General features: G+C 41.8%; 1 protein-coding gene across 1 annotated transcript; it reads right to left on the bottom strand.

Moving 5' to 3' along the window:
• Nucleotides 1-17,370: 17,370 nt before the first annotated feature.
• Nucleotides 17,371-60,454, bottom strand: LOC140736054 (somatomedin-B and thrombospondin type-1 domain-containing protein). Its single transcript, XM_073061771.1, has 5 exons — nt 59,256-60,454; nt 46,528-46,722; nt 39,466-39,544; nt 29,111-29,287; nt 17,371-18,974 (listed from the first exon to the last, which is right to left on the bottom strand). Exons 1-5 carry the CDS (start codon nt 59,476-59,478, stop codon nt 18,857-18,859), a joined length of 792 nt encoding a protein of 263 aa, XP_072917872.1. The 5' UTR covers nt 59,479-60,454; the 3' UTR covers nt 17,371-18,856.
• Between the last annotated feature and the right edge of the window lie 11,635 nt (nt 60,455-72,089).

Below are 72,089 nucleotides of genomic sequence, written 5' to 3'. Positions count from 1 at the left end.
TGTTCTCTGGAAATTTAACCCATTTGTATTGATCACATTGAACATTTCCATACAGGATTGACACATTCCAGAACTGGTGACTTGGGAAAGCAACATCCATCACGAAGGACCCTCACAATCTGAAGCATGCCCTCTTCTCAGTGCTGCCACTGGGCAGGAGATACAGGAGCCTACAGACCTATACTGAAACAGCTTCTTCCCCTCATGCAGCCATGAACACCATTGTGTTACTCCTTATTTATTGATTTTTTGTCTTTTCACTGTACTGCTGCCGCAAAACAAATTCATGACATGCAGTATGTCAGTGCTAATGAAGCTGATTCTGATTTTTTCTCTTTGTCCAAGGGGACGATGAATCATCCCTGAACAGAGGTGACTCCCACATGCACCTACACTGCAGGCTGATTTCTTCTCTCTACATTAAGAAACTTCAGATCAGTTAATGACATTACTCCTTATTCACCTCATATTACGCAGATTTCAAGACGACCATATCACCATAAGACATGGGAGAAGTACTGGGCCATTCGACACATCGTGTCCGATTCTGCCATTCCATTATGCCTGGTTTATTATCCCTCTCAACCCAATTCTCCTGCTTCTTCCCTGTAACCTTTGATACTCTTACCATTCAACAATTTATCAACTTCCATGTTACGTATGTCCAATGACTTGACTCCCCGGGCTTCTACAGCAATGAGTTCCACAGATTCACTACCCTCTGGCTAAACTTTTAGGGAATCCTGCACAAGGACTCCCAAGTCCTTTTGCGCCTCTGTTTTTTTTCTATTCTCTCTCAATTTAGAAAATAGTCAACCCTTTTATTTCTTCTACCAAAGTGCATGACCATACCCTTCCCAATATTGTATTCCATCTGCCATTTCTTTGTCCGTCTTCTAATTTGTCTAAGTCCTTCTGTAGCCTCTCTACTTCCTCAAAACTACCTGCCCCTCCACAATTCTTCATATCATCTGCAAACTTTGCAACAAAGCCATCAATTCTATCATCCAAATCATTGACATATAATATAAAAATAATCGGTCCCAATACAGACCCCAGTGAAACACCACTAGCCACAGCCAGAAAAGGCACTCTTTATTTCTAGTCTTTGCCTCCTGCTAATTAGCCACTACTTTATCCATGCTAGAATCTTTCTTGTAATACCATGGGCTCATGGCTTGTTAAGCAGCTAGGAGTCTCACTACACACTGCCTCTGTTTATAAACCAACTACCTCATCCTTGTCAAAGGCCTTCTGAAAATCCAAGTACACAACAGCAACCGATTCTCCATTGTCTATTTCTTCAAAGAATTCCAACAGATTTGTAGGGGAAAATTTTCCGTTGAGGAAACCATGCTTACTATGGCCTATTTTATCATGTACCTCCAAGTACCCTGAGACTTAATCCTTAATAATCAACTCCATTATCTTCACAACCACTGATGTCAGACTAATTGGCCTATAGTCTTCTTTCCTCTGCCTCTGTCCCTTCTTGAAAAGTGGAGTGACATTTACAATTTTCCAGTCTTCTGGAACCATTCCAGAATCTAGTGATTCTTGAATGATCTTTACAAATGCCTCCACAATCTCTTCAGGCACCTATTTCAGAACCCTGAAGCGTACACCATCTGACCCTGGCGACTTAACTACCTTCAGACTTTTCAGTTTCATAAGAACCTTCTCTCTATTTATGGTAACTTCATACACTTCATGACCACTGACACCAGGAACTTCCACTGTACCACTAGTGTCTTCCACAGTGAAGACTGATGCAAAATACTCATTCAGTTCATCTTCCAATTCCTTGTCCTCCATTACTACCTCTCCAGCATCATTCTCCAGCAGTCCATTATCCATACTCACCTCTCTTTTGCACTTTGTATCTGAAGAAACTTATGGTATCCTCTTCATTCCATCTTCAATGGGTCTTCACATTTTTCTAATTTTCTCAACAACCACTCACTAAATCTCTCAATGGTATTCTCCAAGGCAAAGGCATCCAGGATTCCTCAGTGAGGAGCAAAATGTGTGAAGGAATCCCAATCATTAATCCTCATCCATCCAGAGTAGGAAGTCTTGGAAATCAATAGCTCCACACAGTGTGAGTGTTAAGGGAAGAAAAGGGGGGCAGTATACCCAAACAAGATGACGGTAGCAAGATTAACAGCTTCAGACTCAGTTCACGAGGTTGTCACCTGAAAATGTTTAGTTCTTTAGCATGCTTTCCCACAATGGCAAATGCAGACCTCAGTCAGTTTGGATTGGCAACAACATCTCCTCCACAGTCTCCATCAGCACAGTTGCACAACAAGGCTGTGTGTTTAGCCCCCTGCTCTACTCGCTTTACACATCACTGTCTGCCTAAGCACAGCTCCAATGCCATTTTCAAGTTTGCTGACGACACCACTGTCATTTAGGAGGGAGACTGAAAATTTGTCTGAGTTGTGCCACAAAATAACATCATACTCAGTATCAGCAAGACCAAGTAACTGATTATTGACTTCAGGAGGAGGAAACCAGAGGTCCATGAGCCAGTCCTCACTGAGGATCAGAAGTGGAGAGGGTCAGCAACCTTAAATTCCTCAGTGTTACCATTTCAGAGGACTTGTCCTGGGCCCAGCACGTAAGTGCAATTATGAAGAAAGCACTGCAGCTCCTCGACTTCCCTAGGATTTTGCAAAATTTAGCAGGACGTCTAAAACTTTGACAAACTTCTATTTGTGGAGAGTATTTCGAGTGGCTGCATCACAGCTTGGAATGGAAACACCAAATTGAATGGAAATTACTCTTGAATGGAAAATCCTACAGATAGGAGTGGATACAGCCCAGTCCATCATGGATAAAGCTCTCCGCACCATTGAGCACATCTACACAGAGCGCTGTTGCAGGAAAGCAGCATCCATCATCAGGGACCTCACCACCCAGGTTATGCTTTCTTCTCACTGCTGCCATCAGGAAGAAGATACAGGAGCCTCAGGACTCACACCACCAGGTTCAGGAACAGTTATTACGCCTCATCCATCAGGCTCTTGAACTAAAGGGGATAGCTTCACTCAACTTCATTTACCCCATCACTGAAATGATTCCACAACCTATGGACCCACTTTCAAGGGCTCTCCATGTTATGTTCTCGATATTTATGGCTTATTTGCTTTTTATTATTAATTTGTTTTTGTATATGCACTACTTGTTGTCTTTTGCACACTAGTTCAATGCCCAATTGGTGAGGTCTTTCATTGATTCTATTATGGTTATTATTCTATTATGGATTTACTGAGTATACCCACAAGAAAACTAATCTCAGGGTTGTATATAGTGACATATATATACTGTGTGTGTATATATAAAATACTGTGTGTTGGTGCATGGCCTAGAGGGCAAGGCATCAGACTAGTAACCTGAAGGTCACTGGTTCGAGCCTCAGCTGAGGCAGCGTGTTTGTGTCCTTGAGCAAGGCACTTAACAACACATTGCTCTGCGACGTCACCGGTGCCAAGCTGCATGGGTCTTAGTGCCCTTCCCTTGGACAACATCGGTGGCATGGAGAGGGGAATGCCTGCAGCTTGGGCAACTGCCGGTCTCCCATACCACCCTGCCCAGGCCTGCGCCCTGGAAACTCCAGGCGCAGATCCATGGTCTCTCGAGACCAACGGATGCCACCTACCTATATACTGTACTTTGATAATAAACTTACTTTGAGATTTGAACCTTGATTTGCCTAAAATAATATTCAACAGGTCAATAGTTTTTATGGCATCAAAAACTCTAACAAGTTTCTACAGATAATGAGCATTCTGACTAATTTCTTTACTGGTATGAACAACCCTCCCCACCATTGAGGATATCTTAAAGAGCCGGTTCCTTAAGAAGCAACATACATCATTAAAGATCCTCACCACCCGATACATACCCTCTTCTTATTACTACCATTGGGCAGGAGATACAGGAGCCAGAAGAAACACATTGAAAATTTTCAGAACAGCTTCTTCCCCTCCACCATCAGATTTCTGAGCAACCCATGAACACTACCCCACTCACTATCCCTCTTCCGCACTACTTATTGTAACTTATGGTAATTTGTCTTGCACTGCACTGCTGCCACTAAACAACAAATTTCACGACATACGCCAGTTATAATAAACCTGAATCTGACTCAAAAGCAAAACAAATGAGGAACTATTAGCATGATTAATTAGATCAACTCATAATTCACTTATCCAAAATAAATTTAAGACTACTTGCTAGGCACGTTGCCATGACAGTGGAAAGCTAGACCAATCCAATGCAGCAGTTAAGAGGCACTGATCTGTACTGTTCCAACAATATTTCAAGTGGTCTGTGAGCCTAGTGCCATGATTAGACTGGTTACTCGTTTCTCCATGGAGTGCCCAGTGAAGAGATTTAATTGAAACGGTTGTAAGCAGATCTCCTTTTATTTGTATTCAATGGGTACCAGAGCACTGTTAGTTAATCTTCAACACTGGTTAATTTCTACCAACCATCAAGAGGAATATGAGTACAGAAGCATGCAATCATTTTCAAGTCTGTAGTTAGGAAGTATAATTAGTAAATAAGTAGATGAGACGAAAGTTGGCAGCAATGTGGATGGCAAGGAAATACATCTAAGGGTACAATGGTTTATAGAGGAGATGGAAAGCTAGGTGGATGAAGTTTAATCCCAGCAAGTGCAAGATAATACATCTGGAGAATCCAAATGGAGTAGAGAATGATACTAAGGAGTGTTGATAAACAGAGAGTCTTCGGGGTTTAAATCCACAGTTCCCTGAAAATGACAACACAGGTAGTGAAGACATATGACAAGCTTGACTTCGTGTGTTGAGCACATTATATAAAATGGAGACAGTAGTATGCAGCTTTTCAAACACAGTTTAGGCCACGGTTTATAAATTGTGTGCAGTTCGGGTTGCCACACTGTTGGTAGGATGTGGTTGCAGTGGAGAGGGAGCAGAGGACAACAGCCAGGCTGCAGCCTGGATTGGAGAGGTTACCAATGGGGGTGGATTGGGTAGGCTGGGTCTATCTTGGAGCAAAGGAAGCTCGGGGCGACCCAATGGAGCTATATAAAATTATAAAGGATATGGGTAGGATAGAATCTTTCTTCCATTGAAGGGACACCAAAAACAAGTGGGCATAGTTTTAAGGTGAGAGGAAGGAACTTTAAAGGGGGCTTGATTAAACGGTGAGGCTCATTAGGCTTGAAGGGCCTGTTCTGCACTGTATCTCTAAATAAATACTATAAATAAATAGATTTTAATTTGTTTTACATAGAGTAGTTGTTATCTGGAACTTACTGCTACAGGAGGCGAAATAGTCAGATAAAATTACTCTGTTTAAGATACATTTATTTAAGCATTTAAGTAGGCCTTAAGAAGGATAAATAAGAAAATAAACAAGCCTAGGCTGTTCAGATGAGATAAAAGGTCAGCAGGGACCTAGTGAGCCAAATAGCCTGTTTCTGTGCTGTACAATTCTATAATTCTAGGATTCTAGACTGGGAAATTTCCAAAATACCTGGCAGTCTGCCATCTTCCCTCATCAAACAGCATTTAAACTCTGATTGACCGCAGGTTCAATTTAAACCAGCATCAGTGAAGATAAACAGTGCGACTTTGTTCAAAACTATGACAGAACTCAGCATTTCCCAGCTCAGCTCACTCCACTCTCTGTGTTCAGAATCTCTATTCTTTTCTGTATTCATTGATCAACGGATTACTCTACATGCTTTAAGATGCTGCATCTCCTTCCTTATCTCGGATGTCCTGGGATTCCAGAATTCCCATGAATCCTTTCAGTTTCAATATTTGTTGAAGCTCCATTTATAGACTTCACAGCAATTTGCCAATTTCTGTGTCAGAAGATTTCCTGCAAGGAGGAGAAATATTGGTGTCTCAGTCCAAAGTGAATGAGAATTGTAGCACTTGAGCCATGGGGAAACTCTATTTAAGAAGCCATTTATCGGTAATGTGGAAATGTTGTATGGAATAACATATAACAAAATAGCAAGAATGTTATCATTCATTGTTAACTTTCCTATGTAGAATCACTGTTGTTTCAAGTAAAAGCAAGTAGTGGTGCTAATCAAATAGCAAATAACTTGCTATTACCATCGCTGCAAGAAGTGTTTTTTTAGTAAGATTTAGATGATGAGAGCTTCAGTATTAATTATTCTCCTCAACGGAGTATATATTAATTTTAATGAACAAGAGGATATTGGATTTTCTTCACTCTTGGGTAATGTTGGTAAGGTTCTCCTTATTGCCTATTTCTAGCAAGCTGAATTTTTTTTTGCTGACCTTTGTCAGAATTTAATCTTCCCCAGCTCCCTATTTCTGCAAAACCCAGTCCTGATCACTGTTTTGCTTGATTCAGTCTTAGCCATTTCCCCCCCAAAATATCATCTTTGTTTTTCTCATCAACCTGTGCTTTCCTTTACATCGCAGTTCCTACTTGCCTTTCCAGGCTGCCTCATGTCCATTTGCATTGCATGCTATGGATAAAAGGTGAATGAAAGGGTGAATAAAGCTAAGTTTTCTTTACGCAGAGAGTGGTGAGTGCATGGAATGGGCTGCCGGCAAAGTGGTGGAGGCAGATATGATAGGATCTTTTAAGAGACTCCTGGACAGGTACATGGAGCTTAGAAAAATAGAGGGCTATGGGTAACCCTAGGTAATTTCTAAGTTAAGGACATGTTCAGCACAGCTTTGTGGGCCAAAGGGCCTGTATTGTGCTGTAGGTTTTCTATGTTCCCTGTCCACCATTCAATGTTCAAAGTAAATTTATTTTCAAAGTACATATATGTCACTGTATACAGGTTGAGTCCACCTTATCTAAAATGCTTGAAACTGGAAGTGTTTTAGATTTTAGATTTTTTTCAGATTTTTGAATATATAGTGAGCTTGCTTGAGATCGTCATCATTTCCAATTCTGAATTTATGTGCTCCAGGTAAACAGTCTTTGTCTTACACTTGTACATCACACATACAAGGTACTTAACAGAAAAAAATGATTACATATCATTAATATAAAGAAAACATAATGTGTGCAGGGTAAGAACAGCACGCAGCATCAGGAGAATAACTGAATCAGCTGATGAACAGCAACAAACAACGGCAGGCTTTCAGTCTCCACCTGCAATACTGTGCTTTGATTCAAAGGTTACAGTACACTGTATCTGTATTTTACATTGAAGCTATGATAACAATCAGCATTGCTGACTTGTTCTGGTGTTAGATTTTCATTAGCAATGGTCTCGGCAAACTCAGTGAATTTTTCTGCTCATTTGTGATCAGCATATGCTTAGAAATTTAATGCCTTGCCTTTTCTTAAATTTCTGCAACCAGCCTGCTGAATATTCACAATTACCTTCAGTTTTCAGTTCACCATGATAGATCTTTGCTTGTTTCATCATCAGCATACCATTAAGCGGCATGTGTTCACTCCAGCGCTGATGAATCCATTTTTTCAATTCACAATCAAGACCTTCTCTTTTTTGTTTTCTGTTTTTTCATTAATTCCTGATCATTACACATGTGAAGTCACTTCTCAGAACTGTCTGTGATGCGCATCGCCTGGGAACTTTCCCAGTGCCTCGCGGGATTTTCCATTTGTGAAGTCCTGTCAGCGCTCAAAAAATTTTCGGGTTTCAGAGGTTTGTGGATTTTGGAATTACAGATAAAGGGTACTCAACCCTACTACCTTGAGAATTATTAATAATAAGTAAGCAATAAATATTGAGAACATGAGATGAAGAATACTTGAAAGTGAGACTGTACATTGTGGGAAACATACAGTGATGGGGCAAGAGAAGTTGAGTGAAGTTATTCCCTCTGGTCCAAGAGCCTGATGGTTGAGGGGTAATAGCTGTTCCTGAACCTGGTGATGCAGGTCCTGAGGCTCCTGTACCTTCTTCCTGATGGCAGCAGCAAGAAGACAGCATGTCCAGGAAGGTGTGAGTTCATGATAATGGATGTTGCTTTCCTGTGACAGCCCACTTTGTGGATCTGCTCAATGGTGGGGACGAATTTACCTGTGATGGACTGGGCCACATCCAAAACTTTTTGTAGGATTTTCTGTTTCAAGAGATTGGTGTTTCCATACCACTCCATGATGCAATCAGTCAATATATGCTCGACCACATACCTATACAAGTTTGACAAAGTTTTAGATGTCATGCTGAATCTTTTCAAATTTCTAAGGAAGTAGCTGCTGTGCTTTGTGCTTTCTTCATAATTGCACTTACGTACTGGGCCCAACACAGATCATCTGAAATTTTATCACTGATGAAGATAAAGCTGCTGACCCTCTCCACCCTGATCCTCTGAAGAGGACTGGTGCGTGTACTTCCGGGTCCTTCCTCCTGAAGTCAATAATCAGATCCTTGGTCTTGCTGATATTGAGTAAGAGGTTGTTGTTGTGACACCACTCTGCCAGATTTTTATTCTCCCTCCTGAATGTTGATTCGTCATCACCTATGATTCGGCCAATGATAGTGGTGTCATCAGCAAACTTAAATGTGGCATTGGAGCTGAGCTTAGCCTCATCGTCGTAAGTATAAAGTGAGTAGAGCGGGGGGGGGGGGGGGGGGGCTAAGCATACAATCTTTTGCTGCAATTGTGCTGATACCGAGATTATGGAGATGTTGTTGTCAACCTGAACTGACTGGAGTCTGCAAGTGAGGAAATCAAGGATCCAACTGCAGAAGGAGATATTGAAGCTGTCTTAAAGCTTATAGATTAGTTTTGAGGAAGGATGGTATTGTATGCCATGCAGCAGTCAATAGAGATCATCCTGATGTATGCTGTTTTGCTGTCCAGATGTTCTAGCGTTGAGTGAAGAGCAAATGAAACGGCCAGTTGTGCCAGTAGGAAATTGAAGTGGATCCAAGTATCTTCTCAGACAGAAGTTGATACATTTCATTAATAACCTCTCAAAGCACTTCATCTCAATGGATGCAAGTGCTAGTCATTGATGCAGGTTACCACATTCTTCTTAGGCACTGGTATAGTTGAAGCCTGCTTGAAGCACGTGGGTAACTTAGATTACCAAAACAAGAGGTTAAAGATATTGGTGAACTCTCCAGCCAATTGATCAGCACAGGTCGTTAGCACGCTGCTAGGTACTCCATCTGGGTCAGATACTTTCCGTAGTTTCACCCTCCTGAAGGAAGCTCTCACATCGGTCTCAGAGACTGAAATCACAGGCTCATTGGGGGCTGTGAGAGTTTCTATACCTCAAAGCATGTTGAAATTATATTAAATTTTACTGTATTAAATACAATTGTTAAGTGAATATTGATGCACATATGCTGATTTCTAAAGTATATGCTGATTTCTAAAGAACTATGGAAAATCACACTTACGATGAAACTAAGATTTTAGAGTTTACATGAGCTTGCTATGTTTTAATTGTGGATTTTTGCACAATTAAGAGAAGACCTATGCAACAAAATGCTACATTAGTGTTTTACAATAATACTGCTTCACAAAATCTGAAATCTTTACCATTTAATTTTCCCTTGATTATAGTGGTGTAATTTGCAAAGTCATCCAAATCAAAGTTATTGCCACTGACATATGACATGAAATTTGCTATTTTGTGACAGCAGTACAATACAAAGATACAAGTCTGCTCCGCCATTTCATCATGGCTGATCGATTTTTCCTCTCAGCCTCAATCTCCTGCCTTTTCCCTGTATCCCTTAATGCCTGGACCAATAAAGTACCTATCAACCTCTGCCTTAAATATATGTAAAGTCTTGGCTTCCACAGATGCCTGCAGCAAAGAATTCCACAGATTCACCACATTTAGGCTAAAGAAATTCCTCCTCATCTCCATTCTAAAAGGACGCTCCCTCTATTCTGAGGCAATGTCCTCTGGTCCTAGACTCTCCAACCATAGCAAATATCCACTCCACATCCACTCTATCAAGGTCTTTCAATATTCAATAGCTTTCAACTCGTTCTCATTCTTCTGAATTCTATGACTACAAGCAAACAGCCATCAAACGCACTCCATATGACAAGCCATTCTATCCTGGGACCATTTTTGTGAACATCCTTTGAACCCCCTCCAGTTTCAGCACATCCTTTTTAAGATCAGGAGCCGAAAACTGCTCACAATACTCCAAGTGAGGCCTCACCAGTGCTATAAAAAGCTTAACATTACGTGCTTGCTTTTACATACTAGTCTTCTTGAAATGAATGCTAACAACATGTTTGCCATCCTCACCAGACTCAACTTGCAAATTGCCCTTTAGGGAATCTCACACAAGGACTCCCAAAGTCCTTTTACACCTCAGATTTTTGAATTTCTCTCAATTTAGAAAATAGTCTACCCTTTTATTTCTTCTACCAAAAGTGCATGACCATACACTTCCCTGCACTGGATTCCATCTGCCCCTTCTTTGTCCATCCTCCTAATCTGACTAAGTCCTCTGTAGCCTCACTACTTCCTCAAAATACCTATCTTCGTATCATCTGAAAACTTGCAACAAAGCCATCAATTCCATCATCCAAGTCATTGACATATAATTTTAAAAAGCAGTCCCAATACAGACCCATGTGGAACACCACTAGTCACCAGCAGCCAACCAGAAAAGGCTCCCTTTACTCCCACTCTTGTCCTCCTGCCAATCAGCCATTGCTTTATCCATGTTAGCATATTTCATGTAATACCATGGGTTCATAGCTTATTAAGCAGTCTCATGTGTGGCACTTTGTCAGAGACCTTCTGAAAATCCAAGCACACAACATCAACAAATTTTCCTGTGTCTATCATGCTTATTATTTCTTCAAGGAATTCCAACAGATTTGTCAGGCAAGATTTTCCCTTGAGGAACCCATGTTGATTGTTACCTATTTTATCATGTGCCTCAAAGTACCTTGAAACCACATCCTTAATAATCCATTCCAACATTTTCTAACCACTGAGATCCGACTAACTAGCCTAAAATTTCCTTTATTTTCCTCTCCCTTCTCGAAGAATGGAGTAATGTTTGCAATTTTACAGTCTTCCAAATCCATTCCAGAATCTAGTGATTCTTGAAAGTACATTACTGATGGATCCACCACCTCTTCAGCCACCTCTTTCAGAACTCTGGGGTGTACATTGTCTGGTCCAGGTAACTTATTTACCTTCAGACCTTTCAGTTTCCCCAAGAACCCTCTCCCTAGTAATGGCAACTTCATACATTTCTCACCCCTGACACACAGGAATTTCCAGCACAACTGGTAGTATCTTCCACAGAGAAGACTGATGCAAAGTACTTATTCAGTTCATCCGCCATTTCCTTGTCCCCACTTACTACCTGTCCAGCATCATTTTCCAGTGGTCCAATATCCATTCTTGCCTCTCTTTTACACCTTATTTATCTGAAGAAAATTTTGGTATCTTTTTTAATACTTTGCATCCTTTCGTATTCCATCTTTTCCTTCTCAGTTACTTTTCTAGTTGCCTTCTGTTGGGTTTTTAAATACTTCTCAGTCTCCAACTTCCCACTAATTTTGCTTTATTAAATGCCCTTTGACTCTTATGTTGGCTTTGACTTCTCTTGTTAGCTATGATTGTGTCATCTTGCCTTTAGAAAACTTCTTCCTCTTCAGGATGTATATACCCTGTGTTTTCCAAAATGCTTCCAGAGTTGCAGCCATTGCTGCTCTGCCATCATCCCTGCCAGTGTTCTTCTCCATTCAATTCTGGCCAACTCCTCTCTCATGCCTCTGATTCCCTTTTCTCCACAGATACATCTGACTTTAGCTTCTCCTTCTCTAATTTTAGGGTGAATTTGATCATATTATGATCACACCCCCCCCCCAAAGGTTCTTTCACCTTAAACTCTCTAATCAATTCTGGCTCATTGCACAACACCCAGTTTAGAATAGATGATTCTCTAGTGGGCTCAACCACAAGCTTCTTTACAAAGCCATCTCATAGGCACTCTAGAAAATCCCCTTCTTGTGATCCAGCACCAACCTGATTTTCACAATCTACCTGCATATTGAAGTTCCCCATGACTATTGTAACATTGCCCTTTTGGTATGCATTTTCTATCTCCCATTGTAATTTGTAGGCCAGACCCTTACTACTGTTTACAGGTCTGTATATAACTCCCATCAGGGTCTTTTTACCCTTGCAGTTCCTTGGCTCTATCCACAATTCAACACCTTCCAACCTTTTGTCACCTCCTTCTAATTATTTAATTTCATTTTTTTTACCAACAGAGCCATGCCACCCCACTCTGCCTATCTACCTGCCCTTTCAATACAATGTGCATCCTTTTATTCAAGCTCCCAGCTATAATCTTCTTTCAGCCATGATTCAGTGATACCTACAACATCATACCTGCCAATCTGCAACTGTACTGCAAGTTCATCTACCTTATTCCGTATACTGCACACATTCAAATATAACACCATCAGTTCTGCAATTACCCTTTTTGATTTTGTCCACTTTTACATTGTAACATCCTGCTGACTGCAATGTTGCCCTTTCAACAGCCTCTCTTTGCTAGGAGTCTCACTACACACTGCCTCTATTTATAAACCAACTACCTCATCTTTAGCACTATTACTCCAGTTCCCATCCCCCTGCCAAATTTGTTTAAACCCTCCCAAGCAACTCTAGAAAAACCCACCCATAGGATATTGGACCCCCCCCCCCCCGCCCCAGGATCAGGTGTAACACATCTCTATTGTACAGGTCACACCTTCCTCAGAAGAGATCTCAATGATCCATCAATCTGTACCCCTGCTCTCTGCACCAGTTCCTCAGCCACCCATTCACCTGCCAAATCATCCTATTCTTACCCTCTCTGGTGTGTGGCACAGTCAGCAATCCAAAGATTGCTACCCTGGGGGTCCTGTTTTTCAACTTTCTAACTAGCTCCCTAAATTCTCTGTTCAGGACCTCCTCAGCTTGTCTACCTGTCATTAATATAAATCCTGGCTGCTCACCCTTGCCTTTGGGAATGCATGGACCTGATCTGAATCATCCCTGACACTAGCACCTGGGAGGCAATATACCATCCAGGTGTCTTTATCACGCTCACAGAATCTCATCTCTGTCCCTCTGACTATGGAATCTCCTGTCAACTCTACATTCCTCTTCACCTCTCTGTTGTTCTGAGCCACAGCACCAGACTCAGTGCCAGAGACCTGGTCATTGTGGGCCCCCGGCAGGTCATCCCCCTCAACGATATCTAAAATTGTATATTTATTATTGAGGGGAATAGCCACAGGTGTACTCTGCACAGGCTGTCCATTTCCCTTCCTGCTCCTGACAGTCTCCCAGATACCTGTCTCCTGCAACCTAGGGGTGATTCCCTCCCTGTATCTCCTATCACCTCCTCCTGGAGGAGCTGAAGATCATCGAGCTGCAGCTCCAGTTCCTTTATACGTTCTCTCAGGTACTGCAGCTCAGTGCACCTGGTGCAGGTATGTTTATCCGGGAGAGTGGGGGTCTCCCAGGTTTCCCACATCCTACACACAGTACGAAACACTGCCCCTGGAGCCATTCTCACTACAGTACCTCCAAACAGATGAGGAATGAACAAATAAGAATGAAAAGAGAGAGACTCACCAGATACTTTACCTCACCTAAGCCTGATGAGCCAAAGCCGCTCTCAACACTGGCACACTCAAAAGAATTGCCACTCTGCTCGCACTTGCATTCTTTTTGTTGCCCCTTTCTAATGAATCCCTCTCGTTGATCGGTCGCAGCTCAATTCAGAGGAACTGCCGCGAGACTCTGCCTTTCACCTTGATCGTGGACCTGTTTGAAAAGGTGGTTCTATTTTCACACTCCCTCTCATTGGTTGGTCACAGCACAACTCAGAGAAACTGCCACAAACAATACACGCAGTTCGGTCAAATCTCTAGTCAGAAAACCCCAGCCAATATGTTCATGAAAATCACTTCCATCAGACCAATATAATAAAATTCCAAGTTTTGATCTGCAAAATTACTGGCAGGAGTTTTGAACTGATTTATCTTTTCTTTCCAATATTGCTCTAATTAATTTAAACAAATTGGGTAATGTCCTTGGACAGTTCCTATTGGTTAGACATACCGGTTCGTAGATTAATTGGTCATTGTAAACTGTCCTGTGATTAAGCTAAAATTAAGTCAGGCAGCATTAAATTAAGATTAAATCTGGGCAGCATGGCTCAAAAGGCCAGAAGGGACTATTCCGCATTGTATCTCAATGAAGGTAATAAAATAAAAACAGAAATTCACTGATGCTAGAAGCATGCACTAATACAAGAAAATCCTGGAAATACTTAGCACCTGTGAAAAGTAAGGTTTATGTTTTAGATCAAAAGCCTTCCATCAGGAAAAATTGAAGAATTTGCAGATTTTAAGTTGCAGAGGAGGGTGAAGGGTGGAGACAATAAAGGGAATGTCTGAAATAGAGTGAGAGCCAAGAGAAAATAATTGGCACCTATTGCAGTCATCTGGAGAGAATGTGAAGGCTTGTTACTGACAGCTAACCTGCCTGCAAGGAGCAGAAGTACCAGGGGTGATTGAGAACAGAAAACCCATGCTTCAGTTGCTCCTGTATGATTGTTTTGCTCTCTGAAACCCTCAGCAATGCTTGAGGCACAAGACAAAAATGCAATGGAATACCCAACAAAAACTGCAACATGTATATGTGCCACATTTCACACAGAAATGCATCCCACCCCATTTCATGGGAATCTACCAAATAAAATTTGGTGCTGAGCCACAAAAGATCGTGTGATGGCAAATACTTGAACCCAGAGGCAAGATTTAAAGGAAGAAAGATGGTAGAGAGGACTGACACAGTATTCCCGAATGTAGGCTTTGGCAGGTGAAGGAACAGCTTCCACCAGCAGAGGGGCTGCATTCTGAGATTATCAAGAGTCAAGAAATGAAAAAACAGTGTTCACTCACAATTAACTTAAAGAGGAAGGATATTGAGAAAAGAAAAAGGAGAAATTTTAAAACAAATCTTAATATGTAATTGTCATTTAACAAGGGTCAATGAAGGTCAGCAAAGAGGAGTGATGGGTGAACAGGATCTGCTGCGATCTACAACTTGGTCAGCAGTTTTGAATAACCTTTTATAGGTGAAGAGTGGAATCGGAGAAATACTGACCAGGTGTGCTTTGCTAGTAGCAAATCAAAGTGGTAAAATGGGAATGATTGATGGTTTCTGCAGCTGATGATTTCAAATATGGGAGACTTGAAGCAATGATGTGGATGTTGAATCAAGAATGTTTTATTTGAAGCTCATCATAGGGTCAAATATACCAAGGTAGCAAATGTTTTGGTTCAACTTCAGAGTTTCTGAAGAAAGAGAAGGTAGGTGAGGAACAAAGATTGTGAACATTGATCACTTTGATCTTCTACTGTTTCACTTGCAGGAAATATCTTCTATTGGCAGTTGTACAAGCAGTTCAAAGCTTAGAACAAATGGAAATATCAAGAGAAGCAGTGCTAAGCTAACATCATATCCCTGAGAGTATATAAATAGGAGGGCACTGTTGGTTTCAAGTGTAGAATTATATTTTTCCTGTAGTTTAACTTTCCTCTGCTTTCTTCTAATATTTATATAATCACCTCTGTGTGAGTGTAATTCTGGTGTAATTTTACCTTGAATTCTCAGTAATTGTAGTATAGCCGATTCTCTTTTCTTCCTCTAGAAAGTTCTCTGCAAATTGCGTCACACCACTGAACCCGACTATTTCATTGGTTGTTTCTGATCACTGGAATGTCTTGTTAATTCTCTGGTATGAGCTAGGTTTTAATATCGGGCAAACGTCATCTTTGTTCTTTGTTTTTGCTTTCTTTTATTCATTCTCTATTCTTGCGACACCTAATAAATGGCTATAAACATCATGTTGCCACATTCTTGACTTCCGAAGAACCTCTGCATCACAATATCACCAGACCTAAAAACACTGAAGACAGCTATTTGAGGATACCAGGGTAGCAGTCATATGGGATGAGATGTCATTGTATGCGATTTTTGAACTGGAATATCACTCTTCACTTGTCTGGACTAATATAACTCGAACAGAGCACAAGTAATTCCAAAGTAAAGCAATTCAACAATAAGTGCCCCTTCCAGCATCTTAAGCATTCACTCTACCTCTGAATTGACATTGTTACAATGCCCAGTATCAACCAGACGCAAGAGAAAACTCAATCAACCACTCACCATCTACAAGGATGTGGAAAACCAGGGTACTTATAAAATCCTCCTTCATGTCTCACATCTTCTGGAAATACTGCATATTGACTTTATCTCATTGTTATTCCTTCAAAACTTGTAACTTTCTCATTACAGAATCACCTCATTGACTGCAAGGTTTAAGTTGGCAATTTACTGTGTCTTTTTAAGGAAGGGTGATTGCTGACAGGAACTGAATGGTGGTCTTGTCAATGAAGTCCACTTCCCATAAAAGGGAAATCTCATTTTACTCCATCTCCAATCAATAACTAAACTCTCTTATTACCTTCTTGCTAATGCAAATATATAATCTGTCAATCGTGTGTTAGCAACCCAATGCAGAAAACCATGCAGACATGGTCAAGAGGTTCAGAACAAACATCAGAATGGGAAAGAAATGTGACCCAGGTGACTCTGAACAGGATATGATTGTTGGTGCCAGACAGGGTGGTTTGGATATCTCAGAAACTGCTGACCTCCGGGGGTTTTCAGACACAACAGTCTCTATGGTTTACAGGTAATGATACAGAAAACAAGAAGTATCCAATGAGCATCAGTCTGTGGGCAAAAACGCTGAGGGAGGGTGAGAGAGATCAAATGAGAAGGTGGATGGGCTACAGCAGCAGAAGACCATGATCATACATCCATGAAAGTAGACTGTATTGAGCCATACAACAGCTGCGTCCTTTACTTCTATGGGAGTACTGATACCGAACAGCATTCTCCTCTATAGCTCTTTACATGTTCCATAAGCACTCTAGAAGGAACCACACATTTCCTCCAAAATAAATATCATTGAGTTTGACCAAAATGCTTTTCATTTGAAATAAAAGAAAGAGAACTAGTATTGGGCTGTACTGAGGAGATGTGAAAATTTGCACAATCGGCAACAATTTTATAAATCAAAGATAAAGGTTTCAGATCATTATAACAATTTAAAATTGGAAAAAAATCCCATAATATATCAAAGTTTGAGACTAGATCCATACTGAAATTAGTGAGAAGACTTCTTGCAAAGTCGATCAAAATGATTAAAAAGGTTGCAAGTAGGAACATGAGCTATCTGTTTATGCTACAGAGTACAAGCAAGAACACAAAAATACTTACATCCAAGTTGGATAATAAGATGGTGAAATACAATGTTAAGGCTCCAAGAGGTTTTGACAAAGGCCATGAGATATATTTATGGAATAAAGTGAAATTTGAATCCAATGCACAATACAACAGGTAAATTACAGTGATTGGCAAAGAGAACAGTAATGATAACCATAAGTGACCAAAATTCTGTAAAATTCATTGAACACAGAAGTTTACTTTGGGTGGAAATCAGAAGTCTGACCATTCCATCACTATTTTGTTTCATCACTGTCACTAACAGTGCATGGAGCAAAATATTAACTTTAGCCACCAATCTTTAGACCTGAACATGGACTATAGATTAAATTTCAAATGGAACTCTGGACAATAGGTTCCTAGAGCTGTTAACTGAAAAACCAGACAATGCAGATTAACATTCATTTTGGTTGTCTGGAATGTGGGTGCAAACACGGAGATGTGAAAGTTATATGTAATTCAAGGAAGCATTGTAGATACATTGTAAATATAGAATTGTCCTTTGATCTTTAGCATACAAAATGTCATGTAATGTTGGGTCAAGTAGGCCCCTTCCTCCGAAAGGGTCTCAATATAACACCTACGGTGTCTCATTTTGTCAAATAAAAAGACAACTTCATATTTACCAGCTGCATCTCTCCGGCGATTTTGTTCACATTACAACAGGTGAAATGGTTTGCACATAGGAATACATTTGGCTACTCATTAAAGAAAAGGTATTAACTAGTTTATTTAAACCATTCCACCTATAAAGTCTCAAACCATATTAAACCATATTAACCATATTAACCATATTAACCATATTTCAAACCATATTAAAAGAAATTATTTTTAAGAAACCATATTGAAAGAATTTATTTTATGCATGTAGCATTTTCCTCAGTTTTCCCATTTGCTAAATTCGTCTCAAGATTTCAATCTTAAATTTTATTTCTGAAGTAAGCCACAAATTTATTATATGATTTACTTTAACAGTAATTTTAAAAAATCAGTAAGTTACTCATTTCTCAAATCATCAATTACCTGCATATCCAGAAATGCTTTCCAACCAAAAATGGACTCCCACCAATGTTCAGGGAAAGAAGGTCTCACTGAGAGATACTATACACCAGATATGCCTATTAAATTTGTGTGTATAATAACTATACAGGGTGTAATATTTGAAAGAAATTAATAACTTCAACAATAAAAATAAAACCTATAAAAAGATGTCTAAATATGGTACTTTTAAAATGTTTAAATGGTCAGAGATATTCAGTTTAAAAGCAGTAAATTCATTTAGAAGTTTCATTTTTCTCAAAGGGTGAATGAAGTTTATTTTAATCCCATAGTGATGAAATAGGATTTTAAAATTCTGGGAAATAAAACCATTTTCAGAAGGTAACATTTCAGTCATTTCCTCATATTCTTACTGCAGTGTTCAGAATATATCCTATATTTAGTCTTCATGTTGTTTGAATAAAATTCCAAACTTCTGATGTCGGTGGAAATGTTAATTAGTAGTAAGCGTTCATGGACCGGATGAGTTACTTCAAATAAATAAAAAGCTGTGGACTGAAGGGCAAGAGCACGATTCAATTTGTCGAATCCATTTCCATGTCCCTCTGCAGTGAGGATTACCAATTGCATACCACTGTAGAATCTGGTTCCTGCTGGGCATACAACACACATACTTTAGCAATTCCGTGTACATAACAACAACCACAGTCTGCATTTTACGTTAATCTGCATGCAAGATATCTTCACAGAAAATATATTTACTATTTCAGCATGTTAATTCGTGCTTGAAGTACTGAGGAAATCTTGTGAAATGTAGGGACTTACTCAATGGAAATACTACACAGTGTCTGTGAGACGGAGAGAAACTTATCATGTCAAGATGATGGCTTTACATCAGGCCTGTTCTGAAACATTAATTCTATTTCCCATTCCACAAATTATGTGACCTTCCATTTCCAGCACTTTCAGTTTCAGTATCTGAATATCTGCAGTATTTTGTATTGAAATGTTACAAAAAATAAGGGTGGCACACAGTGATCAGCATGCAGTGTTCGATTCCTACTGCTGCCTGGATGACTGCATGAATTTCCTCTGAGCACTCCAGTTTCCTCCCATATTCCAAATTATATAGTTAAGGTTGGTAAGTGGTGGGCATGTTATGTTGGGCTGCCCCCACACAATCCTCGCTGATTTGATTTGACGCAAATGACACACTTCTCTGCATGTTTCGATGTTTTGAAGTTCAGAGTTCAAAGTAAATTTTTTAATCAAAGTACATATATGGCACCATATACAACCCCAAGATTTATTTTCTTGCAGGCAAACTCAATAAATCCATAATATAATAATAACCATAATAGAATCAATGAAAGAGTGCACCAGCTTGGACATTCCAGTGTGTAAAAGACAACAAAATGTGCAAACACAAAAAGAAAGAAATGATAGATAAATAAATAAATAAATAAATAAGCAATAAATATTGAGACCATGAGATGAAGAACTCTTGAAAGTCAGAACATGTAGTAAGTTGGATAAATCACCAGGACTGGATGAGCTCTACCCCAGGCTACTGTCAGAGGCGAGGAAGGAGATTGCTGAGCCTCTGGCAATGGTCCTTGCATCATCAATGGGGACGGGAGAAGTGCCAGAGGATTGGATGGTTGTAAAGATTGGAGGCAGTGCAGAGGAGGTTCACCAGCTTTGTTCCAGAGATGAGGGGGTTGGACTGTGGGGAGAGATTGAGTCACCTGGGACGGAACTCACTAGATTCAGAAGGATGAGAGGAGATCTTATAGAAGCATATAAATTTATGAAAGGGATACATAAGATAGAGGCAGAAAAGTTATTTCCATTGGTAGGTGAGACTAGAACTAGATTTAGGGGAGTAAATTTAGGCTTCAGGTGAGGAGGAACTGTTTTTCCCAAAGAGTGGGGAATCTCTGGAATTCTCTGCCCAATATTTAAGACAAGGTTGAATAGATGTTGCATAGTAGGGGACTTAAGGGTTATGGGGAAAAGGCAGGTAGGTGGAGATGAGTCCATGGCCAGATCAGCCATGATCATATTGAATGGTGTAGCAGGCTCGATGGGCCAGATGGCCTATTTCTGCTCCTATTTCTTTATGTTCTTATTTCAGTGGTGGGGCGAGTGAAGTTATCCTCTTTGCTTCAAGAGCCTGATGGTGGAAAGGTAATAACTGATCCTGGTGGTGTACGTCCTGAGCCTCCTGTACCTTCTTCCTGATGGCTGCAGTGAGAAGAGAGCATGTCCTGGGTGGCAGCGGTCCCTGACAATGGGTGCTGCTTTCCTGAGATAACACTTCATGCAGGTGTGCTCAGTAGTGGGGAGAGCTTTGCCCATGCTGTATCCAGTACCTTTTTCCATCGTACATGCGTATTTTCAATGTACATGTGAAAAAAAACCTAATAGATATTGCCAATCCAGTTAGTTCAGATTGCAACACGTCCTCCACAATCTCCATCATTACAGGTGCACCACGAGGCTGTGTACTTAATCTCCTGCTCTACTCGTTTTGTACTTACGACTGTGAGGCTAAGTACTCCTCCAACGCATTATTTAATTTGCTTATGAGGGTCTTGTTGTTGGCCCGATCAGAAGTGGTGATGAATCAGCAAACAGGAGAGTGATTGAAAATATGACTGAATGCTGATATAAGAACAACCTCTCAGTCAACATCAGCAAAACCAAAGAGCTGATTATTGACCACAGGAGGAAACTGAAAGTCTATGAGTCAATCTTCATCAGGGGATCCGAGGTGGAGAGGGTCAGTAACTTTAAATTCTTCAGTGTTATCATTCCAGAGGAGCTGTCCGGGTCCAGCATGTAAATGCCATTACAAAGAAGGCACGACCTGCACTCAGCCCATAACAATACCAAATGACAATACCAAACCTGCCTCTACCACTTCTACTGGAAGCTCTTTCCACACAGCTACCACTCTCCAAGTAAAGAATTCCCCCTCATGTTACCCCTAAACTTTTGCCCCTTAACTCTCAACTCATGTCCTCTTGTTTGAATCTCCCCTGCTCTCAATAGAAAAAGTCTATCCACGTCAACTCTATCTATCCCCCTCATAATTTTAAATACCTCTATCAGGTCCCCCCTCAACCTTCTACACTCCAAAGAATAAAGACCTAACTTGTTCAACCTTTCTCTATAACTTAGGTGCTGAAACCCAGGTAACATTCCAGTAAATCTTCTCTGTACTCTCTCTATTTTGTTGACATCTTTCCTATAACTCATTGACCAGAACTGTATACAATACTCCAAATTTGGCCTCACCAATGCCTTGTACAATTTTAACATTACAATGCAACTCCTATACTCGATGCTCTGATTTATAAAAGGCAGCATACCAAAAGCTTTCTTCACCACTCTATCCACATGAGATTCCACCTTCAGGGAACTATGCACCATTATTCCTAGATCACTCTGTTTTACTGCATTCTTCAATGCCCTACCATTTACCGTGTATGTCCTATTTGGATTATTCCTACCAAAATGTAGCACCTCACACTTATAAATAGTTGTAAGGCAGGACGAGCGAGTTGCAAGCAACACACAATCAACTGGACGAACTCAGGGGGTTGAGCAGCATCGATGGGAGGAAAGAAGTTATCAATGTTTTATGCTGAAAGCCTTCATTACAACGGAGAGTATAGAGACAAGATGGCCAGCATAGAGAAGGGAAGGGGAATGGCAAGAAAGGATGCGGACGTGACAGGTAGACCAAGGAGGGTTGTAAGATAAGGAGGGGTAGTGGGAGGGAGTGGGGATGGATTGGAAGACTGTGGCAGCTGAACGAAAGATTAGCAGACCAAACTATGCAGGGGAGGACAATAGGTGAACGCCCATGTTAATCGGTGATTAGGAAAGGCATTAAGGGACCAGCTCCTGTATTAGCATTTTGCTGAAGTTCTATCCCTGCCACACGACGCACAGTTCTATGAGATTTACAGGGAGTGAAACATCAGTGAGCAGTGGTCCCCCGGGTGATGGCCCTGCAGCTGACCCAAGGGCACTGTTAGAGGTGTAGCAGGCAACAATGCCAAGCAGGAAATTACATCATCCCTGGTCCCCCCTACAATTTCCATCAAGACAGATCTCTTTTATCACTTAACATTCCAGTTAGTTCTATATTCATGGAGCCATTCCTCAATGTTATAACAAAAGGGGTATATTTTGGGTACCTGAAGTTTGTGCTCAGAAACTTTTGGAACAGACCTCAAGTATTTAATATTCAGAAACCTAAGAGATTCTGCAGATACTGGAAATCTAGCGGAACACCCACAAAATAGGGATTCTGCAAGTTGGGATGTGCCACCATTGTAAATACAAGTAGCCCCCATTTTCCAAACGATCACTTTATAACACCTCGCTTTTACAAAGACCTACATTAGTTACCTGTTTTCGCTAACCAAACAGTTTTCACTTTTATGAAAAAAGGCAGCGCACACCCTGAGCAGGCAAGCTCCTCCCCCGGAACTGCATTCAGCACCAAGCCACCATAGCTTAAACACGTGTCTGTGGGCATGTGCTTTATCTCGATTTGCTTTGTGCCTCCGTTAGCAAGATGTGTCTTAAGGTATCAGAAAAACCTAAGAGAGCTCGTAAGGGTGTTATGCTTAGTGTAATACTGGACGTAATAAAGCGTTTCGATCATGGTCAACGATGTAAGTACATTGACCACGCATTGAACTTGCCTGTGTCCACCATTCGCACTTTTTACACAAAGAGAGAAAGTATCTTGAAAGCTGCCAACGTTACTATTGGTTCTGCTCATAGCAAAGTGGTCTCTCTTAGTCTGCTGGGGACTTTTCGGCAGCTTTATAGTTTAACGTTTACTGGAGAGAATGCTTCGGATGATACTGAAGCTGCCGAAAATTTCCCAGCAGAACTGAAGAAAATAATTACAGAAGGTGGTTATTCGTATAAGCACGTGTTTAACTGTGACGAAACTGCAATTTATTGGAAAAAATTGCCAAGCACCCCAAACTCCAACGACTCAGCCTAACACACCATCATCAGTGTGCTCGCTGTCTTCCCGATTCCGGTAAGTGAAACTACACTGTACATAGAACATAGAATAGTACAGCACATTACAGGCCCTTCGGTCCACCCTCAAACCCTGCCTCCCATATAACCCCCCACCTTAAATCCCTCCATATACCTGTCTAGTAGTCTCTTAAACTTCACTAGTGTATCTGCCCCCACCACTGACTCAGGCAGTGCATTCCACGCACAAACCACTCTCTGAGTGAAAAACCTTCCTCTAATATCCCCCTTGAACTTCCCTCCCCTTAACTTAAAGCCATGTCCTCTTGTACTGAGCAGTGGTGCCCTGGGAAAGAGGCGCTGGCTGTCCACTCTGTCTATTCCTCTTAATATCTTGTACACCTCTATCATGTCTCCTCTCATCCTCCTTCTCTCCAAAGAGTAAAGCCCTAGCTCCCTTAATCTCTGATCATAATCCATACTCTCTAAACCAGGCAGCATCCTGGCAAATCTCCTCTGTACCCTTTCCAATGCTTCCACATCCTTCCTATAGTGAGGCGACCAGAACTGGACACAGTACTCCAAGTGTGGCCTAACCAGAGTTTTATAGAACTGCATCATTACATTGCATCTCTTAAACTCTATCCATCAACTTATGAAAGCAAACACCCCATAAGCTTTCTTAACTACCCTATACCTGTGAGGTAACTTTCAGGGATCTGTGGACATGTACCCCCAGATCCCTCTGCTCCTCCACACTACCAAGTATTCTGCCATTTACTTTGTACTCTACCTTGGAGTTTGTCCTTCCAAAGTGTACCACCTCACACTTCTCCAGGTTGAACTCCATCTGCCACTGCTCAGCCCACTTCTGCATCCTATCAATGTCTCTCTACAATCTTCGACAATCCTCTACACTATCTACAACACCACCAACCTTTATGTCGTCTGCAAACTTGCCAACCCACCCTTCTACCCCCACATCCAGGTCGTTAATAAAAATCACAAAAAGTAGAGGTCCCAGAACAGATCCTTGTGGGACACCACTAGTCACAACCCTCCAATCTGAATGTACTCCCTCCACCACAACCCTCTGCCTTCTGCAGGCAAGCCAATTCTGAATCCACCTGGCCAATCTTCCCTGGATCCCATGCCTTCTGACTTTCTGAATAAGCCTACCATGTGGAACCTTGTCAAATGCCTTACTAAAATCCATGTAGATCACATCCACTGCACTACCCTCATCTATATGCCTGGTCACCTCCTCAAAGAACTCTATCAGGCTTGTTAGGCATGATCTGCACTTCACAAAGCCATGCTGACTGTCCCTGATCAAACCATGATTCTCTAAATGCCCATAGATCCTATCTCTAAGAATCTTTTCCAATAGCTTTCCCACCACAGACATTAGGCTCACTGGTCTATAATTACCTGGACTATCCCTACTACCTTTTTTGAACAAGTGGACAACATTCGCCTCCCTCCAATCCTCCAATACCATTCCTGTGGACAACGAGGACATAAAGATCCTAGTCAGAGGCTCAGCAATCTCTTCCCTCGCCTCGTGGAGCAGCCTGGGGAATATTCCGTCAGGCCCCGGGGACTTATCCATCCTAATGTATTTTAACAACTCCAACACCTCCTCTCCCTTAATATCAACATGCTCCAGAACATCAACCTCATTCATATTGTCCTCACCGTCATCAAGTTCCCTCTCCTTGGTGAATACCGAAGAGAAGTATTCATTGAGGACCTCGCTCACTTCCTCAGCCTCCAGGCACATCTTCCCACTTTTATCTCTAATCGGTCCTACCTTCACTCCTGTTATCCTTTTGTTCTTCACATAATTGAAGAATGCCTTGGGTTTTCCTTTACCCTACTCGCCAAGCTCCTTTCTTGCTACCTTATATTCCTCAATGGACCCATCTGATCCTTGCTTCCTAAACCTCATGTATGCTGCCTTCTACCTGACTAGATTTTCCACTTCACTTGTCACCCATGGTTCCTTCACCCTACCATTCTTTATCTTCTTCACAGGGACAAATTTATCCCTAACATCCTGCAAAATATCCTTAAACATCGACCACATGTCCATAGTACATTTCCCTGCAAAAACATCATCCCAATTCACACCCAGAAGTTCCAGCCTTATAGCTTCATAATTTGCCCTTCCCCAATTAAAAATTTTCCTGTCCTCTCTGATTCTATCCTTTTCCATGATAATGCTAAAGGCCAGGGAGCGGTGATCACTGTCCCCCAGATGCTCACCCACTGACAGATCTGTGACCTGACCCGGTTTGTTACCTAATACTAGATCTAGTATGGCATTCCCCCTAGTCGGCCTGTCAACATACTGTAACAGGAATCCATCCTGGACACACTTAACAAACTCTGCCCCATCTAAACCCTTGGAACTAATCAAGTGCCAATCAATATTAGGGAAGTTAAAGTCACCCATGATAACAACCCTGTTATTTTTGCACTTTTCCAATCTGCTCCTCGGTATCTCTGCTGCTACCAGGGGGCCTATTGAATACCCCCAGTAGAGTAACTGCACCCTTCCTGTTCCTGACTACTACCCATACTGACTCAAAAGAGGATCCTGCTACATTATCCACCCTTTCTGCAGCTGTAATAGTATCCCTAACTAGTAATGCCACCCCTCCTCCCCTTTGCCTCCCTCTCTATCCCTTTTAAAGCTCTGAAATCCAGGAATATTGAGAATCCATTCCTGCCCTGGTGCCAGCCAAGTCTCCATAATGGCCACTACATCATAATTCCATGTATGTATCCAAGCTCTCAGTTCATCACCTTTGTTCCTGATGCTTCTTGCATTGAAGTACGCACACTTTAGCCCTTCTACCTTACTACCTTTACACCCTTTACTCCGCTTCTTTTTCATTAAAGCCTCTCTATATGTTAAATCTGGCTTTACTCCATGCACTTCTTTCACTGCTCTATCACTCCGGGTCCCATCCCCCTTGCAAATTAGTTTAAACCCTCCCGAACCATGCCAGCAAACCTACCCGCAAGGATATTGCTCCCCCTCGAGTTCAGGTGCAACCCATCCAATCTGTATATTGATTATTTCTACTTTATATAGGCTGTGTATTTTTATGTGTTATTTGGTGTGATTTAGCAGCTTCATAGTTTAAAGGTTACTGGAGAGAGTGCTTCCGCAACACTAGTAGCGCTACGTAGTGAGATTTTAGCTAAGTAGAAAAGAATTTCCACTTTATATAGGCTGTGTACTTATCATATCATTCCTGCTTTTACTATATGTTACTGTTATTTTAGGTTTTACATGTTATTTGGCATGATTTGGTAGGTTATTTTTTGGGTCTGGGAACACTCTCAAATTTTTCCCATATTAATAAATGGTAATTGCTTCTTCACTTTATGACATTCCAGCTTACGAACTGTTTCATAGGAACGCTCTACCTTCAGATAGTGGGGAAACCTGTATGCAAATCTGTGAAGTTAACTGACTATTCAAGATGTTAAAAGCTAAGTAGATGATTCACACAAAATGCTGGAGGAACTCAGCAGGCCAGAGAGCATCTATGGAAAAGAGTGAACAGGCGCTGTTTCAGGCTGAGATCCTTCATCAGGACTCTAGGTTTGAAAATTATAATCATTTATTGTTACCTTTGTGTTTAAAAGGCATAAAACATTGTGTGGTGTGAGTGAGTTTCGCTTAGACTCAGTTCAGAAGAAATGTATGAATACAGACTTTTACATTTCCCAGTTGTAGCTTCCACATGGCTCAGTTTAGTCAATCACAACAGTTTATAATAAATATCAGTGGATTGTTTCTCTCCTGATATGGAGATAGTGAAATCTAGGAAAGGGAGAGAAATGGTCTGATTCAAAGTGCAAAGTAAATTTATAATCAATTGATAGTAAATTGATCAGTTTATTTTCAAAGTACACGTCACCATTTACCACCCTGAGATTTGTTTTCTTGCAGGAATACTCAGTAAATGGAAGGAAAACAAAAGAATTCTGGAAAGACCACACCCAACAGGGTAGAAAAAACAACCTACGTGCAAACGACAACAAAAGAAAAATAAACAAGTAAGCAATAAATAGCTGACGAGTCTACAGATCGTGGGAATAGTTCAGTGATGGAGCAAGTGAAGTTATCTCCTCTGGTCCAAGAGTCGGATGGTTGAGGAATAATAACTGTTCCAGAAGCTGGTGGTGTGGGTCCTGAGGCTCTGTGCCTTCTGGCAAAGGCGATAAAATTGATGAGTTCTGCATGAGCACAAGGAGCAGCACCAATCCAGTCACCAGTATAACGGAGAAGCAGTTGGGGAGTGGTGCCAGAGAAAATTTGAAATAGGGACTATTCCACATAGCCAACAAAAAGACAGGCACAAGAGATTCGCAGATGCTGGTTATCTTGAGCAACACAAACAAAATGCTAGAGGAGATCTGCAGGTCAGGCAGCATCTATGGAGGTGTCAACTACTGTTAACGTTTCAGGCCGAGACCATTCATCAGGACGTTGACGCTGTCTGATCTGCTGGGTTCCTCCAGCATGCTGTGTGTTTTGAACAATATGATAGGCACAGCTGTGGCCCAAGTAGGTGCCCATGGCTATACCTTTGACTGGCAGAGAATGAGATGAGTCAAAATAAGTTGTTTAATACAAGAACAAGTTCAGCCAGATAGATGAGACTGTTGGTGGAGGGAAACTTTATTAGTGAAGTGTAAAAACTGGATATCCATTATGATGATGAAGGGTTGGGGCCAAGGAATCAGCAATTGTCGAAATGGTAGAGGGCATACAAAGTGTCCCAGAAGTAGGTATTAAGGGTCTGGACAAGGAGGGACATCATGAAGACAAGATATGGGGCAGAAGTTCAGTGGGACAAGAGCAGGTAGAAACAATGGGTCCATCAGGGCAGTCCTGCTGTGAAACATGGGTAAGAGGTAGAAGCAAGAAGTGCAGGATTGAGGCACTAAACCTTCCCATCACCTCCCATGTTGCACCATCTGCTCTTTTTTTCCTTTTCTTCTCTCTCTCTCTCTCTCTCTCTCTTTATCTGCTACCATCTATCATTCACCTGCCACAATCTTCCAACTTCATTCTGACTCATCTCCCCTGCCTGGCACTACCTGCTTGTCATCTTGCACCCCTCCTCAATCCACCAACTATCTCCGACCCCTTTAATGCAACTCCCCTTCTCTCCCTCACATCTCCACTCTCAGTCCTGACACAGGATTTTGACCCAAAACATCAACGATTTCTTTCCTCCTACCCTTGCTGCTCAGCCCGCTGTTTCTCCAGCAGATTGCTCATTACTCATGATCCCCTGTCTCTTGTGTCCCTGAGGCAAATTTTGAGTTATTTACATCTCCTCAATTCATTATTTTTATCAGAGTGTATTTAAATGTTTCAATCTTTTATTTTTAAAAATAGGTTTAAAATGGATTTTTAATAGCTTCTGAATATCAGAGACATTAACTCAATTCTTCTTTAACATCTCTGATGAGTGTTTAGACAAGGATATGGTTTAACTGACAATTTTCTTCTTTCAGCACTTTAATAGGCTGACTTTGTTCAATCTCTGTCACTTCATGTCAAAGTGATGCTCCACCATACTGGGCCTTATTGACAAGGATGGAGTGGGTTTCAGTGAGGAAAGTGCTACCTAAACTAACAACGGACTCAGCAGATGAGGGAGCTAGAAGCATGTTGCCAAGGTATCCTGTCATCTATCACACGTGAGCCAGGAATACAAAGATAGACACAGTGACTTGCCTTTCGATTTCTCCCCCGTCGCCAGAACACCTGTGGAAGCCAGAGTTCATTGCAGGAGACTGACATTCCACACACACAGTGAAGCCTTGCCGAAGGTACTGCATCCATCTAGCATGAGGACGGTGTTCAATCAAGCAATTCGGAGACAAAGACTTCACTTGGAATTCCATGCAATACCTACGGTAAAAGGGAAAAAAATTATTGGTAAAATACACCACACCCACCTACCCACCCCACCATGACTTCATCAGTTCCTGTCAGCCACTTTATGTACAGACACTACTGTGCCTAGTGTCCATTTATGGACATACTGTGCAATCAATCTATGTAAATAAGCTTACATTTATTCTAGTTTTTTTTATTATTGTGTTCTTTATCTTGGTGCAGCATCGGATCTAGAGTAACAAATATTTTGTTCTCCCTTACAGTTGTGTACTGGAAATGAAATTAAATAATCTTGAAATCAAAAGTAACCTGATTTGAATGCGGAGCTATAGATCACTACAGCACAGAAACAGGCACTTTGGTCCATCTACCCGTGCTGAACTGTTACTCCCATCAACTCATACCTGGTCCACAGCCCACTGAATCCCTCCCATCCATGTACCTATCCAAAATTATCTTAAATGTTGCAATCAAACCTACTTCCTCTGGCAGCTCGTTACACACTCGCACCATGCTCTGAGTGATGATTCCCTTACATCAGGTTTCCCTTACATATTTCGCCTGTCACTCTTAACCTATGACCTCCCATTCTAGTCACACAAAAACTCAGTGGAAAAAGCCTGCTTGTATCTACCTTATCAATACCCCTCATATTTTTGAGTACCTCTATCAAACCTCCCTCATTCTCCTACATTACAGGAAATAAAGTCCTAACTTATCAACCTTTCACTATAACTCAGGTTCTCAAGTCCCAAGCAGCATCCTTGTAAATTTACTCTGCACTCTTTCAATCTTAAGGATATCTTTCTTGTAGGCAGGTGACTATAACTACACACTGTCCTCCAAATTTGGCCTCACCAATGTCTTATACAACTTCAAAGTTCAAAGGACATTTATGATCAAAGTACGTATGCAGTATGCAACCCTGAGATTCGTCTTCCCACAGACAACCACAAAACAAAGAGAACCACAGAACCATTTCAAAGAAAAACATCGACCCCCTCCCCCCCATGAGCAAAAAACAAACAAATCACACAAACGGCATTAAAAAAAAGTGAAAACACGGAACATCAAAGACAAAATTGAAAGGGTCCAGGCTTGTTCAGTTTAGCTCAGTTCAATTTGGCGCTGTCATGCATTATCTGCAGGCCACCCTGATCAAAATTGCACAAAATAGAAACAAAAAAAAAGGAACAACCAGCAATACATCATAATATGAACTACAGACAATCCACAATCAGCGTCAATTAAACTTTGCCCAAGACCCAGGACTCCAGCAGCATCGAGCTAGAGGGAGAGAGAGAGAGAGAGAAAGAGACACCATTCGAAAGCAGGGACCTTTCTACAGGAGCAGCGAGTGAGAGGGAGAGAGAAAGACCATCACGCACAGACGCCTTCTCCAGCTGCGGTGAGCGAATGGCTAGTAGACGGCGCTGAACACCCACTTGCCTTCCACTCAGTAATCTCAATCTTACTCGATGCTTTCCTCGGCAAGATCAGAAGTTCATTTATTATCAAAGTATACAACTCTGAAATTCCTCCTCTCCAGATACCATGAAACCAAGAACAGCAGCATGATTATCAACCCCCAAATCACCCCCTCCCTGCAAACAAAAAAAAAGGTGGAACAGGCACATTGACCCCCAAATCCCCCTCCTCCACAGACAAAAAAATTGAGAGAGATTGGGTGAAAAACACAGAATATAAAAAATGTAAGACTGATAAAAAGCCCATATCCAAACCACAGAAAACCGGGGTAGCATCCTGCAGGCACAGTGGCAGGCTCTCCCCCTCCATCGCCAGAGCAATCCCACTAGCAATCACAAAGCAATCTCCTGCCCATGGCAGCAGAACGACCTCACCAGTGATCAAAAGTAAGTTTCCCGTCTCTGGCACCAGAGCAATCTCATCAATGATCAAAAGACAGTCTTCTCTCATCCCAGTGGCGATCAAGAGGCAGTCTCCTGTCTATGGCAGCAGAGCGATCTCACCAGCGGTCAAAAGGCAGGCAGCAGATGCTCACCCTCCACACTGTTTCAATCCCCCTCGTCACTTTAATCTGCAGGCAAAAGAAGCTTTAATTGGCGAAATGGAGTAGAACATTGGCTCACGCCCTGTTCCACAGCCTTCTCACCACGAAGTTCTCACATGCTGCCTCTGTCTCCCAGAATCCTCTCGAAGACTGCAGAGTACTGAAACACCCAAACAATCTCCAAATTGCAAATCACGGACTCCAACAGTTCCAGAATCACGTTCAAAGTGAAAAACAAACATAAAAGAAGTAAAATACTTGTATATGGCTTCATGGTCTATCCAGAAGACACTGACCATGGAAGCATTGTGTGCTGGCACTATCTTGACCAGAAGTAAATAGAAATAAGCAAGAAATATGGACTCACACCCAGTCTCCAGGCTTCTTGGCCTCAAGGCCTCACACTTCGCTTGACATATCAGCAAACTCCCTTGGAGACAGGAAAGCACCAGATCGCTCAATCAGCCCAAAAACACACCACCAAAATGTCGATCACACAGACTCCAACACAAGCAGAACCACAAAAGAAGTGAAAGTAGTGGTTTTGTGAACCATCTGAAGAATGTCACCCTTGTTTGTTGGTGCCACCTTTCTTCTGGATTTTGATCCAATATCAACATAACTTCACAACTCCTGCACTCAATACAGTCGATTCCAGTTAACTGGACCATCATTTAATTGAGGAAGCGGCTTATTTGGGATTACTGTTAAAGAACCAAAACTAATCGAGAAATTACCCAGGATTCCCTTTATTTATTTGGGATAAGATGCCACTTAATTAGGATGGAAGACTGTTGTCGAACAGTTTCTATCTAGCCTCAGTCATGTGTACTTGTGTGGCCATTAGACTGTACACTGTTATTAAAGCAAACAGTTTTTAAATAGCATCAGTTACGTGTGCTTGCGTTATTTTATCCACTTGGGCATCCGATGCCGATTCAAAACGCGTTGATTTTAGATTATCTTGTTTTGTTTTACTTTATGCAGGAAGGTATTGAAAGCAGTTCATTATCTGCACTAGTTGTCTGTGCTGAGTTTGTTTATTTACAGTCAATCAAAATGGCAGCATACACTGAATGATTTCCTCTGTTGATAACTATTAAGAACTAATACACAGTTCTATAATACTGTAGTAGTTGAGGTGTTCTGTATTTATTTTAAATACGTATTTTGTGATTCACTTAAACAATTTCCATGAAACTTCAGCTAATTAGACAGCCACATACATAATTGGGCCAAAATGTACTGGTGACCCAAATAACCAAAATCCACTGTACTTTGATTTATGAAGGTCAATGTGCCAAAAGCTTTCTTTACAACTCTCAAAAGACCAGAAGTACAACTAAAAACATTATTAATAACACTTTTCTGAGGTATGTTATGGTAAACTATCACCGCAAACATGAAAAGGCGAGCAAAGCCAAAGCAGATTCAGGGCTTGAGCAAAGTCACCGGAGCATAACATTTTCAAGATGGTGTCAAAGTCAAAAATGGAGTTGGAATGAGTGGATCACAGAGGAATCAATGAGGAGGAGGTTCAGAGACCATCTGCCTAGGCGGAGAGCGAAGTTGGATCAATCTAAGCACCAAGCTGATTTGGAAAGGTACAGAACGGCCTCAGGCTGCGCAGCAAGGTCTAGGCCTGGAACGTATCGCTGCAGCAGGGCCTGGCTCTCAGTGTGCGGCACGATCCAGCGTTTGGATGATTTAAATACTGGCCCAGATAGACTGGAAAGGCAGGGTGTCGGGACCCCTGAGACTGCTCCAGCTGCTACGCGTGCTTCACTTCTGTGAACTTTGTGGTGATGAAACCGAGACCAGGTCTATCTGCCTACTCCAGTTGCTCCAGGATTCAGGTCTATGGAATCAATTTTGTTCACAATGCTGCTGTCTGCTTTTATTGCTGCATGATTTGTATTTTTTTTCCCTCTTTCTCTGTGCATTGAGTTTTGGTCTGTTTTTAAAATTGGGTTCTTTTGGCTTTCTTACTACCTGTAAACAGGTGAATCATAAGGTTCTATAATTTTTAAATACTTTGATAATATATATAACAGTACTTTGACTATATTCTTGTGAAAACTTTCAAGGATTTATGGACATGTATTCCCAGATCCCACTGTGCTAGCACACTCCTCACTAGCCTACCACTCATTATGTAAGCCTTGCCTTGGATTGTGTATTTCTCACTATTCTACCATTCACTGTGTAAGTCCTACTTTGGTTTGTCCTGCCAAAGTGCAAAACCTCACATCCATCTGCCCTTGCTCAGCCCATTTTTCCAGCTGATTCAGATCCCACTGCAAACTCTTTTGGACTTCCTCGCTGTACACTACGGCCCTAATCTTGGTGTCGTCCCCAACTTCGCTGATTCAGTGCACCACATTGCATTCCAAATCATTAACTCAGACAACAACAAGTCAAGTCATGTCACTTTTATTGTCATTTCAACCATAACTGCTGGTACAGTACATAGTAAAAATGAGACAATGTTTTTCAGGACTATGGTCAAGACAACAGTGGACCCAGCAGTGATCCCTGTGGCAGGTCACTAGCCATAGGCCTCCAGTTAGAGATAACCATCTACCACCTCTCTCTGGCTTCTTCCACTGACAATGTTGAATCCAATTTATTTATCTACTGTAATTTATGAGTAGAACTTGTTTTACCTGCTGGCCACTTTGAAACATGCTGTATGATGTAGAATTCCTTGAATAGTTCAGTAGGATTAAAAGAATACAAGTAATAAATTACTGGGATTAAGATGCTTATTGCTCATGGGTTGATTAACCTTCCATATCAAAATTCATTGAACTTTATGAAATGCTAATTATCTTCTGAAGCAGCTGCTATAATAATCAATAAATGATACAAACCAAACGCCTCAGCATAAACATTTGCAGATGATAGAAATCCAGGGCAAGATATAAAATGCTGGAAGAACTCAGTAGGTCAGGCAACAACAATAGAGGAGATAACAGTTGATGATTCAGGCCGAGACCCTTCATCGAGAACGAAAAGGACGGAAGAAGAAGCCAGAATAAGAAGGTAGAGGGAGGGGAAGGAGTACAAGATAGAAAGTGATGGGAGAAAGGTGGCTGAGCATATGGTCGAAGAGTCGAAGAGCACAGAGCGGGAACAATGGAGGGAGGGTCTCACTGAAGAAAAGATTTAAACATTGTCAGGGTAGATAAACCTCAAAGAGACTTTGTAGTGGAGCATCAAATCATAAAAACAAGAGATTCTGCAGTGGCTAGAAATCCAGAGTAACAGACAAAATGCTGGAGGAACTCAGCAGGTCAGGCAGCACCTATGGAGGGAAATAAGCACTCGACATTTCGGGTCAAGACCCTTCATCGACTATGTCTACCCCGAAGAAGGTTAAATCACGCCACGCAGGTCTCATAGAATGTTAGTAAGTCCATATTACAGAAACACAATTTAAAGGAGCAGAATCACTTGGCCTGTCAAGCAGCTCTGCCATTCAATCATGGCTGATCCTTTCTTTTCCCCCTCCTCAGCCCCAATCCCCAGCCTTCTCTCCCTAACCTTTGATACTGTGTCCAATCAAGAACCTATCAATCTCTGCCTTAAATACACCTGCCCTCTACAGCTGCCTGTGGAAACAAATTCCACTAATTCAGCAGATCCTAGCTAAAAAAATTTCTCCACATCTCTGTCTTAAATAGACATCCCTCTTATCCTGTACCCTCTTGTCGTAGACTTCCCCTCCATGGGAAACATCCTTTCCACATCTACTCTGTCTAGGTCTTTCAACATTTGAAAGGTTTCAGAGATCACCAGTCATCCTTCTAAATTCCAATGAGTACAGACCCAGAGCCATCAAACATCTGTCGTATGATAACACTTTCATTCCCAGAATCATCCTTGTGAACCTCCTCTAAATCCTCTCCAATGCCAGCACAACTTTTCTTAGATGAAGAGCCCAAAACTGTTCACAATACTCAAGGTGAGGCCTCACCAGTGCCTTATAAACCCTCAGCATCGCATCCCTGTTCATATATTCTAGACCTCTTGAAATGAATACTAACATTGCATTGGCCTTCCTCACCACCAACTCAACTGCAAGCTAACCTTTAGGGTGTTCTGCACAAGAACTGTCAAGTCCCTTTGTATTTCAGATTTTTGGATTTTCTCTTTGCTTAGAAAATAGTCTGTGCATTTATTTCTACTAACAAAGTGCATGACCCTACATTTTCCAACATTGCATTTCATTTGCCACTTCCTTGCCCATTCTCCTATTCTATCCAAGTCTTCCTGCAGCCTGTTTTCCCAACACTACTTGCCCCTCCAACAACCTTCGTATCATCTGCAAACTTGGCAACAAAGCCATCTATTCCATTATCAAAATCATGGTATACCAATACTGACCCCTGTGGAGCCCCACTCGTGGCTGGCAGCCAACCAGAAAAGGATCCTTTTATTCCCACTTGTTGCCTTCTACCAATCAGCCAATGTGCTAACCATGCCAGTAATTTTCCTGTAACACCATGGGCCCCTAACTGGGTAAGAAGCCTCATGTGTGGCACCTTGTCATAAGGCCTTCTGAAAATCCAAATATACATCCACAGTATCCCATTTATCCATCATACTTGTAATCTCAAAGAATTCCAGCAGGTTCATCAGGCAAAATTTTCCCTTAAGGAAACCATGCTGACTTTGTCCCATCTTGTCCTGTGTCACTAAGTACTCCATAACTTCATACTAACCACTGACTCCAACATCTTCCCAACCACTGAGGTCAGGTTAACTGGTCTGTAATTTACTTTTTGCTGCCTTCCTCCTTTCTTAAAGAGCGGAGTGACATTTGCAATGTTCCAGTCCTCTGGCACCATACAAGAATCCAATGATTTTTGAAAGATCGTTACTTATGCCTCCATAATCTCGACCGCTACCTCTTTCAGAACTCTAGGGTACAGTTCATCTGGTCCAGGTGACTTATGTACCCTTGGGTCTTTCAGCTTTTTGAGCATCTTCTCTCTTGTAATGGTAACTACACTCACTTCTCTTCCTTCACACCCTTCAACATCTGGCACACTGCTAGTGTCTTCCACAGTGAAAACTGATGCAAAATGCTAATTTAGTTCATCTGCCATTTCCTTGTCCCTCGTTATTATTTCTCTGGCCTCTTTTTCTAGCAGTCCTATATCCACTCTCATCTCTCGTCTATTTTTTATATGCCCGGAAAGGTTTTACTATCCACCTTGATATTATTTGCTAGCTTGCTTTTATATTTCATCTCTTCCCTCCTAATGATTTTTTTAGTTGTTTTCTCTGGGTTTTTAAAACATTGCCCTATCTTTTATCTTCCTGCTAATTTTTGCTTTGTTGTATGCCCTCTATTTTGCCACCATTGTAGTATTTTGCCACTTCAGTATTTCTTCATTTTTGAAATAGATCTATCCTGTACTCCCCTCATTTTCCCAGAAACTTATGCCATTGCTGTTCTGCTGTCATCACTGCCTGCATCTCTTTCCAGTTTATTTTAGCCAACTCCTCTCCCAGACCACTGTAATTTCCTTTAATTCACTGAAATACTGCTACATCAGACGTTATTTTCTCCCTAACAAATTTCAAGTTGAACTCAATCATATTGTGATTACTGTCTCCTAAGGTTACATAACACTCAATCCAGTATAGTGATTCCCTAGTAGGCTCAACAATAAACTGCTCCAAAAAGCCATCTCATAGGGATTCAACAAACTCACTTTCTTGAGATCCATTACCAAACCAATTTTCCCAAATGACCTGCATGTTGAAATCTCCCATGACTATCATAATATTGCCTGTTTGACATGCCTTTTCTATTTCCTGTTGTAATTTGTAGCCAACATCCCAGCTACTGTTGGGAGGCCTGTATACAACTGCCATCAATGTTCTTTTACCCTTGCAGTTTCTTAACTCAACCCACAAGGATTCAACATCTTCCGCTCCTATGTCACATCTTTCTATTGATATGACGCTATTCTTTACCAGCAGAGCCACACCACCCCCTCTGCCTACCTTCCTATCCCTCTGACACAACGTGTAACCTTGGACATTCAGTACTCAACTGCAACCATGACTCGGTGGCCACAGCATCATACCTAACAATCTATGTTAGTGCAACAAGATCATCCACATTATTTCTTATACTCCATGCATTGAGATATAACACTTGAGTAATGTATTTGCTATCCTTTTTCATTCTGCATCCCTAATGCACTAATAGTCACCCTGCTGGCTGCAATTTTGTCCTATCGTCTGCCTGCCCTTCCTGACAGTCTGACTGAATGCTATCTTTGCTTTTACACCATCCATCCTATCCCGAGTCCCTTCACTCAGGTTCCCATCTCCCTGCCAAATTAGTTTAAACCCTTCCCAACAGCTCGAACAAACCTGCCCATGAGAATACTGGTCCCCCTCAGGTTCAAATGCAATCTGTCTTTTTTGTACAGGTTATATCTCCCCCAGAAGAGATCCCAATGATCCAAGAACCTGAAGCCCTGCCCCCTGCACCAGCTTCTCAGCCACACCTTTATCCGCCAAATCGTCCTGTTTCTACCCTTATTGGTGCATGACACAGGTAGCAATCCAGAAATTACTACCCTGGAGATCATGCTTCTCAGCTTTCCGCCATGCTCTCTAAATTCTTTCTTTGTGACCTCTTTACTTTTCCTTCCTATGCCATTGGTACCAATATGTATCAAGACATCTAGCTGTTCTCCCTCCCTTTCCAAAATGCTGTAGACATGATCCGAGACATCTCTGACCCTGACACCTGGGAGGCAACAGAGCAGCTGGATTACATCATTCACATCCACAGAATCTCCTATCTGTTCCTCTAACTGTTGAGTCCCCTATCATTACCGCTTCCCTCTTCCCCCTCTTTCCCTTCTCACCACAGAGCTATGTTAAGTGCCAGTAACCTGGTCTCTGTGCCATTCTCCTGGGCGGTCATCCCCCACAACAGTATACAGTATACTTATTATTGAGGGGAATGGCCATGGGGTGCTCTGTGCTAACTGCCTACTCACATTTCCATTTCTCCTGATGGTCACTCCGCTACTTCGAGGTGACTACTTCCCTGTAACTCTGATCAATTATCTCCTCACTTTCCTGTACAAACCGAAGGTCATCCAGCTGCTGTTCCAGATCCCTAACACAGTTGTCAGGGAGCTGCATCTGGGTGCACGTCACACAGATGAAGTTCCCTAGGAGACTCTGGGTCTCCCAGGCCTCTAATATCCAGCATGAAGAATACACAACAGCCATTTACTAATGACATGTTAATACTTAGCTACAAAGGAACATTCTCAAACTGATGGATGTTAAACAAAAATTCACATCATATATGGGATTATTGCTCCAATTTGTAACATAATAACATAAAACACAAGGAACAGTAGCAAGGGTAGGCAAATTAGCTGCTTGAACCTGCTCTGCCATTCACCATAACCAATCTTCTATCTTGGCACAAGTTGCCTATCCTAACAATACACACAAAATGCTGGAGGAACTCAGCAGGCCAAGCCCTGTTGACTGTATTTCTTTCTATAGATGCTGCCTGGCCTGCCGAGTTCCTCCAGCACTATGTGTGTTGCTTGGATTTCCAGCATCTGCAGATATTCTCTTGTCTATCCGAACATGCAGGTCTGTTGACCTTTCTTTTGAATGCAGTTGACTGAACTTCCACAGGCCTTTGACAATTCCAAAGCTGCAACACCCACGCGCTGAGTAAATAATTTTTGCAACATTTCTACACTTCTTGTTGCTGTGAAATCATTAATTAGTATTTCTACTTTATGTTACTCTTGCTAAATTTCAGTTTTGCACCATCCCCATTAAAACCAGGCCAGGAAACTAAGCAAAAAACAGTGAAGTGATTGTCCAACCCGCATTTCTCTTTAAGAATTGGTCATGACAGGGCGCAGTATTTACCTTGACATTTAAATTATAAATATTGATAATTTGATTGTTTAATTCACAAATTTTATTTCATAACTACATTGAGAATGTATTACTATTTACTATAATATTATACAAGAGAACAGTCACATTAAAAGAAACCACCTTTAATTATTCAAGTTTCGGTTAAAGCATTCACGTATTCATAAATCTCATCTCGCAGTAGCTGACATGTTTGTGAACTTGTACTTACCCTGACTCCTGGGATCCAATGGAAGCATCTCGCTTTTTTCGAGCTTTTCCATATCCCCCTGTAGTAATTAACGCCGGGACTGTGCACATTAAACGAGAAAGATGTAAATCATGAGTGACAACACTAGGCAAGTGTCCAACTTGCAAAAAGAAACAGTAAAAGATTTGTACTTCTTAACAACACACAGATTTCCACTGATGGAAAAGGAAATGCATTTAAATGAATAGGATCAAAAGACATATTAAAAAAAATGTTCCAGTTACATTATAAGATCAAAGCAATGAAGTTGATCTTCAGGAAAAGGATGAACACTCGTCCTATGCAGCTGTTTGAGCCATATGGTATTTTGCATTGTCACTTATCTGCATAAGACTAAAGCTGCAGTGGGAATTGTGTAATACATTAAATTCAGTGTCAATATAAACACCAAAACCTGATAAATTATATAATGCCAGATAAATGTAACACCCTGCTTTTCACAGTAACAGAGAACAGGCCATTTTATTGACAAAAATGGAGGTCTCTGAATTTTTGCCTTTTATTTATTCTAGACAGATAAAGTTGATTAAAAATTACATCAAGCCAGCTGGGACTTTGAGGAAAATTCAGTTAGCCATGCATATAAGTGCCATGTGTGATCACCATGATATTACCCAAAGTGAGCAATCACTGATATCACCATTGTAAAATTGAGACCAATGTATGAATCTGCTGGACTGTGGAAACTATCTGCATCTTGGCCCATACTTTCAAATGCTAGGATGTTATTTCTATAACACTGAACATCAGGTATCAACTTCAATTCCTTGGCTCATCTGAGCTACTGTTATTGGACAAAACTTCTCAAAAGGCTGCAAGACATTTTTAGGAATTTAAGACAAATTTTACTCATAAAAGGAACAATATTTTCTGAAAACTAATTAAGATTTACACATAAAATTTATTGCTAGATAATGGACCCAAAATTCAGTGCTAATGTATATTTTACAGATTCCAAAATCTATGAAGATATGGCACCATTAAGCTCAGGCATAGTACTGGTACAGACATACCCACTGCCATATTGATGACAGTGTTGTGCATTCACACCTGGAACTAGCATTAAGCTACAGACTGGGATGCTAGAAATGTAGATGGTTGCAGTACTAACCCTCACGTTTATTCTCTTTTGAAAGCAGCCTGAGTAGTACCAAGAGCAAAGAATAAGACCAGCATGGGTAGCTGCCAGATGGGAATATGCTGTAGTTTTGAAATCACTGAAGCTCCCTATTCATTCCATCTTGCTGCTGAATAACCTGCTCACTCGTGACTGCACAGGTAGATCCTACTCAAACCACATCATCAGATTTACTGATGATACAACAGTGGTTGGCCTCATTGGCAACAATACTAAGTTGACATACAGAGAAGAGGTGGAGAAGCTCGTCGAATGGTGTGAGAACAGCCACCTGTGTCTCAATGTGGACAAAACAAAAGAGATAATTGTGGACTTCAGAACGGTGCCTGTCAACCACTCTCTGTTGCGCAACAATGGCCCTGCCATTGAAAGGGTGAAGGGCACAAAATCCTTTGGTATGCAGAAAAGAGACCATCTAAACTGGACCCATAAACACCTCTTTATTAGCCAAGAAAGCACAGCAGCACCTACACTGAGGAGATTGAGGCGTGCAAGGCTCCCCACCCCCATTCTAACAAGAGTGTAGTGCAGAAGCTGCAAAGCATCGGACCACAAGATGCTACAGAGAATAGTACAAACTGCTGAGAGGAACATGGGGTATCCCTCCCTCCTATTTGTGACATGTACCAGGAGTGTCATATACAAAGGGCCCAAAGTATTGTTGAGAATCCCTACCTCCCATCCCACAATCTCTTTGACCCACTACCATCAGCAAGGAAGCACAGAGGCATCAGGACTAGGTCTACCAGACTGGCTAACGGCTTCTTCTCCCAGGCTGTGAGACTAATGAATACTCTGCCACCACCAAGGTCTCATCACTAGGTCAGCAAGACATTTACTAGTTACTGTGCTCTTTATTGTTTATCTATGCTGTGCAGTTCACATTCATTTTGAATTATATTTTATTAATTTATTTGTGATAATATTTTGTTTAATGTGCTGTGGGATGTATGTATTGTGGGTGCACTGCGATCCAGAGGAATGATGTTTCATTTGGCTGTATTTATGTACAGTCGGATGACAATAAACTTGAACTTGAAAGCAAAAACCCTTCACAAGCATAGTAGGCCTCCTTGGTGCAAAGCATCATTGACAATATGCGCTCAAGTACAGTGCAGGTATACCACAACTGAGAAGGATTTTGTATGGCGTCCTTAAACTCTGGTCATTGTCAAGCATCAAATCTGCAATCGCAGTGCCTTCCTTCTAGCGGAGAACACATGGTTTCAATCTACCACCAAAAACCAAAGGATCACGGTTGGCCAACTAACAGTATCCATTCTCAAACGATTTCATATTCTGAGGCACATCCCATACAGACAAGAGCAACTTGCTTTTAATGAATGCCATATTATTAAAAATATGGACATGGGTTAAGGGTGAATGGGGGAAAGTTTAAAGGGAACATGAGGGGGGCTTCTTCACACAGAGAGCTGTGGGAGTGTGGAATGAGCTGCCAGATGAAGTGCTAAATGCGGACTTACTTTTAACACTTAAGAAAAACCTTGGACAGGTACATGGATGAGAGGTGTATGGAGAGATATGGGCCAGGTGCAGGTCAGTGGGACTAGGCAGAAAAATGGTTCAGCACAGCCAAGAAGGGCCAAAAGGCCTGTTTCTGTGCTGTAATGTTCTATGGTTCAAACTATCATATTTATGTATACATTCTGCTGCCCATTCCTCTAAAGCAGATACCTGCAGTATCGGGAGGATCTTCATAGTTTGCCATATTTTATACAGCATTAGAGGGCTAATTTCTTACCTCTAACCATATGACAACCCAAGCATCTACCTGACAAAATTGTCTGGTTCACAAAAAGCATGACAAATCAAATTAGTTATTTTTTCCCTTATCATTAGCGAGGTATCGTCATCAAGCAGATGAAAGCCAGGTTCAACAATGCTACCAGATACACCTGTTTACTCATGCCTACTCGCCAATGCCTAGATTGGGCTACATAAACACTTCATGGCTCCAGACTTCATAGCCACCAGTGAAAATACAAACCAAAGAGCTGAATTTAAGAGGGGAGATGAGTGGTTGTTTTTGTTATCAATACAGCATTTGATCAAGTGTGACATCAAGTTCTCCAAGCAAATGGACATCAATGGGAAAGCATTCCAGTTCTTGGAATCCTTCTGCATGCAGAAGAAAATAGTTATGTTTGTGAAAGGTCAGTTATCGTAGCCCCCCGCCCCCCAAGGAGAGTAATTGAGATATCTGTTGGTGATCACATGACGCTCAATTGCACTTGAAACTCCTTACAAATGAAATAGTTCATCCCTGCATGCAGCAAGTGCTAGACAACATTTAAGCATGACCTAAAGACTCTTGCCACAAAAATTTCAGGCAGTAACCATAAGACCAAAGATATAGGAGCAGAATTAGACCAAACAGCCCATTAAGTCGGCTCTGCCAGATCCCACACAACCTCACACACCTGCCATCTCACCATATCCTTTGATGCCCTGACTGATCAGGAAATGATCAACTTCCACCTTAAATATACCCATGGACTTGGACTCCACCACAGTCTGTGGGAGAGCATTCCATAGATTTACTACTCTCTGTATAAAAAAAAATTCCTCCTTACCTTTGTTCTAAAAGGTCGCCCTTCAATTTTGAGGCTGTGTCTTCTAGTTCTCTATACCCCCACCATAGGAAACATCCTCTCCACATCCATCCTATCTAGTCCTTTCAACATCTGGTGGGTTTCAATGAGATCTGCCCCCCCCCCCCCCCACCGCCCCACATTCTTCTAAATTCCAGTAAGTACAGGCCCAAAGCTGCCAAACACTCCTCATATGTTCACCTCCTCCTCCGGACGATCTTCATTGACAACACATCCTTTCTGAGATATGGTGTCCAAAACTGTTGACAATACTCCAAGTGCGGCCTGACTAGTGTCTTATAAAGCCTCAGCATTATCTCCTTGCTTTTGTATTCTATTCCTCTTGAAATAAATGCCAACATTGCATTTGCCTTCTTCACCACGGATTCAACCTGTAAATTAACCTTCTGGAAGTTTTGCATGAAGACTCCTAAGTCCCTCTGCACCTCTGATGTTTGAACCTTCTCCCCATTTAAATAATATTCCACTCTATTGTTCTTTTTACCAAATGCATTATCATACACTTTCCAACAGTGTATTCCATCTGCCACTTTTTGTCCATTCTTTCAATTTTTCTAAGTCCTGATGCAATCACATTGCTTCCTCAGCACTCCATCTATCTTCATATCATCCGCAAACTTTGCCACAAAGCCATCAGTTTCATTATCAAAATAATTGACAAACAATGTGAAAAGTAGTAGTCCCAATATTGACCCCTCCCCCCGAGGAGCACCACTGGTCAGGCAGCCGACTAGAAAAGGCCCCCATTCGCTGCCTCCTGCCTGTCAGCCATTCCTCTATGCATGCCAGTATCTTTGCTGTAACGCCATAGGATTTTAACTTGTTAAGCAGCCTCATGTGTGGCACCTTATCAAATGCCTTATGAAAATCCAAGCAAATGACATCCACTGTGTCTTCTTTGTCCACCCTGCTTGTTACTTCCTCAAAGAACTCTTAACAGATTTGTCAGGCAAGATTTCCCTTTACAGAAATCATGCTGACATTGACTTATTTTATCATTAGTCTCCAAGTACCCCATAGCTTCATCATTAACAATGAACTCTAACACTTTCCCAACCACTGAGGTTAGACTAATTGTCTTATAATTTCTCTTCTTTTGCCTTTCTCCCTTCTTAAAGGGTGAAGTGACATTTATAATCTTCCAGTCCTCCAGGACCATGCCAGAATCAAGTGATTCTTGAAAGATCATGACCAATGCATCCATTATCTCTTCAGCAATCTCTCTCAGGACTCTGGGATGTAGTCCATCTGACCCAGCTGGCTTAAGACCTTTTGAGTTTGCCTAGCACTTTTTCCTTTGTAATAGCAATGGCACTCACTCCTGCTCCCTGACACTCACAAATCTCTGACACACTGCTAGTATCTTCCACAGTGAAGACAGATGCAAAGTACTTAAGGTCATCTGCCATTTTTCATTTCCCATTACTACCTCACCAGCATCATTTTCCAGTGGCATAATATCAACTTTCATCTCCCTTTTACTCTTTATATAGAACTGAAAAAGACTTTTAGTATCCTGCTTTATGTTATTGGCTAACTATATCTATCAAATGAGAGTCTAACCAGCAGCCTTTAATATTCAGTAGTGCAACCATTTCCAAATTCTGATCATGAACCATGAACATGATTTGTACCAAGCACATAAACATCAGAGCAAGTTCAGGGCTAGATATCCTACGTCAAGCAGCTCACAGCCTGACACCACAAAACCTTTCCGTTCCCTGAATGGCCCAAGTCTACAGTTTGATGGAATAGTCTCCACTTGTGTAGTGGAGATAAGGGCAATACCAAAAGTTCTCAAGAAACTCAACAGCAACTGGGGAAATTAGCCCTCTTGATTGGCAGGCCTGAACATTCATTCCTCCACCACTGGTATCCAGTGACTGTAGTAAGTGTCAGCAGCAAAATGCACTGCAATTCTTCAACCAGACTATTGTAACCCAGGTTAATTAAACCTAAAGTTGTAATGTTAGAAAGCTCCACCTGTGGGGGGATGAAAATGAGATTTAATTAATTTTTTTTAAAAAAAGAACTTAGGGGAAACAAGTTTTGCGAGAACGAGGCATGGGTGATGCAGAGTGGGAAATCAAGAGAAACACAGCAAACTATTAGAAACTAAACATATAAACAGTTAACGGTGGAATTAGTAGTGAGTATCTTTACCCTACTTACTTGAAAGCCTCAGGGTGAAACCCCTAGAGGAAAGACAATAGCAATAAAAGATCTATTGAAGCTACAGCTATAACAGGCATCAGCTATAACGAGACGATATCGGCAGAGACGAGCATCTAAGATCTCTACGGTGTAACCAGGTATTAGTTCTGTTAAATCATAGAGAGATTTGTAAGTTTTTTGTTGTGTAAGCTTTGTGGATTGGCTTTCCATGGATGATCAACTATTTCACCCAACAAAACAAGATGGCAAAGGACCAGCGCAGGAATGAAATGTTTCATGAAGTAGAGGATTTAACACATTTGGATGCATAAGTTTATTTTTATCTGAAGTATCTGAATTTGATTTTCTGCAAGAACTGATTATTTTTGCAAAGATTTTGATAAGTTACTGAACAAGTTTTATTTTGATTAAAAGTTGTGATTTTGGAGAATTCTCATGAGAGGAATTGAGCTGCATAGGCATATAATTTTTGAATTTGCAGACATTCTACATCATAAAAAAATTACATACACGAGGGCACTTCTCAGAACTATCTACGTGTGCTTTGTGGAATTCTCCATTTGTGACGTCATGTCAGCGCTCAAAAATTCTGATTTTGGAGATTTTTGATTTTGCAATTTCAGATAAGGAGTACTCAACCTGTACTGCTCTTTCAGTGTTATATGATGTAAATTCTTGATCTTGTTGCCCAACGACAATTTAAGAATGCCTTTAAAATTATCTATTGCTAAACTCATCAATCACAGACTGCATTATTATTGACACAATATGATGTGTTAGTTTCTGCAAAGATTAAATTTTAAAGTCACCAAAATAAGATTAACTACTCAGTGTCAATTATGATACACAAATTTTGCCATAGAAAATGTTTACAAGATTGTACTTAAAAAAGATGCACATCAAGTAAACATTTAAAGATCCACCATGAAAAACACCTACATTTTAAAAATAAATTTAGTACCAAACTCATCCAAAAGTAACCCAAGTCAAAAGTGGCCTTAGGTCAGAAGGGGTTGTCACTTAAGTGAAAAACAAACTTACAGAGAATTAAAGCTACAAAGGTAACACGCAACATACCAAGAGACTGCCTGCACGTTCTGTCCTTGTCACTGCGATATTCCACACATCCAGCTCTTTCCTCTAAGGGGGGACAAGGCTCACCACCGTTCTTCGGCTCCTCTGTGACATACCGCCGACGAACACGGTAAGTGTTTTTGCAGGGTTCCGCGCAGCCACTCCAGAAACTCCACTCGGTCACTTTGCAAGAAACAGCTAAGGAAGACAAGCACAGTCATGGCATGATAATGCAAAAAGAAACTACGCTTTCCTTTCATATTTTCCCAATCATTGTTGATTTCAAAATAGATTTGTGTCGTAGGATGTATTCACCAACAAGAACATTCTGCACCCACTGAAAAATAAAAGAAAAACTGTAAATGTTGGGGAATCCTGAAATTAAAAACAGGAAGTGCAAGGGATACTCAACAAGTCAGTTGGCATCAACAGAGAGAGAATCTAAATGAGAATCATTGATCTGAAATGTGAATTCTGTTATCTCCAGACATTACCTCAGCAGGGTGTGCTTTCTGTAAGAAATAGAATCACATAAACCAGAAATTGTGAATAGTTGTAAACAAACAAATTTAAAGCCAACTGTTGAGAAATTGAGAAATATACTTTTGCTAATGCTTACACTGAAAAAAAACAAAACCATGTTGTTTACACTCACATAATACTGCTCTTTCTATTTTTCCTGGAAACTTGGTCAGAATGTATTTATTCCATTCTACTTGATTTTAAACCCTAACCACAACCGATTTATCATTCCCTATCAGGGGCGTATCTACAGAAAATAGCGCCTATGGCAAGCACTAAAATTGCACCCCTGTCCAAGCATCTGACACCCATCTTTTAGATAAGCTGATGCCATAAGGAAAAGTTTATCAGCTCGAAAATACAAGTCAAGCTCGTTAATCTTTTAATTAACAAATTATGGCACGACATGAAAATTATAACTGCACCTTCCTTGCTTTCACTGATGCAAATTGGTCCATGATGTGATCAAAGTCAGTTTTTTCAGTTTCTTCTCCTTCTACACTCAGCAGAGCAAGATCACAGAGTCTGCCTTGACCCATGGAGGCTCTCAAATGCGAAAGTAGTTTTAACTTGCTGAATGATCTCTCACAGCTGGCGATGGAAACTGCAATGGTTAGCATTACCTGAATAGCAATGCGAAGATTGGGGAAGACACTCTCATCTCCACATTGAACAATAAAGTCAAGAAGCTCTTCAGGTCTTGATATTTTCATGTTGACAAGCCTTGATAGCAACATTCTGCAATCCAAAATTTCTTCATACAGCTGCTGTCCATCAACATCAGAGCTGTACAATTCACCCAAATTTTCACACTTCTTTAGGTCGTTACTGTTGGCACTGCAACACAGTCCCTCGATATCGAGAAGGAACCCAAACTTGGCGTCAGTGTCATGCAAACGAGCGAACCTTTCATCCATTTCTCTGTGAAGACAGTCAAGTGTTTCCTTCATGACTTTCCATTTCCTCCTTAGCTGTTAACCCAGCGTCTCTCGAGTTCTCATCAGCCATTCGTTTCTTTCGTCTCTGATGTCTTTCAACTTCAATATTCCATTCTTGATAGAGACCAACTCCTTCTTCAAGTGACTCACTGACCAACACTTCCCTTTCATCATAAAAAATTATCTCAGAGGGCTTTCAAATCGAGGACAGCATTGTGGAAGCTCATGCTAGGATCCTGCAGCCTCTTTTGAATACGATCAATGCAAATGAGTACTTTGTCCCAAAATCCTAGCAAAATCAGAAAATCGTAACTCAACATGCAGTTGTACAGCTGCCTTGCATCACTTCTTGTTTCACTGGTCTCGTTTTCATTGTCTATCATGTCCTGGAGAACTTGAAGTATCTCCTCAAGGTTCTTGTTGATGGGCTTCACTGCTTCTGTCCTTGCACTCCACCTGGTTTCAGACTCTGACTTAACAACCACAGGCACAGTGTTTTTGAGTTTTTCCCAGCGCTGTGTTAACGAGAGAAAAACACGTAGGGAGCTTAGATACTTCCAAACAACGTGACCATCACTGTATCCTGCTTGACTGCATGTACACCCACCAAGTTGAGTGAGTGATTGTCGCAATTCACAAACACTGCCAGGTTGTCTTTCTCACTTATTCTCACTTCTGTGTCCAGCCATCACAGCAGCGTTGTCATAGCACTGTGACCAACAATCTTGTAGCTCCATTTCGTCCTTCTCTAGCTGTTTCAAGAGGTCTTCAACCAAGCTCTCAGCATCCTTCTGGCTTATCTGGATAAAACCAAGGAAAGACTCTCTAACACGAAATGCTTTCCTCTCAAAATCAACTTCCACATACCTCACTACTTCTGACATCTGCTCACAGTGTGCCTGATCAGGAGTCGAGTCGAACATGAGACCATAGTACTTGGCTTTACGAATGCTTCTCAGTAAACTCTGGTGAACAGTGGATGACATCATGTGGATAAATTTGTTCTGGATGCCCTGTGAAAGATAAGACGTGGATCCAGGAAGACTTTCCAAATGAGTGAGGTGTTCTTTTATGACAGGGTCAAAGATGGCCAGTAGTTTCAGAAAGCCAAGGAAATTTCCCACATTGGAGTCATTGTCTAGCTGAAGTGACTCCCTGTGTCCTCGCAAAGCCAGGTTCTGAATCGCAAGGAATTTTATGCAGTGAAGGATTCTCGTCTAGATATCACACCACTTCTGCTTTTCCTTCTCAATCTGTGACTGAAATACCGCATCAATAACTCCTCTGTTTCCAGCTAAATTTCTTTCCATTTCTTTCCACTGTGTGAAGCATTCCCGATGATTCTTGGCATTTTCATGAACACTAATCCTTTCAGGTGCTTTCCACTGGTTGAATCCACTTTCCAGCTCCAATGAGGATTGATGGTCTAACCGGGAATAGAGAAGACAACAGATACAGAATGCAGACTTTTTAGAAAGGGAATAAACCAGCCATGAGCAAGTCACTTCCTCACCACGACCATTTCCCAATTTCCTCTTGAACCAAGTTTTGTTCATTGAGCAGTTATTTGTTGGTAGGAAAGGCCCCTCACTGTTCTGGAAATACTTTGAACCCAGCTTTATTATTTCTGTTCTCAACACGTCAAGCAGAATTGCTTTTCCAGTATCCTTGTCGAACTTCAGAAGTCCAATGTCATGCTGTTCAATCACTTCTGGTATGACAGGTCGAGGCTCTTTGACACCATCCAGTTCACTAGGTTCAGTGTTGTCAAGTTCAATCTCGTCAGGTAAAATCTCATCAATAAACTCAACATCACCACCACCACCACCATTGTCTTTCCCTCCTGTCATGTCCATGTTCTCTGTGGCAGCCTCACTCTAAATCTCGTCATACTCAGATTTATCTGACTTGACTTCCTCCTCGGCTTGTGATGCATTTGTACTCGATCCACCTTTGGATTCTAACAAACTTGTAGCAGGTGCAGGCGACTCCATGGAACGTGTCGAACTACTTGGTCCGGGCTTTTCAAAGAAGGGCTTGAAGAACTTGCTCAACTTCTTGGCTTCCTCCACCTCCAACTTTCATCTCTTCCATCTTTCAGCTCCAATTTCCTTCTTCGTGAAGAAATGTTTCATGGTCTGAAATAAGGCCATCCTAGTGCTTCTCACCCATGATAATCAAGACAGATCATACATCTGAAGAAAATTCTTTTTTCACTATCCAAGGATGGCTTATCTGACTTTAATAGAAAATGCTCAGTGACGCCCCCCCCCCCCTTCAAGTGGCGCCCAGGGCACGTGCCATACCTGCTATACCTTAGATACACCACTGTTCCCTATGACACTACAATCTTTGGACTGGTTCTCCCGTCCTTTTTGTCAATTTCCTTTACTAAATCTAAATTCATGTGTAACCTTTCCTATACTCACACTCATTTACTCATTTCTCTAATAATACTCATTTTTAAAACATGAAATTAAAAAGTTATTTAAATTCTTACAGGTGCTCCTGGTTCCCTGGCCATCCCTCTCTATCTCTCACTGCTTAGTCATTTTGCTCAGTCCATTCTGAAGCTCAATCCCTTTAACCCATGCTCCAAGTTCCTATATTTGTCTCCATCTTTTGAATTAATCTTATCTTCAAAGCACTGTCATGAGAGTGTCACAGCATGATTGGGCCCATCATGCCAGTTCTAGCTCTGTAATAGAATTAGCCCATTAAGGCAGTTCTTCTGACCCCTTTCATCACCTTTTTCAGATCGCAGGTCTTACACTTTTCCCCTCTCCAATCCTGTAGTTAATAACCATTCTACAGGTTTCTCCTTATTCTCATGGTTAAACCATTCCTGATCATCAGTAATTCTATCAAATTTTCTCTTAAGCTTCTCTGTACTAAGAGCAGATCTCTATATATCTTTGGATTATTTCAGGAATTTTTTATTTTGACAATTCTCAACATATTTAGTCAACCAATTAAAAAGGTCCAGCATCCCTTCAATGCTTCTTTATTCCAGGTATAAATTGTATTTTAAAACCCTTAGTCTGCTTGGCTCACCACTCTAAAAAGTTTAGAGACAACCGTCCTCAACTCTCTCCATTCCTGTTAATTCTAAAATTGTACCCCTTAGCTCATTTTGTCTTTACTGACTCTCACCACCAAAATATATCACTAGAGTGATCTGCATTAAATCATCCACCAAGTTTCTGCCTATTTTGTCAGTCTGTGTCCTCCTAAAATCCTGCTTATTGAGTTTTACATCAGTTATAAATATTGACATTCCGCTCTACGTAGCCAAGTCCAAGATGTTAATACTTACTAGATCATTGGTTGTTCTAGTGACTATGAAAATACATGTGTATAACAATTATAATATCAATTGCATTCACCATTTAAAAACATCACTGAGTCAAGCAGGATTTATTGTGAACAAATCTGTTCCCATTATTACCCATTCTGCTCACAGTTCAAATTAAGTTTGTCTCTAAAGTTCCTTATCACAGACAAGGTATATCCCAGATCCTTTTATGGCAAAAAAAATACATGGACATAAAATTTGATTCATTCCAATCATCCACAAAGAAAATGGAAAGATTAGGTTGTGAATGATATTGGCTTTGCTGATTGCAAAGTTTTAAAGTCAAATGAAGATCTTAAGCTCTATCTGATACAGATAACTACGGGCACCCTCACTAAAGGGAGATATTCAAACCAAAGTACATCTATTATCAAAGAATGCATAAATTATACACCTTGAGATTTGTTTACTTACGGGCAGCCACAAATCAAGAAACCTGAAGAATGCATTAAAAAAAAGACTATATCCACTGCACAGAGAAAGAGAAAAAAAACACACACATCATGTAAACAATAGATGCAAATGACAACATTCCGAACCAGACTGAGTCCTTAGATCTGCTCCGCAGAGCAGCTGGAGTGGCAGGCCAAAGCCTCCATCTCGGGTTCACCAAGTTAGTGGGGCAAAACTCGCCGAGGCAGCGCCCACCAGAGAGAGGACTGCACACTGAGGGAGAGCAAGCGAGATCAGCCCAACCCTCACCTCCGCACTCAAGCCTTCCAGTCTATCTGAGCTGGTATTTAAATAGTAGCTACCTACACTTCAAAAGCTAGTTCACTTGCCTGTTATTCCTTCGGGGTGAATTTAGCTGCCATATAACCATATAACATATAACAATCACAGCACGGAAACAGGCCATTCCGGCCCTCCTAGTCCGTGCCGAACTCTTAATCTCACCTAGTCCCACCTACCCGCACTCAGCCCATAACCCTCCACTCCTTTCCTATCCATATACCTATCCAATTTTACCTTAAATGACACAACTGATCTGGCCTCTACTACTTCTACAGGAAGCTCATTCCACACAGCTATCACTCTCTGAGTAAAGAAATACCCCCTCGTGTTTCCCTTAAACTTTTGCCCCCTAACTCTCAAATCATGTCCTCTCGTTTGAATCTCCCCTACTCTCAATGGAAACAGCCTATTCACGTCAACTCTATCTATCCCTCTCAACATTTTAAATACCTCGATCAAATCCCCCCTCAACCTTCTACGCTCCAATGAATAGAGACCTAACTTGTTCAACCTTTCTCTGTAACTTAAGTGCTGAAACCCTGGTAACATCCTAGTAAATCGTCTCTGCACTCTCTCTAATTTATTGATATCTTTCCTATAATTCGGTGACCAGAACTGTACACAATATTCCAAATTTGGCCTTACCAATGCCTTGTACAATTTTAACATTACATCCCAACTTCTGTACTCAATGCTCTGATTTATAAAGGCCAGCGTTCCAAAAGCCTTCTTCACCACCCTATCTACATGAGACTCCACCTTCAGGGAACTATGCACTGTTATTCCTAGATCTCTCTGTTCCACTGCATTCCTCAATGCCCTACCATTTACCCTGTATGTTCTATTTGGATTATTCCTGCCAAAATGTAGAACCTCACACTTCTCAGCATTAAACTCCATCTGCCAACGTTCAGCCCATTCTTCTAACCGGCATAAATCTCCCTGCAAGCTTTGAAAACCCACCTCATTATCCACAACACCTCCTACCTTAGTATCATCAGCATACTTACTAATCCAATTTACCACCCCATCATCCAGATCATTTATGTATATTACAAACAACATTGGGCCCAAAACAGATCCCTGAGGCACCCCGCTAGTCACCGGCCTCCATCCCGATAAACAATTATCCACCACTACTCTCTGGCATCTCCCATCTAGCCACTGTTGAATCCATTTTATTACTCCAGCACTAATACCTAACGACTGAACCTTCTTAACTAACCTTCCATGTGGAACCTTGTCAAAGGCCTTGCTGAAGTCCATATAGACTACATCCACTGCCTTACCCTCGTCAACATTCCTCGTAACTACTTCAAAAAATTCAATAAGGTTTGTCAAACATGACCTTCCACGCACAAATCCATGCTGGCTACTCCTAATCAGATCCTGTCTATCCAGATAATTATAAATACTATCTCTAAGAATACTTTCCATTAATTTACCCACCACTGATGTCAAACTGACAGGTCTATAATTGCCAGGCTTACTTCTAGAACCCTTTTTAAACAATGGAACCACATGAGCAATACGCCAATCCTCCGGCACAATCCCTGTTTCTAATGACATCTGAAAGATCTCCGTCAGAGCTCCTGCTATCTCTACACAAACTTCCCTCAAGGTCCTGGGGAATATCCGGTCAGGACCCGGAGATTTATCCACTTTTAAATTTCTTAAAAGCGCCAGTACTTCCACCTCTTTAATTGTCATAGGTTCCATAACTTCCTTACTTGTTTCCCACACCTTACACCATTCGATATCCTTCTCCTTAGTGAATACCGAAGAGAAGAAATCGTTCAAAATCTCTCCCATCTCCCTCGGCTCCACACATAGCTGACCACCCTGATTCTCTAAGGGACCAATTTTATCCCTCACTATCCTCTTGCTTTTAATATAACTGTAGAAGCCTTTCGGATTTACTTCCACCTTATTTGCCAAACCAAACTCGTAACTTCTTTTAGCTTTTCTAATCTCTTTCTTAAGTTTCCAATGCCCAAAATTTGACTCCACCAACCCCCCCCCCCCCCACAAACTAAGGAGAAGATATTTCCAGCTAACAAAGTAGTTTAAACACAGTTAATTTATTTTTAGTGATGCACATTTATGTTTAGATAAAATTCTTAAAACATACTTAAAACTCAGGTTTTCTATTTTATAAAAGATTTCCAAATTACAAAAAATTTCTAACACAAAGGATTTCCAAAACACAGGTACACTTCCTGTAAGCTAAAAATACATACCAACGAGTTGCAGACAAACAAGTTGTCCATCACAGAAATCAAAGGCAGAGAAACGCAATCTATTTCACCCCATCTTTCTGTTATTCTTTTTATCGTCCCTTGATCATTCCTAACAAGCCTGGCTCCTCTCTTACATTTATGGAGTTTTTTTAATCAATTGGGTGACTTCACATGCATATGGTATTTTTCAGATACCTTTTCACAAAGATGGTGTAAAAGCTTTTGGGGGTAGAGTCACTCAATACCCACAAATACTGCTGTGAACGCTGACTCTCTGTGTATACAACTCTTCCAACTATTGATAGATCAGCTATTTGATGTGCTAAATGATGGTATCAATCTGGTCTGAAAACTTACATGAATTAAATGATTTAGCCAGTGTTGCCTGGTCTGATAATAGCCAATTAACACAACCCTATTGTCTTACACTGTATCTCTTGGGCAACTAGCCTCATGTTGTTTTCCATCATCCTATGCCCTATAGACAGTGCTGCTTGCTTACAAAGCTGTCCATTTAACTTTAGACTGATTATTGTTTTCAATTTACATAAAGAATGGTTCTTTTTAATGACAAAAATCTGAACAAAAATATTGGTTGGGTGTTTATCTTACACAAAAACAACTCTTTGATCTCTAGAAGTGTCAGTTGCCATGCTAGAAAGCTGAGTTTGGCAAAAAAGAAAAGGACAGAGACTATCTATAACAAAGTCCAGAACTTATTAATCTTCTAGTCTTCAGTAATTTAAGTTGCTTTCCTTATGGACCATTGAGTTTTCTACTTATGAGAAGAGACAAGCAGCTGCACTATTGGTCCCAATCAATATCTCTCATGTCCCAACCTTTACAGTTACATCTGCAGCTTCCTATTTTCCAGCAAATAGGGATTCAAAATGCCTATTTAACTCTCCAGCAAAGCTTACTGGTGCCACAATATCTCCATTTTGGCCATTTTAACAGTACTTATAATAGACTTCTGGATTCTTTTTTTTCCCAAATCTCTGATCACACCTTAGTTCATTCCGAAATGCCTTCAGTCATTTTTTTATATTCAACTTTAATTTTTATTTCTAAATTTGTCCCCATGAAAAAATCATTTTATTAATTCACAAATGCAAGGTATTAATGAATCTATATTTCCAACTATAACAAGGAGGATGGCTGATCAATTCTTTGAATCTGCTCCCAGGATACTATGCTACAACACTAGTTTGGCATATAACTTAGAAAGACCACTAATATTTTTCAACTGAGCATTGAACATCTTTATTGGATGTCATTATTTACTATAAATTCCCAAGTGTATTGCCAAACATCTAATAAATGAACTAACAATAAAGCTTTTAAACAGTTACCAGTGACCTTTGTAATTATTCGTGGGACAAAACATACTCCCTGATTGTACCCAGAGTGACAAAGCTTCATATTGTCACTTTGTAATTTAGTTGTTGCTTCCCAACTATAAAAAAAAGTTAATATCTTACTGAAGGTTGAGATAATGAATTTTGGAAAATGAAATAAAGCAAGAGAATACAGTATAAAGAAGGGTCAGTACAGAAAAGGAACCAAGGGACTTTGGTGGTTTGTAGGTACGGCGAGCAAGGTGGATATCAAGGTACTCACACAAAATGACAGCATATTGTGCCTGTATACCCAAGATTTCCAGTATTTGAAGATTCTCATGTGTATAAAAGGCATACAGGATTCCTTTATTATCCAGAACATAGATTATTGGAGCAGAGACCCATACTGGAACTCCTTCAACTCTATTTAGGGCACAGCTTGATTACTAAAGTACTGCGTGGTTATGATATTCTAGGGAAGATGAGTCTATATTGAAGAAGGTTGAGGGGCAACTTCTAAAGATGTTACTAGAAGTGAAAATATGTGATTATTGGTAAAGTTCACTTTGAAGCTTTGAAGCAGAGGAGGCTAAGAGGAGTATTAATTGAGGTGCATATTCCCTCCGGCAGAGGAGTAAACAATTGGGTGCAGTGGATCTGTGTTCTTAGTAAATGAATTAGGGAGAAGATAAGGAATTATTTTTCATGTAGATGGCAGAAGCCTGGAAGTCATTGCCTGAGAGTAGCAAACTCAATATAAGCATACCAAGTGCAAAAGATAAAGCATGGAAAGAAGACGGCTCATTGTGGACCAAAGCGTCAATACATGCAAAGATGTTGATGCCGCATGTGAAGTCTTAAGTAAATCTCATTTGTACTTACCAAGGAAAAGGATATTGTAGTTGGAAAGTTCAGGGAGAGGATGGTACAATTCTGGCACAATTTACCTGATCTACAGAAGAAAGTGTAAATGCCTTAAAGTAGGACATGATGAGATTATATCTGGGTTGTCATGCAGGGAGAATGATGGAATTCTGATGGAAATTTTCAAATATTCAAGACTAGGGGACAGCAAATATTGTACCTTTGTTCAAGAAGGGTAACATGTAATTACAGCCGGTGATTCCAATGTCAGTGGTGGGGAAAATATTAGGAAAAATCTGAGGGATTGGACTTGGAGAGACAGGGATTCGTCTGGAATAGTCAATGTGGCTTTTGAAGGGGATGTCCTATCTGACTAATTTTTTTCTCTAGATAACCAAAAGTGCCAATGACACCAAGGTAGCTGAGGGAGTAAACATAGACTTCTGTATGGACTTTAACAAGTTTCCACATAAGAAACTGGTCCAAAAGATAATAGCTTTTGGAACCTAGTGTAATTTGGAGCAAATTGGATCCAAGACTGGTTTGGTGGTAGGAGGAAGAATGATTGATCAAGTGTTAATTTTCAACTGTAAGTCTGTGACCCTGGTAAAACACAGGAATTTGTATTGGGACCTTTAGCTGGCCATTATAGTTAATGACCAGCACATAACTGAAAGAGGCAAGGTAAATAACTTTACATATGGTTGGGAAGTTTGCTGGGAATGCTGATTGTGAGGGTAGTCTTTTGTCACAAAATGTATTATTCATTTAGTAAAAATGGAAGAGCAAAAACAGAATTAACTTAATCCTGAGAATTTGGATCTGGTGCAGTCTGGAAGAACAAATAAGGATAGGCCCTGTACAATGGGTAGTAGATCCTAAGAAATACTAAGGAACAGAAAAAAAGCCTAGTGTAGATAATAGAAGAGTAACCTGATTGAGGTATATAAAATTAAATAGAGCATTGATATGCTGGACAGTGAGAATGACGGTCTGTGACAAAAGAGCAAAAGTTTTTTTTAGGAAGAGAAAATTATTTAGAGATCTGGAAAAGGTTTATTTTAACTCACCAAGAGAGTGGTTAAAATCCGTGACATCTCAAAAACAAGTTGTTGGGTGGTCCAACTGACTGCTGTAAATTCGTAAATTACCACTCAGTGTAAAGGGGTGGGGGGGGGGGAGGTGTGGGGAAGTTAATAGGCATTGAGAGGGAATGCGCCATGGAAATAATTGGCGCACATGTGACCGGTGGGAATGTTCTGACAATCGGTAGGGGCACTGTTTGTATAGTACGTTCTCCGGCTCCAGGAGATTTCTTTCCCCTCTAGATCTCGGCTCTAATTGTGTGCAAATAACTCAGATTATTTGGGCCAAAATTTAGCAGAGGCTTTTTATGGAGCATTTTCTTCCCGGAGTGAATGACAATTGGATTTATTTAGCACAACTCGCTTTGTCTGCCAAATTTTATACTGCACCCAGTAATATTTAACCGAAAATGTGAAATATCCCTATTGAATAAAGCTCGATTTATATTGCAAGCAAAATGCTGGGGGAAGCGGAGAGCTTTGAGGTCTTCTTGACAGGAGCTGGACTTCCATGGTGAAAACGAGTCAGGACCACGGAATTGAAATTTGCTGAGCAGATCGAGGGTATGTGAAGAGTCACGATGTAGGCAGGCAGGGACTGATCCAAGGGGGATAGAAATGAGTCGAGGTATGAATATGAGTGTTCAGTGGGGCAGGAGCAAGCAGAGACGATTTGTATGCCCGGACAGTCAGGTTTGTAGTTCTTGGGTGGGAGGTACAAAGTAGGACGAGGTAAGAGAACTGAGTCTGGCAACGGGTGGGAGTTCTCCAGTGTTGATAGGATTAGTGATAGTGTCGGAGGTAATTTCCTGATAATCCAGAGTGGGGTCCCTTTCAAAGGATAGCTAGGAGGAGGTGTCCGAGAGTTGCTGTCTGGCTTCAGCGAGGTCGAGGTCAGTCCGCCACGCCAGACAACAGCAACCCTCTGCTCGAGGGTTTGATGGTAAACTTGGGATTGGTGCGGAGAGAATGGAGGGCAGTGCGTTCAGAGGAGGTAAGGTTCGAGGAGGAGTGAGGACAGTTGAAGTTGTCGGCAATTAGAGATTAAAAGATCCAGAGCAGGTAGAGAACCAGAACGGAGTGTCCAAGAAGGCGGGGCAGAGACGGGAGAAGGGGTCTTCGGTACGGGATGGGGAATTCTTGCCTAGGAAGTGGGCTCAGAGACGGAGGCGACGGAAGAAGTGCTTGGCGCCCTGACAGGCTCTTATAGCTAGTCCTTCTTCCCCCTCCAACGCCCACCACCACCACTCCCTCCCCCAAGCATTTTTAGCCCGGCATCTACTTTCCAATCCTGAAGAAGGGTCTCGGCCCGAAACGCTGACTGTTCATTCATTTTCATAGATGCTGCCCGACCTACTGGGGTCCTCCAGCATATTTTGTGTGTGGCTCTGGATTTCCAGCAGAATCCTTTATGTTTATATATTTCAAGCTTTACTGTGTTCAAATATCTATTGACTTCGTCTTGTTCGTTCACCACTTTGTCACAATTAAAGTAACTGACTGTTCAACATCACTTTTAACTGTCCAAGTTAAAATATTTTTAACATTCGAAACCGCGTGACTATTCAGTTGCGGGAGGGATTTCCCGGACAAACAATGCAAGAACTTTGCAAAAGTCATAGAAAGGTGAAAGAGAAAAGAGACGGGATTACCTGGGCAGGCCAGATGGTAATCGTGGCAGCAATCTAAGGTACGTGCACAAGCCTGGTCGCAGTAACAGGTTCCGTAGGAACGATCGGGCCGCCAGCCAGTCGTGTGACATTTGGACTCCCTGCCCTTACAGCAAGTCCCCAAGTCCACGCAACCACCTTCGACACCGGCTCCAAGCAAAAATAACCCCAATCCCAGAACTGAAAACACGGCTCTCAACTCCATTTCAATCGAATCAAATTGCCACCGAATCACTTGTCTTCTTTTGTAAACACAGACGATGAGTTCCCTCTCCTCGCGATGTCGCCATCAACTTCAGCAATAAATCGGCGGCGGCACCACTGTCAAATCCACGGCCACTTCCAGTTCCCAATCAGATCGGCCAGCAGGGATCCCGGCAGTTTCAGTCTCGCTGACCTTTAGCCTCTCATCAATTGACGTGTTTCAGACGGAAACCGATACAATCTCTACATGGGCTGAGTTTTGATGAATAATTATTAAAACTATTGTGAAAGCAAGAAATACCTCCCTTTTAAATCCGCGCTAGATTTACTTGGAGGAATTTCGGAATGCTGAAATTTTCTGGGAACACTCCCAAATTCCGTTGCTTTTCAAGACGAACCAACGCGCCAATACTATCAATTAAGTACTTTTGAAGGGTAGCTGGTGACTTTATAATGCATGAATCGTAGTAGTTAGGTTTTGCACAACGATTACGTGATGAAGATCAGATAATTAGAAATATGGAGTGAGGGTAAATAACAGTCGGACACTGGAGACAATTGGTTCTTCTCTTTAAAATGACTAGTTTTTTTTTAAATCGCGTTTAGGATCAAATTGTTTGGCTTAATGCGTTGGACAGTGCAGCATTCCGCCTGTATTCCACCGGCATTCCCAAGCTGGGGTCCACCTTCCCCTCGGTGATTTATAGGGATCAATGGCATTAAAAGGGTTGGGAACCCCTGCAGGTTTCGGCTTGGGTCTTGAGTTCATGTTCTAGAATTTCTGATTAAAGAAGCCCGGGTTCTCCCACCTGACCCGCAGATGAACCAGTGAGCTTCCTATCACATAGCCACACCGACTTCATTCAACGCCCAACCGCGGTCGGTGCTGTCCGATCTTCACACGCACCCTGCCTCGTCTCCCGAGACGCGCAGTCGTTCAGAACTCTCCATTCCTTCTGACTTTCCGTATGTCAAGCCCACAATTGATTGTATTTAATCACCTGACTTTATTTAACAGAAACACAGCAGGGCAGGCGGCAGAGCGGAATAAAGGGCAGATGTTCTGGGCCGAGAAACGTCGGAATTTTTATTTCTCTCCATAGATGCTGCCTGACCAGCTGCGTTTCTCCAACATTTTGTTTGTGTTACTTTGGACCTTTAAAAATCTTTACAATCTGTAGAGATAACTACTCTTCTCCAACACCGCCCTTTTCCACATCTCCGCTGTCAGTGACTTTCCAGCGCCGGATAATCTTTCAGTCCCGAATGAAACTCCCTTTGAAACACTGCGGAATTTTGAAGTAGCCAACCAGATTCCGGCGTCTAATCAAAATCCATTCGGATACTGGAGGAGTAAATACGGGAAACCGGCATTCCGAGGAGATAATACCCTCAACTGCGCACCGACGATGGCTTCTCGATTGGAGTCGAAATGTCTGCAAACATTTTGCCAAACCCGGCGATCAACCAAACCTCCGAAACTCCCTCCGTTGACACCTGCTCCCTTCTTTCTTCAAAACCCGCCTTTTTCAAGTTTCCTCTTGGGTTCACAACGTTTCTTTCAACAAGGACCTTGATCCATTTTGAAGGCTTTGTCTATGTACACAAGGCTTTGATGTAGATAGCATTATGCTTTAAATTTTCGGATGTCGCGGATCTCAATAAGATACGACCTGAGAACTTCGTATGAAATACTGATATTGTACAAAATAGATTTTTTTTAAATTACGGTCATTTTTGGCTTCAAAATATTTCTATAAAAACAGGAAATGCTGCAATCAGCATTCTAACTAACTGGGACTGTCTTGTTTCCGCAGATGTTGTCTGACCTGCTGAGTGATTCAGGCGTTTTCTGTTTTTATTTTATAGTGCACATTGGTTGTGGGGTTTTTTTGCACACTGGTTCTTTGTCATTATTTGTATGTAGATTTTCACTGATGCTATTTTATTTCTTTGTTCTGTGAATGCCTGCAGGAAAATGAATCCCAGGGTAGCACATGGTGAAAAAAAGTTACTTTGATATTAGAATTACTCTGACCTATGAATGTTTGTAATTTCTGGTATTATTTCCAAGTATTTGTCCCTTAAAAATAATTTCCTTAATTAATCTGATATTAGTAGATTCTGGTATTGCACTTAAATCTGGGACCCAATAAACCTTGTTAAAGGGACTATTTGAGCTAGAGGTCTGTATTTAGAGGAGTTCCGCAGGGATCTGTGTTGGAACCTCTGCTGTTTGTGATGTACAGCATATAAATAACCTGGATAAAAAATGTAGATGGGTGGGTTAGTAAGTTTGCAGATGAAACCAAGATTGGTGGAGTTGTGGATAGTGTAGAAGACTGGCAAAGAATAAAGTGCGATATAGATCAGATGTAGACATGGCCAGAGAAATGGCAGATGGATGGAGGTTTACTCAATTATGAGGGGCATAGAGTGGAGAGAGAGCATGTTTCCCAGGGCTGAAATGTCTAATCCCAGAGGGTGTGCATTGAAGGTGAGAGGAGGTAGGTTCAAGGGGGATGTGAAGGGTAAGTCGTGGATGCCTAGAATGTGCTGCCTGGCTGGTATGGTGGTAGAGGCAAATGCATTGAAGGCTTTTAAGAGATGTTTGGATAGGCATATGGACGTAAAGAAGATGGGGGGATATGGACATGGTGTAGGTAGGAGGGATTAGTTTTGGGGTTTTTTGATTTCCTTATTAGCTGGGTCAGCACAACATTATGGGCTGAATGGCCTATTCCTGCACTGCACTGTTCTATGTCTAATGTACCCAGAATTATGAACTTTAATTTACCATTCAGTATCTTATATAGTTCTACTCTATCCATCCCAAAACTTGCTGACTTTATGATGGTGCATTCAATTCATTGTCTTAAACACCCATGTGTTTACATCAAGAAATGGCCTTCTCCAAACTATTGTACCGGATCTTACAGATGTGATTAGTATTATGGTCACTGCAACTATTCTTTGACATGCAAGGTGAACTAAGCGATAGCCATAGGAACTAAACACAATTTGCAAATATATTCCAACTCACAAGGGAGACAAACTCTCAGTATGTAGGATGTCGCAGTGCCCTCTGGAAAGAGATCTGGGAAGTGGCAGGTGAGAGTGAACCAGGGAATTTTAGACCTTAGAAGTAGAATGGACTCAAAATATTTGGTGTATTGTCAGTGCTTTGCTTTCCATCATCACCAATAAAGTCTGGTACTGACAATAGCAGGACCCTACACAGGAATGTAAACTCGATTGCTTTTCCTTTGGTGGGTGAGGACTATAATATTATATATAGATATACACACACACACATGTTTGCTGTACAAGGGGAGGGGAGGGGGGAAACTGCTCTGATTACCCTTCCCTCCACCACCACTAACTGCACCTAAAGTACACTCCCTCCAACCCACCCAGTCCTGTTTGCTTAGAATACTATGTCAACATGAGAACGAAGGACAAGTTTTCCTTCAGCAGCTGAGCCAAAGACATTTAATTATGAGAGTTGTGTGTGCATAGGAGAGAATAAAGAACTGGACAAATACAAAATATCTTATTTCCACAAACCCTAACAGCATATAAGGGTAACTTACATAATGTTATGCTCATAGTTCACTAGTAGATGACTATGAAAAAAATATTGGTGCGGAATAAGATTTAGTTTTGCATAGTCTCACAAATCACCTTTCAACCCATCGCAAAAGGTCGACTTTGAAAATGATCATAAATGCAGTCAAAAGAAGGAAGAAGCTGCATCAGGTTCTTTGTTAGCGGCTTTAGAACCACCTCCTGCCTCAGTAGCAGAGAGCAGAGTCAGGATCAACATTATTCAATGAAGTCAGCAAAAGAAAGCACTGTCATTCTTGAACTCGGAACTACACAGATGCTTACCCATTCCGGAAGGAGAGCAGGAGTGTCCAGACGGAACCCATAGTAACCCACTTGTGTGTGACCTGCAAGGCTAAATGATGATGTTACTTATACCTTTTCAAGTCAGACTAATATTTCTTGGGGTTTTCAGTTCAGTTTTTAAATATATGAATAATGCTAACAGTATGATGACTAGAGTTGAAGCATACACGGTAAGATGTGCACATTCAAAAACAAAAAGATTTGGCAAAATTATCACCAGCTGCTACACAATCTTATCACCAGCCATATCTTCCCCTCCCCACCGTTTCTATTTTCCGCAGGAACCACACTCTTTCTCCGAGTCCATGATCAACTTATCCTTCCCCACTGCCCTTCCTGTACCCTGGTACTTTCCACTGCGACTGTAGGAGATGCAATGTTTATTACTTTGCATCTTTGTCTGGGAACCAAAACAGAGATTCACAGGCACCTCTTCCAAACATGTCCCTAACATTTAGTGCTCATGATGTGAGACCAAGCATAGATCAGTGAATGTTTTTCCATTCACCTGTATTTTGTCCACAATGGCAATATTGTGCTCTTTGTCCAATGTCATTTGAAAATCCCTTTCCCTCACCATCCTGCATGTCCTCGGCTTTGTCCACAACCAGGATACGGCTAAATACAGGCTAGAAATGGTGTAAGCAGAATCGTCTGCAGCTTAATGTGAAAAAGACTAAGGAGCTGGTGGTGGACCTGAGGAGGGCCAAGGCACCAGTGACCCCTGTTTCCATCCAAGGGGTCAGTGTGGACATGGTGGAGGATTACAAGTACCTGGGGATACGAACTGACAATAAACTGGACTGGTCAAAGAACACTGAGGCTGTCTACAAGAAGGGTCAGAGCTATCTCTATTTCCTGAGGAGACTGAGGTCCTTTAACATCTGCCGGACGATGCTGAGGATGTTCTATGATTCTGTGGTGGCCAGTGCTATCATGTTTGCTGTTGTGTGCTGGGGCAGCAGGCTGAGGGTAGCAGACACCAACAGAATTAACAAAGTCATTCACAAGGCCAGTGATGTTGTGGGGGTGGAACTGGACTCTCTGACGGTGGTGTCTGAAAAGAGGATGCTGTCCAAGTTGCATGCCATCTTGGACAATGTCTCCCATCCACTCTATAATGTACTGGTTAGGCACAGGAGTACATTCAGCCAGAGACTCATTCCACCGAGATGCAACACTGAGCATCATAGGAAGTCATTCCTGCCTGTGGCCATCAAACTTTACAACCCCTCCCTCGGAGTGTCAGACACCCTGAGCCAATAGGCTGGTCCTGGACTTATTTCCAGTTGGCATAATTTACTTATTATTATTTAATTATTTCCGGTTTTTAATTTGCTATATTTCTACTGTATTCTTGATTGGTGCAACTGTAATGAAACCCAATTTCCCTCAGGATCAATAAAGTATGTCTGTCTGTCAAAAACAGCACCTCATATTCCAACTGAGCAGTCTACAACCCAGAGGTATGAATGCTGAATTTTATAATTTAAGGTAACCCACATCCCGTGTCCATTTCTTCCTCATTCTGTTTCATCCCGGTTCTCTCACTACTTCCTTCCAAACACACACAACCCCCACGCCACCATTACCCACTTTCATTCTTACCCACCCACCTGGTTCTACCAGTTCTTCACCAGCACCTTCCTCCAGTGGTTCCAGCTGAAAATTATCCCTCCCTAACCTGATTCTACTTATCCCAACTGTTGTTGCATGACTGAAGTCACCAGAGAAATGTACTGGTAGTTATGAAGCAGCTTCTTTATTTGACAAAACAGATACAGCAGGCATCATATGCAGATGCTTTGGTCAAAAGGTCTCGCTGGCCTAACGTGGGCTCGATATTTTACGTGCTAAACATCAAAGGACGATTCCATATTTACAATACATCCACAATGTTTTCTTTGAAACTAAGCACAAACTTCACTCCTTCTGATTGTCAACCACACCACAGACATCCAAAAGAATTTTAATCAGCATTGTCTGGTCTGTGATTTGCAGCTTTTAGGAACCTCCTCATTTAAATTAAATCTACAACTGACATTCAGAAGATTGGTGGCTGAGAAGTCATTTGTACAGTCCTTAGAAACGCAGCTTTGTTCATATGCGTGTTGGCTCTTCCCCCGCTGGCCGATTGCAACTTAATTACATTCCTTATGTTTGCTCCTTCATTCTCTGGTAGCTAAATCTCTCTCTCCCCCCCCCCCCCGCCCCCACGTGTTCCAGCAAGGAAAGTGCATCAGATTCACAGGCCCTCTCAGAAAGGGGTTGAATGGATGCAAGGACCTCTTCCCAGTGGCAGCCCCTTCCAAACTGTCCAGTCAATCACTTGCCCGACTGCTGAAAGGGCCCAGCTCGTTTGTATTCACTCCCCAATCAGATGCCATATGCAATCTTCCTTAGTCTTTCATGTTATCGAAGTTGTGGAACCTGCTGTCTCTGCTTTAACTTCAATCCCTCCCCATCTACTTTCCTCACTATCTTTTCTGTTCTATGCTATTCAGCTAATCATCTACCTTCATCAACCAGTCTTCATTACAGGGTACCGTTACCATCACACTTCACACTCTGTGTCTTCTCCCTGTGTGTTTCCTATAGGTGCTTTTTCATCAACTGTGGTCAGGCCTGGTGTGGCCGGCTGGTGTTCATCTCAGAGGTTCTCTGAAATCACATGGTTACCGGATACACTTAATCCCCCACTCTGTCTGTGGGAGCAACAAGAAGGCGAGTCAAATGGTTTAACCTGAGTGCAGTGTTTCCACTGGCTGCTTGCACACAGACACAAGTGTCACTTATTAAAAGTACCATCTGTGGTCCTATCCATTGGGGAGCAAACCCTGAGGCAGCACCCTCACTATGACATGGTCACCTGGCTGTGGGAGGTCTACCTCCTTTCCCTCTGGCTCTCTCTGATCAGCAACATGCTGTTGTTGTTTTGCTCAGTCCTTCAACACTCTAAGTTGCAAAGGCCTTTCACATACTGAGTCCCAGTGTGCAGGTTGGAGTTGCTCGTAATCTCATCAGGATTCCTGATAATACATCAACCCATGTCTTTCCCGCCTCAGCTATAGCTTTGGCTAAGGCGTTCCTGATTGTTCAGTTCATTCTTTCTACCATTCCTGAACTCAGAGGATGGTAGGGTACGTGGAATTGTTGTCGAATCCCTAACAGTCGGCACATTTCCATCACTTTCCCTGTGATGTGTGCTCCCTGATCCGAGTCCACCTGGATCAGGGTTCCCCACCTTGGGAGGAATTCCTGAACTAGAATCCGAGCGGCAGTGCTGGGGGTGCAGTCTCTTGCTGGGAAAGCCTCTACCCACCCAGTCCATGACTACTCAACAGTAGCTTTTCCCCGTGTTTTGCTGGGGGCCCTCGTGAAGTCCAAACGGATGTTTTCCCAGGGTGCTCCCAGCCATGGCTGGTTTGCCAGCAGTAGCTTTATGCTCTTACCAGGGTTATGCTGGGCCCAAATGGCAGAATTTCTCAACATCCCCGCCCATTCCTGGTCACCACCAGTCCTGCTGGCATGTTGTGATCATGGTGTGCCTTCCCTGATAAAACTTCAGTAGCATCTGCCTAATACATGGTGGCACCTCCATGACTCCTTCCTCCCAGTGTCTCCAGCGCCCACCCAGACCCTCCTTTGCTCCCTTTCTCCCCTATTTCATCTTCTCCTCTTAATATAATTTTACTAAACTGGCTTCCGTCGTTTCTTCCTGTATACCTGCAATTTGAATTGGCTCTGGCTGCTCTACTGCCTTCTTCACAGAAACGCCCGCCCGCTCATTTCCTTTCTGTTCCTTACTCTGCCCTTTCTGGTGAGCTTTTACTTTAATTACTGCCACCTCTGTTGGCAGACTCTCTGCTTCCAGCAGTTGGTATATTAGGTGCCCGTGCTGAATACCTGCCCCTGTTGAGGATTCAAATCCTCTTCGTGCCTATGCCATCAGATAGTCATTCACCACCCTGAAGATGTACTGACTGTCTGGATGTATATTTGCTTGTCTGCCTTTACTGTAGTTCAGTGTTTCTATCAGGGCCACTAGTTCCACCAGCTGAGCTGAGCAAACCCCTGGCAGTGCTCCTGAAGCTAATTCTTCACCTGTTTCCTTCACCACAGCCCACCCGATCTATGGCTTCCTGTCTGTGTACCTCCGAGACCCATCTGTAAAAATTTCCCCTGCTTCTCCTTCCAGAAACGTTTCCTTCACACCAATATCTTCTTCCTGCTCTATTTCCATTTGGCACTCGTGTGCCTCCCCCTCTGTTTTAATCGGGTTTATCTTTACTCGGCCAGTCTTGCTTTTGTCTAGCCCACACTGCTGGGAACTGCTGACACCATCCTGGCTCCAGACCCTGGTGATCAGGGAAGTTGCAGCTATGCTAGCCAGTTTGTGTATTCTATTGGTGGTACATATTCGCTGCCCCTGACTTGTCCATATTATTTCTCCCTTTCTCAAATCCATAGTAGTCTCTGCTTCCCTTAGGATGCCTATTCCAAGGATAGAACCCTTATCATTTGGACAGAAACAGAAATAAACTGGAAGCTGCACCCTGCCGATTTAGAATATCTGACTCGTTTCTTTCTGCTTTCACTGTTTTAAAAAAAAAAGGAAGTATGACAGAGCTAAGGTGAGTGGGAGGACAGATGATTGGGAAGTTTTTAAGGAACAACAGAACTTAACTAAAAAGACAATACGGGGAGAAAAAAATGAGGTACGAACGCAAGCTAGCCAGGAATATAAAGGAAGATAGCAAAAGCTTTTTTAGGTATGTGAAGAGAAAGAAGATAGTTAAGAACAATGTTGGGCCTTTGAAGAATGAATTGGGTGAAATTGTTATGGGAAACAGAGAAATGGCAGAAGAATTTAATGAGTACTTTAGATCTGTTTTCACTAAGGAAGACACAAGCAATCTCCCAGATGTATGGATGGGCCAAGGACATAGGGTAACAGAGGAAATGAAACAGATTGACATTAGGAAGGAAACTGTGATGAGAAGACTGATGGGACTGAAGGCTGACAAATCCCCAGGTCCAGATGGTCTGCATCCTAGGGTACTAAAGGAGGTGGCCCTGGAAATTGTGGATGCATTGGTAATCATTTTCCAATGTTCCTTAGATTCAGGATCAGTTCCTGAGGATTGGAGAATGGCTAATGTTATCCCACTTTTTAAGAAAGGAGGGAGGGAGAAAACAGAGAACTATCGACCTGTCAGCCTGACATCGGTGGTGGGGAAGATGCTAGAGTCCATTATTAAGGATGAAATAGTGGCATATCTAGATAGCAGTGATAGGATTGGGCCAAGCTAGCATGGATTTACCAAGGGTAAATCATGCTTGACTAATCTGTTGGAGTTTTTCAAGGATGTAACCAGGAAGTTAGACGGGGGAGATCCAGTGGATGTAGTGTACCTCGATTTTCAGAAGGCATTTGATAAGGTCCCACATAGGAGATTGGTGGGTAAAATCAAAGCTCAGGGCATCGGGGGGGAAGACATTGACATGGATAGAAAACTGGTTGGCAGATGGAAAGCAAAGGGTAGCGGTGAATGGGTGTTTCTCGGAATGGCAGGTGGTGACTAGTGGGGTGCCACAGGGCTCGGTATTGGGACCACAGCTGTTTACAACTTACGTCAATGATTTGGATGAAGGCATTGAAAATAGCATCAGCAAATTTGCTGATGATACTAAGCTGGGTGGCAGTGTGACATGTGATGAGGATGTTAGGAGAATTCAGGGTGACTTGGATAGGCTGGGTGAGTGGGCAGATACTTGGCAGATGACGTTTAATGTGAATAAGTGTGAGGTTATCCACTTTGGGAGTAAGAACAGGAAGGCAGATTATTATCTGAACGGTGTAGAGTTAGGTAAGGGAGAAATACAAAGAGATCTAGGAGTCCTTGTTCATCAGTCACTGAAGGTGAATGAGCAAGTGCAGCAGGCAGTGAAGAAGGCTAATGGAATGTTGGCCTTTATTACAAAGGGAATTGAGTACAAGAGCAAGGAAATCCTCTTGCATTTGTACAGAGCCCTGGTGAGACCACACCTGGAGTACTGTGTACAGTTTTGGTCTCCAGGGTTAAGGAAGGGCATCCTGGCTGTAGAGGAAGTGCAGCGTAGATTCACAAGGTTAATTCCTGGGATGTCTGGACTGTCTTACGCAGAGAGGTTAGAGAGACTGGGCTTGTACACGCTGGAATTAAGGAGATTGAGAGGGGATCTGATTGCAACATATAAGATTATTAAGGGATTGGACAAGATAGAGGCAGGAAATATGTTCCAGATGCTGGGAGAGTCCAATACCAGAGGGCATGGTTTGAGAATAAGGGGTAGGTCATTTAGGACAGAGTTAAGGAAAAACTTCTTCTCCCAGAGAGTTGTGGGGGTCTGGAATGCACTGCCTCGGAAGGTAGTGGAGGCCAATTCTCTGGATGCTTTCAAGAAGGAGCTAGATAGGTATCTTATGGGTAGGGGAATCAAGGGATATGGGGACAAGGCAGGAACCGGGTATTGATAGTAGTTAATCAGCCATGATCTCAAAATGGCGGTGCAGGCTCGAATGGCCGAATGGTCTACTTCTGCACCTATTGTCTATATATACACCCATAATATAAATGGCCTATCCGATTGTTGGCAAGGGGAAGTCAGTTATTGATACAAATGCTCTTGTGTCCACTAACAAATCGCATTGCCAGCCCCCTGACAATGCTGTTGTGTACATCCGCGGATCACCAGCATTGGCAGTGGGGGCTACCTTCACATCTTTTGCTGACACTGAAGCCATCTTCACCAGCTGCGTGACCTGACTGACAGTCAGTTTGGTCAGACTGGGCACTGATGGGGTGAGATTGCATGTCTGCCGTGACGTTCACCTGTTTTTCTTTCCTCTTTTTTTGGACACTGCCTCCAACCATGCCCTGATAGGCCACAGCACATCAACTCCTTCACCATCCCACGTCTATTCCAACAGTCCCTTGCTTTGTGCCCTGGCTGCCAGCACGTAAAATGAACCCTCTGTATCGTCACAGCAGCTGCATCCACTGTAGCCATTTTACGATTTCTCTTGCACTTTCTTCGGTCTAACTCACCAGCCCACAAAATTATTACAGAGTGGGTCAACCCAAATATAAATCTAAATCTGAAGTCAAGTCACTTCTGTCATTTCGGCCATAATTGCTGGTACAGTACATTGTCTCATTATTACAACGTTTTTTCAGGACCATGGTGTTACATGACACAGTACAACTTCCTGCTGGGCTGAGCTCAGGCCTTCCTTCAGGATTTTCAGGAAGACTGGGTCATCCCTCCCTTGATTATTCATCCCTAAATACTCCTCATACACTCCTTATATGTTCTGTCTCATCAGCTCTTTGAATCACTGCCATTATCGTTCCTCAGTTACTCTCATCTCCCCCCCCCCCACTCCCAGTCATTACCTCACTTCCCCTTAAAAGAGCAATATGTCTCTTCATCGCTGGCATTCCTAGAAGTTGCCCATGTATGATCCACACTCCCCGGGCCATACTGTTCCACATATTCCTTAAGCACTTTGCTTTTAACAACACATGTATATCTTTAAAGTGATCTGGTGAATTTTAAGTATTTTCTCAAGCTTGTACAAGAGTTCTGAATTCCCACACAAGAACATAAGACACAGGAGCAGAATTAGGTCATTTGGCCCATCAAGTCTGCTCCGCCATTCAGTCATAGCTGATGCTTTTTTTTTTAAAATCTCCTCCTCAACCCAAGTTCCAGGCCTTCTCCCCATTAACCTTTGATGCCATGTCCAATCAAGAACCTATCAATGTCTGCCTTAAATACACCCAACGACCTGGCCTCCACAACTGCATGTGGCAACAAATTTCACAAATTCACCACCCTTTGGCTAAAGAAATTTCTCTGCATCTGTTTTGAAAGGGCACCCCACTATCCTGAGGCTTTAAGTAAGGGCAACTCCGGGATGGGGGGCTTGTGGATGATCGTAATGAGATTCAAGGGCTGGCTTGGATCATCAGGGTTCTCAACCTGATGTTGCCTGACCTCAATAGAGGCCATCCTGACAGATATATCTGAGTAAAGCATCTCCCTGAAGTATCTCCTCATTAATTCCCACACTACACAAAATATAAATGACAGATACAAGTTAAACAGTGCATACTTAAAACCACAGGGTAAATACTCTGCAGTCTGCTACATATGGGCATCTAAACTGATGATGCCTGTTGAATCCTCTTGCATTACACTAGCAAAACGCGTATGCTAAATTGCAGCACCCGGAACAAGTATACACACCCCCCTGGCATTCTGAACTTTCAATAACCACCCTTTGCAACTGGGGGCTCCATCTCATCAAATTAACAGACAGGTTTTGTCTCTTACATAAACACACATGCACACGCACACACACCTTGTTTACATCTACCAGTTCAGCTCTCCGTGTTCGTGATACCTCACGTTCCCCTGTACCACCGACCCAAAGAATTCCAAGTGTGAGCGCTATTTGTAAAAATACTCACCCACTTATACCGCTAAGATTACTGGCTACACATTGCGTTGCACAAAGGTGTCCCACTCCTGACACCAAGTGTTGTTGCGTGACAGAAGTCACTGGAGAAAAGTACTCGTGGCTACAAAGCAGCTTCTTTATTGGAGTAAACAAGGTACAGCAGGCATCATATGGAGATGCTTTCGGTGGAA

The sequence above is a fragment of the Hemitrygon akajei genome, chromosome 11, assembly GCF_048418815.1.
Source record: "Hemitrygon akajei chromosome 11, sHemAka1.3, whole genome shotgun sequence".
NCBI lineage: Eukaryota > Metazoa > Chordata > Chondrichthyes > Myliobatiformes > Dasyatidae > Hemitrygon > Hemitrygon akajei.
Note: the sequence above shows the minus strand (reverse complement) of the source record. Positions and strands in the feature narration are given on the sequence as shown.

Excerpts from the sequence above, each read along its gene's own strand:
- LOC140736054 (XM_073061771.1), bottom strand. The coding sequence starts at position 59,478 with ATGGAGTTGAGAGCCGTGTTTTCAGTTCTGGGATTGGGGTTATTTTTG. Across the intron at positions 46,723-59,255 it reads TTACCATCTGGCCTGCCCAG|CTGTTTCTTGCAAAGTGACC; the intron begins GTAATCCCGTCT and ends TGTCTTCCTTAG. Across the intron at positions 29,288-39,465 it reads ATTGGATCCCAGGAGTCAGG|GTATTGCATGGAATTCCAAG; the intron begins GTAAGTACAAGT and ends CTTTTACCGTAG.